Genomic DNA, 72,089 nt, shown 5'->3' with positions numbered 1-72,089 from the left:
CAAAACACCAAATAGATTCTTCAACCAACAATTTCCAGTCCAAAACCATACATTGAGGTTTCCAGCATATTTTTTCCAAATTGCATAATGAAATGATTTTAGAAAAAATTTCACATTTAAATCATTTTCTCCCCCAAAAATATCTTTTAGGTCACAATTTTTTACTTTTAAAATAAAAAATTGAAATATATATTTTCTTTTCAAAAGAATGTATTTTATTTAAATTTTCAAATTAAAATCATTGCCCTTTTTCCTCAAACATGAAAATCAATTAACCATTAAATATACATAAAAGTAAAACAACTTTATTCCCCCCCCCCCCCCCCCCGCTTTTTTTTAATTAACTAAAAATACAATATAACATTTCACTATTCAAATAAAGAAATTGAATAATCTATTAAAATATTAAAATACACTTAATCATTTATTTCATAATTAATTTTAAAAATACATAACATGCAACAACAAAGCAAAACAGAAACATGACCCACATACCAACATAAGGGAAGGTTGATGGATGACTGACACTACTTAGTGACAAGCAAGGCTAATGGTAAAAATCAGGGCCTTAAGACTATCTCCTTCACTTCCATCAGATTATTTAGGTACGCTCAGACCTGTGGGACTAGGTGAAGTCAGTACCTTATACCTCTAAATCCTGCATCACCAACTCACGCATACATATACATATTCAAACACGGTAGACACATCGGTGAAGGAGAATCATGACGTTCCCTATCTCACCGAAGTGAGTGAAGGAAAATCATCTCCTCACACCCCATACACTTACACACAAACATTATAACATATACATAACACATCTCACGCATAAAATAAATGTCTTAGTCCATGGTCAGTAATCCAATAAAATAAAATCTAACCATCAATGAGGAAATAATGCATAAACAATATACACTGAAACTCAAATCAAAGTATAACACATCATAGCATAATATCTTAGTGAAATATCACCATATAATGAATCCACTAATATCCACTGAAAAAGTCAACTATAGTCAAAACAAGTATCTAAAAATTCTGATCGAGGGAGGGATACTACACATTGTGTAAAGATACTTTTGAGTATCTTCGGCAAAAGTTAGTTGTATTACACCTTCCTAATTTGACCTAATGTGAATTTGATGTACATTGGTCTAGTGAACAACTTGCATATTATTGTTTGGATTGATGCTTAGGTGCTTCCTCATAGGGGAAGTCATGCTTTGGTCTAATTAACAAAGCTTGTTGATTACTCATGATATCTCTACAATGAGATTTCTTTTCTTATTTGATTGTCTTCCTATTATTTATTATTCTATGCCTCTTGGATGATGCTTTTCTAACTCTTAAATATCCCTTAAGCTTGTTGGAGGGTTGTGACCCTTAGGCGACTCCCTTTCTCTTCAAGGAATTATATCTCTTTAGTGTGCCTCTTCATTTATTTAACTGATGCACTCTTTAAAAATCGTTGGCTTAAACTAGTTGTTAACTCTTTATTAATTCTTATCATCATTGCCATCTTAGGATCACTATTTTATCTTGATGTTATCCCTGAGCATTACATTGACAAGTCACTAGTCTTCCAAATTTAACCACTACTTTATTCCAAGTTGTCATACTTATTCTATAATGACAAAGGGTGACGTGGCATCAAGACTAGGCTATGACAGTCCCCATGCATACCACCAAGAACAAGGGTGTTAATACCTGTAACTTAATAATAAATCTGGTCTCATTTGATTGATGGTGATCTCCCTAGATGCTTTTGATTCCTTTCCATTATATCTCTCAATGTGAGGAAGGGGTCACACCTCTTCATCATGTATGCCCTTTGGCAAGAGACACACCCTTTCACCATCAGCACCCTTTGAAAGATTTCAATTCTTCATTGTTTTTTCCCTTGGAAAGGGATACAACCTTTCATAATTAGATGTACACTTCTTATTAAATCTGATCTACACTTTTTATTCCACCCTTCTCCCCTCTCAAATGAGGTAATCTTCTCCCTTTATATCTCATATTTGACAAAGTCACAACTTTTCATTCCATGTGTTTTGACTCTTCATTAACTTAATTAAATTTTTATTTTTATTTTATTTTTTATTTTTTATTTTATTATTATTATTATTTATTATTAAATTCTATTCCAGAGTAGAGACATTAAAATATATGAGGATGATATGATTGTGTTAGATATAGAAAAAGTGTGACATTGGTTTGAAGATATGTAATATTTGAAAGGAAAGATCAGACAGTTAGTGATGTGTGTGAATGTGTTGGTTTTGAGGCATCAAAAGAAGTCTAGTTTTGCAGATTGTGTTTTCAATGGTGGATTATTTATTTCTTTCTCTCTTTCTTTGGTAGTGAGTTTTTTTTTGGGCAGTGAGCATTCTGGCAGTGAGGCACCGATTGTAAAAATCACCTTAACCGATATTTTATATTAAGAACTCACATTCTCTATGGTTTTTCCCTTCTTGGGTTTTCCACATCATATTTGGTGTTCATTGTGTGATTTTTTGTATATTTATGTTTTCATGCTATATTAGTGATAACTAATTCTATTGGTTTGGATCCGAAGGTGAAAAGAATAAAATAAATTGTTTTAAGTAATCAACTAATTCACCCCCCCCCCCCTTCTCAATTTCTCGGATATTCAACACACTTAACATAGCTACACCTCTCAATATTTTTTTAGGATATCTCATGGAAAGATGCAAGATAACACAAGTACATGTGGTAAAGGTTTAGTCTATAGTTTGGCATGATAGATCATTTTAACATCTGGATGTTGAAGCATAGAAATTTTAATTGCTTGAGGACAAGCAATTTTGAGAATGGAGGACTTGTCATGTCGCCTTTTTCAAAAATGTATAATCTTACTAAAAATAGTAAGTTCACATGTCCTAAAAATAGTACTTACTTTTAATGGTAACTCTTGTTATCTAGAAATAGTAAATTAGAACCTTATGGATAAACTAGGAAATATTTTCCTCCATGATTAAATAGTTAAATTAGATTTATTTTGAAATTAATAAAATAAATTTCAAACATTTTGGGAGGGAAAAGATGGTATGGATTTTGGAGGTTTCTATTTTGGCAGTTACTTGACTTTCTTGTGCTCGAGTTACAAAACAAAAAAGTGGAAAGTTTGTTTGGAATGAGAAAGGAAGTAATTGACACTTGGAAAAGCAATTTCTAAACTTGAAAAGAAATATTTTGATTAGTGTAAAATATGTTTTATAGGGACCTGAAACCCATACAAAAAGAAACAATCTTTAAGAAAAACTAGTAGTGAAGCCACTACAGGACAGATAGTTAATCTCCTTGACAAGAAAGTTAATCTTCTTATTGGCATGAGATTTGTGGAAATTTCATATGGCTTTTCATTTAAAAAATTAATGCTTTTGTGGCAGCTTTGAGAAATAGAAAGTTGCTTTGGAAGTTGTAGAAGTGACACTTGGCAAAAGGAAAGTCTTTGGAGTGGCATTTTGCCATCCAATTTGATATTTTAAATTGGTTTCATATATGTTTAGTTTTGGCTCCAATTTTGATCATTCTTGTTGTAGATTTTATCAGAGCTAGTAATTGTTTCTTAAGTGGCTGATAAACTAGTAGAGAAGGAGACTATAGAATGGGATGTTTGAAGGTTTCCAAGTGATCTAAGAATGCTAACCAAAGGATTACCAAGTGGTATAATCTGGGAGTCAAGGATTATTATATAATAATCTCATTCATAGGTTATCATAAATGCAAATTGATATTAGTTTCATAGTTTGTTTTAGTAGTTTGCAAGGATTTGATTGAGGGTTTATGTAAGAAATGGGGGATATTTATTGGATTTCTAGGGCCAAGGATGAGGTGGTAGGAATAAACGATGAAAATTAAGTCTGAAGATATAAAGGGTGAAATTGGAGGAGGTTGGAGAAGAGGTTCGAGGGAGGGACACTTGTCATCTCTGTGGTGACAATTGTCAAGGAGCCTTCCTCATAAGAGGGCAAGTGTCCAAGGGAGGAGACATGTGCCATAAGTGCCATGTGTCTCAAGGGGAGGATATCCAACCCATAGGAGGCTAGGATAAGGAGGTTAGTTATTGCAATATAGGATAGGGTTAGTTAAACCCAGGGTTAACTAGAATGGGTTAGGTTAGAAGGTGGTTGGGTTAGGTGGTTAAAAGTTAGGAGGCATGTGGGTAATTTGAATTAATAAATTCAAATAATAGGAAAAAACTAATTAACTTTCAACAACTCATATATTGATTTGTATTAATTAATTAGGGGATTATAAGAAATGAATTAAATGGGGGGGGATTCATTAATCAAAGGGGACTATTGAATGGAACCTATTAAATAAATCCTTAGATTTATTAATATGTAAATGAATGGGAGAATTTAATCAAACTGATAATGAATTCAATTAAATTGGGAAGTGGGATCAATTAGATAATTGCTTATTTAATTAATTATGTGCAGACCATTTTTAGGAGTATACATTTTTCACCTCTTTGAAACAAGGTGTGATGATGCATTGATTCAAAGAATAATCTCATTTTGATGATGATATTGGTGCGATAGGATTCCCCAGACATTGATTGATAAATTGCACTATGATGATGCCCCCTCGGGAGATCAATTAAGATAATTGACCATTGGAATGTTTGGATCGTTGCAAAATTGATTTCCCATTTAGAAATTATTCGATTTCTGCAATGTTGATTGATGAAAGTGTGAGTTCTTTGATCATGATGATGTGATTCTCGATGAGATGATTGATAGAGCATGATTGAAATTGACAAGATTGATAAGATTAGGATTTAGTCTAGTTTCAGGAATGACGCCTCCTATATAAGACAAAGATGATCAAAGTGTATGGTTTCAGGAACAATATATCCTGTATAATACTTGATCAAAACAACAAGTTCCAAGAAAGATACATACTGTATAAGACATGAAAAAATGGATCAGATGAGATCGATTGATAGAATTGATAAGATTGATTGGATAAAGAACTGACAATTTGTTGATATCATGTTGCAGGAAGATTCAGATATGTTGATGCGAATCCATTTGAGGGGGTAGCATAAGATTTGTGCTGGGTCGACAATATCTAGAGAGAGATGAGTCATCATTCTGATTGTGTATACACATATGATGATACATTGATGATTCCTATGATAGATTTGGTCTTGGATAAGATGAGATTTTGTGATCCTATGCAAGAATGAAATGCAAACTAAATGCAAATGGAATGCAATGTTACGATCGGACCAGTCACTGGGTTATTACGTTGTGTCATCATTGAGCTTCTTAAAATGTGGGAAGTGAGTGAAAACATTGATGGTATAATTAAACCATGATGCCCTGAACACTACTTACCTGGATTTTGATATTGCAAGTTAGCACGAGCATCGAGGTATAATTTAACCAAGATGACCTGAGTGTTGCTTGTGTAAAACATGCAATATTAAACATTTATATATGCGAATCAGAAATGGCTTCAATGATACTCTAATGATCATGTCTTGAGATAGATTTGCACATATTGATGATTAATTTAAAGGAAATAGACAAGAAAAATATCATGTTCCTTCCTTGTTCCTCCAAACAAAGATATTCTGGAGTCACTTAGAAATCATGATAGCAAAAATCAAGATATAAAAGTTGATCCAAAGTGTTAAAAGCATTATCCAAAAGATATCATCCATTGAAAAGTGTGTGATGTGCTAGACTGACATGTGATAGTTTGATGGTTGACAATTTGATCTTGTGTTCAACATTGGATGTGTCTCAGTTTTCGCTTGACAAGAGCTGCCTAACTATTGTTCGACCTGTTTGATTAAGCAAAAAACAATTAATAATTTTCCCCTAGATAGGTGTAGGAATTTGGCCCAATCCTAGAAACAAACTCATTATGACATACCAAATTATCCAAACCATGATGAGAAACCAACTACGATATTATGGATATGAACAGTGATGATGACAATGAATGTAAGCGGAAGGATGCATGAACCAATAGATGGAAGAGCTAGCTAACAGGTAGTGCTTGTTCCCAAGTTTTCACCATCTTTTTTTATTGCACTTTTTCTCATATTTGATTTTTTTTTTTTTTCACCATTTTTGTATTTTCTATTTTGAGCCATTGTTTTTGGTTTTTCTTCTTTTCCATTGTTTTTTATTTTTCTACATTTTCACTGTTTTTTGGATTTTCTGCTTTTAGACATAAAACTTTTTCAGATGCATGCTATTGATGGGTTCCTCGAGCTGATCCCCATCTGGTGTTAATAGTTGATATGCTCTTGACTCAAATACTATTGTGACCACAAATGGACCCAACCAGTTTGGTTCAAACTTCCATTTCTTTTCTCGATCTGATTGGTTGCATGGATTTTTCTTTACTACTAATTCTCCAACTTGAAAGGCTCTTGGTTTGACCTTGTGATTATAACTTCAGCACATTCTTTGTTGATACACCTTAAAATGATCAAAGGCATTTTCTCGTCATTCATGGATGAATTCTATCTCTTGTAGTCTGGATATTATTTGTTCTTCATCTGAGATAAGACCTTTTAATGATAATTGTAGGGAAGATATCTCTACTTCTATTGGTAGTATTGCTTCTGATCCATACACAAGAGAGAATGGTGTGGCTCCTATTGGTGTGCGGATACTAGTACGGTAGGCCCATAGAGCAGGGTTCAATTGAATATGCCAATCTCTGCTAGCATCATTCACTATCTTTTTGAGGATTTTTAGAATAGTTTTGTTTGATGCTTCTTCTTACCCATTCCCTTGGGGATAGTAGGGTGTGGAAAATTTGTGTTGGATCTTGAATTTCTCACATAGCTCTTGTACATCATGGTTCTTGAACGATCGCCTATTATCCGTAATAATGGTCATGGGTATGCCATATCAACATTTGATGTAGTTCAAGATAAATGCAATATTTTTTTTTCCTATGATATTTATGAGAGGTACTGCCTCAATCCATTTTGCGAAATATTTTGTATCTACAAGGATGAATTTGTGACCATTGGATGAAGAAGGATTTATATTTCATACTATATCAAGACCCCATTGGTAGAAGGGCCAAGATATTGCCAAAGCATGAAGTTCTTGTGTTGGTGCATGAATTAAATTTCCATGGATTTGACATTGTTCGCATGTTTTATCTATCTAAAAAGAATCTCATTCCATAGTTGGCCAATAATAGACAAAGCATATGAGTTTTTTCGAAAGGATAAAACCACTTGTATAAGTGCCAAAAATGTCGTTATGGACTTTATTTAAGGCCTTCTAAGATTCTTCTTGCTCAAGACATCTTAAAAGAGTACCATCCAGACCTCGTTTAAAAAGGGTATCTATGACAAGAGTATAATGGGAGGATTGGCGAATAAAGTTTCTCTTTTGATTTTTTGACAAATCAGGAGGGAGGGTGCTATCTTTCAAGTATGTGTAAGTTTGGAAATCGTAGGAGGAATCATGCCCAACAAGGTGGTAGATAGTTTGGTAATTAGGACAATTGTGAGTAGGGTAAAACAACTCTTCCACAAAGATTTTGTAATGCTCTTGATTTTCTTGTGTTAGAAGGAGAGAAGCAAGTGTTGCCATGGCATTTGCTACTTTGTTGTCATTCCTCATAATCTGCTAAAAAGTTATTTTGATAAAGTATTTCTTGACGTCATCAACCATATTCTTATAAGGCATTAGCTTTTCATCCTTTGTTTGATAATCGTCATTGATTTGATTGATGATGAGCCGAGAGTCCCCAAAGACCTGAAGTTGTGTAATGTTCCATTCTATGGCCATTTTGATTCCTGTGACCAAAACTTCATATTCTATTGTATTATTGGTGCATGGAAAGCTTAATTTGTACACTTTTGGAATTGTATGACCTTGTGGTGTGGTGAATATAAAACTTGCTCTTGATCCATGTTGTGTTCCATTATTGATGCCTACTCCTGGATTGATATTCAGGTGATGTATTAAGATCTGGATCCAACCTTGGAATGTTTGCATATGACCATCTTTTGATTAGCCTCCTTTTGAAGAGTTCCAAATATTTTTACCTTTCTAGTTCTGATAGAGAAGTTGCTGGATATAGATTAGTTGTGCCAATGTTGAGCGCCTCTGTTGGTTCTATCAAGATAGATGACCTCTCGTGGAAAAAAATAGCTAAGGTGTCAAATCTCCCATCTTCTGGCGCCTCGATGAATTTTTACTATTAGATGCATCCTTTCTTTTTACTTTTTCTCAGTCTAATGTTGCCAATAAATGGTTTTCAGCATTAGACTTGATATTTTTTTGTTTATTTTCACTTTTGTAACTAGGAGATTTGGCACCCACCTAATTGAAAGATGCATTGGCAAAATTCTTGGTGAAAGTTGTTGTAGGTTTGATTGTATCAAGATATAAGGATATGGCATGGTCATTAGGAAAAGTATCAATGGTAGTATGTCTTTCATTTTCCCAATCCATAAGTTCAGGGTGGATCTGAAGTTGAGATGTTTCAAGGGTATTTAGGGTAATTATAGAGATGTCAAAGTTTTTGATCTGTACTTCAATACATCTAGAATGATACTCTCGTCAGAATGACCTCTTGTAAGTAGCTCCTGATCATCCTCGATTAAGTCCAAGTCAACCGAATGTGATCCTGATTCAAGTGGGCTAGTTTCTTGCATACGCATGAACTATATCGACATCTACATCTTCTTCCTCCCTTTCAATTGCAAGTTGCTCTTGTATGTTATCATGTTCATCTTTTTGTTGTTTAGAAGATGTTTCCTCTTGTACAGTAACTTGTCCATACCCTAAGCCTGATTTATTTTTAGCCCATTGAGTATGAGGTTTTATAGGTTCTAAGATACCTTCTTTTATTTTTTCTACAGGACCCGTTCCAGTGTATCCCATTTTTTGAAGAATGTTAAATCCTTTCCATATTTTTCTGTAGGGATTCTAACATTATTGATCTTTTGTTGTACTTCTTTATCCTTGTATAGCCCTTGTAGCATATCTTTGTCTTTTGTTTCCTCTGTTAAGGTACCAACACTAACAAATGCTCCATCAAATATTGGAAGATATTTCACAATTATTTGTTGTTGAGATCTTGATGGTTCTCCATAGGATTTAGGAGAAAGTGGTAATAGCGACAGTGAATATTCTCTATTCCCTCGATCTCTTAGCTACATTTGTTTTTCCATACTTGACAAAATTGAGGAAAATGATTTTTCTTTGGATTGTGTGCTTGAAGATCATGTCTCTCTGTTATGTGGAACAATAACCTCTCCATATAGTTTTAGATTACTACAACACTGTAATGGATTTGAGTCTGTTGAGATCATGATTTCTTCAGGCACTAATGATATGTTGATGGAATAGCCTACATGTCATGTATCCATGGCCTTCCCAAGAGTATGTTGTATGATAAATCCAAGTCTAGGACTTGACATGGTATGTCTTTTGGAAAAGGTCCCACTCTGATGGGTAATATCACAATTCCTTTAGAGGAACGCTCTTCTTCATCATATGCTTTAAATGTGATATTTTTTCGAGGATCAACATCTTTAGAGTAACCTAGAGCACAAACAAGACTCAATGAGAAAATGTTTAAGATAACTCCCCCATCTATCAGGACACGTTTAATGAGCATTCTAATAATGAGGACTTCAATTTACAAGGGAGCATTATAGGGATGTTGGAAGGAATCAATTCTTAGATATGAAGGAGATGGGCTTTGAATAGGATCCTCTAAAATAGGTATGATGGCCATTATGGATATCTCTTGAGGAACTTCATCCTTGGGTGTATTGTTTGGTGAGAATGCTATGGAAGGTTCTTGCAAGTGTTTAAGAGGTGTAGGAATAGATGCCTTTGGAGAGTTAATTTTGTTATGGGGGGATGAGCCATTGCTAGACATAGGTGTATGACTTGATTTTCCTTAGCAAAATCCTTTAGGGGCCTCTTTAAGAGCTGCATAAAAGAGCCACCTTTCTCTGGAGATGCATTTGAATCCTTGTGAGGTTTTGACATAGTTGGATTTTGATTTTGGACTTGTTTGATTTCTTTGATATGTTGACCTATTATGTCTTCTTCCTATATTTTTCTTTGGTATTCCATGTTTCTATGATCTTCAGCTATTTTGAATGTTTCTATTTATGTTTCTTCGATCTTTCATCTCTGCACTCTATTTAAAATGGGCATACATGTGTGTTTAATATTGTGCAAGGATCCAGTTGTCTAGAAGGTGTTTCGATAAGTGACCAACTATCAATTTAGGTATGATAGAGTGATATGACATGAAAAGATAATTCAAGTATTTGTAGATTTGTAAGCTTTTTTATCTTTGTTTGGAGTGCAATGATGATGATTTTGATAAAACCAAGTCCAATAGGAATGATATATCCTATGATGTGGGACAAGGTTATCCTTATCAAACGTTGCAGTTTCGTGAAAGAGGATGATAGATCCTGATGAGAAACTATGTTTTGAGTGATCAATTTATCAAAGAAGGTGCGATGTTTCACTTTGAGATGTTAGATCTTAAAGTTGTTGGAGATGAATACTTGAGAACCTTAGTGTGTCTATATTTGAATCTATTTTAACAAAAGATAACCCAACTAAGTGACCCAAGAAGATGACCTAGTCTCTATGTTTGACTGTCTGAGAAATGGGTCATTTTTGTTTTCTGGTTTTGGTGTAGTTTACTAGAAATGCTAACAAAATGACTAGAAATAGTGCTAAACTTACCGAGAACATTGCTATACTGACCAGAAATGCTGCTATATGGACCAGAAACGCTGACAAACTGACCAGAAACGCTGACAAACTAACCATAAATGCTGATAAACTGATCGAGAATGCTACTATACTGACCAGAAACACTTTTATACTGACCAGAAACGCTGACAAATTGACCAAAAACACTGCTATACTAACTAGAAACACTGACAAACTGACTAGAAACACTACTATACTAAGCAGAAATGCTAACAAACTGACCAAAAATGCTAACAAACTAACTAGAAACACTAACAAATTGACTGAGAATGTTGTTATATTGTCAAAGTTGAAATATGAGAAAGCTAACATTCATACCAAGAGAGCTGATGTTTGGACTATGAGAGCTACTATTTAGACTGTGAGAGCTACCATTTGGATTAAAAGAGCAATTGTTTGGACCATGAGAGCTACCGTTTGGACAAAAAGAGCTACTGTTTGGACTGTGAGAGCTATTGTTTGGACCATGAGAGCGACTATTTGGACCGTTAGAGCTACTGTTTGGACCATGAGAGCGACCGTTTGGATAGTGAGAGATAATGTTTGGACTGTGAGAGCTACTATTTGGACCATGAGAGTGATTGTTTGGACCATGAGAGCTTCTATTTGGATAGTGAGAGTGACTGTTTGGACAGGAGAGCGACTATTTGGATTGAAAGAGCTAATCTACTATGAAACTTGTAAATTTGACAATTTGAAGTTTGAGTTTGCAATTTTTGTTGTATTTTAATGGATGATATCTTGACCTAATTTACAAACAAGTTTTCATGGGTTTTGAACAATTGAAAAACACATCATTCAGTCTATCCTAAGGAGATTGGCTTCATTATTAGTTCTTAGCCCACACTTGGTACCCTATCAGCTCACATATCCTTGTCACCCCCTAAAGGGCGCCCATGTTTTTTTCTTTGTGAGAGCTAGTGGAGTCCGATTATGAGCCTAGCAATAAGGTCTCAAAAGGGGAGTTTGCACATACACTCAAGAGGGACATATGGTGAGTGTCTTAAGGTGATATTCTTCCCCCTACATACACTAATAATTTAATAATGTTTGGAGGTAAACTGGGTATCTTCTAATTTTAATTGGAACTAGTAAGGGATATGTTCAGTGCGTCGAGGTATAAACTCAATTAAGAGGTTTCCTAGCCTTGAAAACCAAGGTTTGATATACCCGAAGGTACGAAGGAGAGCTATTCCTGAGCACTGCCATTCACTTGATTTTCATCAAATCACATTTATTTTATAGTGGGTTGGAGTACTTGGCATTAGCCATTCCCACTTGAGTCATTCCCCTCTCATCAACCTCAATGGATTTGGCCTTATAGGCTCCTTGGAAGGGTAGGCCCGCTAAATATATGCACTATTGAAAAGAAAAGATGATTCTAGCTTTCTAATAACCTAAGAAAGGTGAGAGCATACTCGCTTATCATCAAAAACACATAAGACATGTTTGTTCATTTCCATTGATATTAGTCTGTGTGCCTAATTTATCAAAAATAAGTGCAAAATCACACGGCTGCAAACAAAGTTAGTAGTTTATATTGCATTATTTGATGGAAAAATGGTTTATGACTCCGGTATTTCATAGAAAAATAAGTACCTGCAAAATAACCAAACTACAAATTAGGTTTGGGAAAATGACAGTCGAGAAGCAGAAATGAGGAATGCAGAATACCACATTAGAAAAATCAATGAAAAACTGAAAATGCTATCAAACTGACCAAGAACACTATCAAATGGACCAAGAATGCTATCAAATGGACCAAGAATGCTATCAAATAGACCAAGAACGCTATCAAATGAACCAAAAATGCTATTCTGAACACCAAAAAGGCTATTGAATTAACTAGAAACGCTACACAATTGACCAAGAACGCTACCAAACTGATCGAGAATGCTGTCAAAATGACCAAAAATGCTACAAGATATACCAAAAACGCTAACGAACAAACTAAAAAATGCTAAAACAGAGAAAAACATAAAAACAAAGTTGACAAATCTCCCATAAACACCATTTGAGGTGTCAGGACACTACAATGAAGACCAAGAACATGAATCGAGAGCCCAAGAGAGATAATTTGTGTACCAAAAGAGCTAATCAACCTGTCAATGAGATTTCCTACAAGCAAACTAGTTAAAGATCGAAGGGGCTAGGCCCCACAATGGAAACCAACACAAACACTCAATAGATCATTAAAAGCATGATTAGAAAATTGAAATCAAACGAAACATAAACCATGACAAAGTGACCTATTACGTCATAAGAGATCTGAGTATGTATTTTCTCCTAGATCTAGATAAGCAATCCCAATGACTTGACTACACCTAGACAAAGGATTTAATATGATATGATATGTAAGTTAGTTGAGATTGATTATACTAGATCGATCCAAGAGGATAATTAAGCTTATGATATGCATGATTAAGCTATGATGATGATGCAATTAAGCTAGAATAGAGATTGATTATGCTATATGATTCAATAATTATGCTAGAATATGATAAAATTAAACTAGATCTAAGATGCAATATGCCTATAGTAATAATGCCTAAAATCATATGAGATGGGATCCTTTGTGCTCCAAAATGGGGGATATTTATAGGATTTCCAAGGCTAGGGGTGAGGTGGCAGGAGTCAATGGTGAAGATTGAGTCCAAAGATATCAAGAATGAAATTGGAGGAGGTTGGAGAAGATGTTGGAGGGAGGGACACTTGTCATCTCTATGGTGACAAGTGTCAAGGAGCCTTGCTCATAAGAGGGCAAGTATCCAAGGGAGGAGACATGTGGCATAAGTGCCATGTGTCTCAAGGGGAGAATATCCAACCCATAGGAGGTTAGGATGTGCAAGATAGGATAGGGTTAGTTAAACCCATGGTTAAGTGGAATGTGTTAGGTTAGAAGGTGGCTAGGTTAGGTGGTTAGAAGTTAGGAGGCATGTGGGTAATTTGAATTAATAAATTCAAATAATAGGAAAAGGCTAATTAACTTTCAACAACTCATAAATTGATTTGTGTTAATTAATTAGGGGATTAGAAGAAAGGAATTAAATGGGGGAGCATTAATTAATTCAGATTAATTAATCAAAGGGGGCTATTGAAATGAACCTATTAAATAAATCCTTAGATTTATTAATAAGTAAATGAATAGGAGAATTTAATCAAATTTCTAATGAATTCAATTAAATTGGGAAGGGGGATTAATTAAATAATTTCTTATTTAATTAATTATTTATAGACCATTTTTAGGTGTATATAGATTCTTCTCTTGATCAAGCATCTTTTGTTAAGGGCATTGAGGCCCCTAACATTCCAAGTTAAGATTTTTTTTTTGTTCAAGAAGGGATGGACCCTTCCTTACATTCAATAAAACTGTTATCTGAATTTGACCTTATTCTTCTCCCTCTAAAGATCCGTACTCATAGAATGATTTTCTTCCTCTCTTGGGAGAGACAATACTAAAATCAGGCTTTGACTTGCATTCAAATAGCTGCTTAATACCTAGCTTTCTATTTTATTTTACTTGTGAGTATAGGACAACAAGAGGGGTTTCCATTATATTTTCAGATTCCTGATCCTCCTTCATACACTCTTTCAAAAGCCTTTGAGTATTGGAATCCAAGCCCATGTTTGGAGAGAGAAACATATAGTGCAGGGAGCCCTCCAAGGGATTTGGATTTTCTGAAGAGAGGTTAATTTTAGTTGACTTCAAAATACCACTATTGGGAGAGGGAAAAATAGGTAATGGCGGGTTAAAATAGGGGGATTCAACATAATTTTATGGCTCCAACAATCTAGATTGGAGGGGAGAAGGCTCTAATGACTTCTGAATCCTTAGCTCATAATTTAGGACTTGTTGATTGTCTTTGTGAGGAATCTCCATATTCAATGGAGAACCTCCAACTCTAGTGGAAGCAATCAATTCTTGAATTATATCCTCTTATAGGCTCTCTATCTCAAAGAGGAGTTCTAAAAGAACCTATTCCTTATATTTTGAAGGATATTTTTGAATAATGTTAGTGCCACTCTTAACATTTCTGGGTCACTTCCTTTTCCTAGAGTCTCTCTTAATTTTATATGAGAAATCTTTGCATGTTCCCTTGATAGGAATGGACTTCTTCTTGATGGGTTTTTTCTTTTTCTATTTCCAACCAGAAGACTTGGTGCTTGAAAGGCTTCCCTAAGTGATCAAAGGAGGATTTTCTAATGCCTCACTATAATTAGGATGACAAGAATCCATTAAGGTGGGGGAAAATTATCATCTCCCAATTGAGACTAGACCACATTATTATTTGTCTTGTTAAGAGGGTCTTCTATTGTCATTTATAATAGTATCTCCTTATATTGGAAAAGTGGATCAATTTGGCCTTTCAAAGAATAGCCAAAGATGACCTGATCTCAAAGAAGGCATTTTCTAGGTTACCTATCAGTAGGGTTCTTAACTCTCTATTTCCGTTTGCTAACTTCAAAGACAATTTCTTGTTCTCCATAAAAACCAAGGTCTAAATATATTTCCACATTAATATTAGCCACATCCCCTTTCTTCTTGTTGAAAATGTCCTCTTCTATTCTCAACAGAGTGCCTAGGGCATCCCCAATCTTCAAAATATCCTCAACACACTAGGATTCCCAAGGAAGACCAACTAAGATAAGCCAGATTGGGGATTTCTTGAGTCTTTAGGTTTGAGGGTAAAAACTAGGCTTCCAATCCAAAAAATGGAGGGAGAATCTTGGTAAAAAATTGGGTTACCATGAAGAATGCAATCCTTCAGGTAGAATCAATAAATTGTATGAAGAAAAAGTCATTTTGCAAAATGTGAACAAAGACCATACTAGTGAAGGATTGAAGACCACTCTAAGATCCCTTGATTGTTACCTTCCACGCCACACCATTTAGCAAATAGAGCTTTATCTTCAAGATGACCAATGGCTGGATTGATGGTGTTTGAAGGAAGGACAAAGAGTTTTCTTCCCAGCCCTTTCTTTAATCACTTTCATTGTTAATTCAATTATAACTTCCTCTGGGAAGGTGGAAGGTTCTTCCTTTCTAAAATCCTAAATATGTTTAGAAGCATTCCTCTACAAGAATGTGCCTTTTTTCTTATTTGTATCATGAGATAGACCCCCTAGATTTGGTACTAGTTATAAACATATGACCTCACCAAACTTGTTATGGGTTAACCTCTTGCAACCACAAACCACCTCGAAGCTTTTTGAATCCTTCCATGCCATTTGTGTGAAACTTTCCTAGGAATGAAGGGTCTTTTCCTTTTTGAGAGCCCATGAGAGTCCTTTCCTTACCCAAACAAATACTATTTGAGCCCGTGGATACTTTATTAGGGAAAACCTTAGAATTTGAGAGAGGACCTAGATGCCCTACATCCTTGATCCATTGAGACCTATTGTTAAAATAGGAATTTTTCAACCAAGGCCCACTAAAACTCCTGTGAAGTGAGACCCTAGGATTTCTATTAGGTCCACTTCCCATCCGTGGGGGAAAATCATCAAAGGAGCAGTACTTGTTTAAAAATTTTGAGCCAATAATCTGCCTATTACCTCCTTGACAGACTTTTCCCAAGAAATCATCAAAGTGAGTTGGGGAATCTATGAATGAATATGAGTTAAATCTGTGAGGTTGATTAACATTAGGAGGCTTAGGATCATAGTGGAAAGTACACTAGAAATACAAAGAGCCTATTCACATAGACCTATTTTGATTAGTCAAGCTAGTCTATAGAGAGCTATTGCATCCAATCAAGCTTGTCTACAAAGGGTCATTTTGGGTAGCCAAGCTTGTTCATAGAGAACCATTCGAACCAACCAAATTTGTTCGTAGAGAGCCATTCCGACCAACCATCGCCATTTTTTGTTTTTGCCAACTATAACATAAAGCTACAAATTATTTTACATCCATGGTTGTGATGACATGTATTTTCAATTAAGAAATACATATAATAGACACCATTCAATTTATTTTGATTTGTTTAAGTGATTCATTTGAAATTGGGGGTTATGTTTCTAATAGAATCTAATTATTAACATGATTTGAAACAAATCATTTAAACAAATCAAAACTTAATTCGCCAAATAAGAAGAAAGAGCTATGAAGAAATCTGTTAGTGGCTAATTGTGCCCTTGTAAAGATGAAACCTAATCAGCATTTGTAGGATCTGCAACTTTATACCAACACAAACCACCCAAGGTTGTTCCATGAATCACCACCAACCACCCAAGGTTGTTCCATGAACCACCACAAAGTGACACCTCTTCCTTTTCACTTCATTTGTCTCCATGCTCCTTTCTGAAACCTCACACACACTATTCAATTTTTTATAAATCAGCAACAACCCACAAGCTCAAGAAATGGAAGATAAAAGCCCATATTTCAAGGTGGCATTTTACTTTATGTGAGAGTATCATTTTACTTTTCATATTGCATTACAATTGAGAAATATTTTGCATATTTTATTTAGATTAAGATGGGTGAAAGAGCAAGAGTAAGATAGTTGAAAGAGCAACAAGTTTGTACACTCTGGTTAATTATTTTATGGAAAGTTTTACCTAGAATATTTCTAATTATAACTAAAACTTACAATTAGTTTGTGGATAAGAGAAAAAGGGTATGATATGACATCAATATAATTTCTTATCAGATTCACTATTTATGTTGTTGTGGTGACATTTGTATGATATTTTGTTCATTTTTAGTTCGTGCCACGACATAGAACTATAGGCAAGGCTACGTTTTTAACTAGCAACTAACTAGTGATTAAATGATTTTATTTGAACCAATCAAAATATTTATTATTTGTTATAGAATCAATTCTAATGTTTAAAATTTATGTAAATGAACATGTTTTATGCCGAGTAAATAAAAAATCACTTTTCCTCCATTTTGATTAGTGATATTTGAAATCTCAACATTTTGGAGAGGCATAATAAGGATATTTCTCATGACACAAATGCTACCAAATTTTTGGTAATGACATCACTCCTATATTTTAAGAAAATATCCAAGAAACTAAAATAATTCAATTCAGTTTGAAACATTAAATTATTTTTGTTTTAAATTTATAAATTATCAATGACACACACACACACACACATATTAAATTTATTAAAGTCTAATTCTTAAAAGCAAACATTAAACCTAGAAAAATATTAAAACATAAAAAATCAATAAAAAATTATTTTAATGTTTAATAATCAAATTTAAATGAAATACCTGAGAATTAATAAATAGGTTTCCTTGGTTTTAATAAATAAATTTAATTTGATTAAAGTATGATTATTTGAAAATGAATAATTAATCTTAAAAAAAATTAAACATTAAAAAATAAATAATATTTGTTAAATAAATTAATTCATAATTTATTCTAATTATTCAATAAAATTTAAATAATTATTATAATAAAAATAAATAAATTATTAAAATCATAAAAAATATTTTATTTTCACCTCAACTTACTTTCAATTATATTTATTAACTATGTTTCATAAAAGTCATCAATTTAAATATGTTTATTTAAATTTAATTAAATCTAAAAAAAAAAAAAAAAAAATCAGTAATAATAATATAATTTTTCTCAATAATTAAATTTAAAAAGTAATTTAATTATTGAATAGACTTTACATAATTATTATAATTAAAAATAAATAAATTACAAATAAATTACGAAAATCCTAAAAAATAATTTGAATGACCTCCACTACACTTACCTCTAATTATATTTATTAGCCTATGTTTCATAAAAGTCATCAATTATAAATGTCCATTCAATTGTTTTGTTTTAAAAAATTTCATATAAATGAAACACAAACAAATTAATAAATTATTGTTTTTTTGTTTTCAATAGGTAAATTTTTATTTTTTTAAAATATGATTATTTAAAAATTAAATATAAAAAAATCAATAATAATAATTTTGTTTGGTAAACAAATTTAAATTTATTTTAACTATTGAATAAAATCTAAATAACAATAATAATAATATTAAGTCAAATTCAAATAGCAAAATAATTTTACCAAAATTCGACATAAAATAGGTTGCAAGCGGCCTTGTTACTTTTAGTTAGATAAACTATTTGCCTTACAATTATATATATATATATATATTTCATTCAATTGGTTTTTTTTCAAAAAAATCATATAAATGAAACACACAAAAAATAATAAATTATTATTTTTTTGTTTTCAATAAGTAAAATTAATTTTTTTAAAATATGATTATTTAGAAATTAAATATAAAAAAGTCCATAATAATAATTTTGTTCATATTCAAATATCATAACAATTTTACAAAATTTGACAGAAAACATATTGCAATGCAGCCTTGTTACTTTTAGTTAGATATATTATTTGCTTTACAATTATATATATATATATATATATATATATAAAATTGTCCATTAAATTGTTTTGTTTTAAAAAATTTCATATAAATGAAACACACAAAAAATAATAAATTATTGTTCTTTTGTTTTCAATAAGTAAATTTAATTTGTTTTTAAATATGAGTATTTAAAAATTAAATTTAAAAATTCAATAATAATAATTTTGTTCGGTAAATAAATTTAAATTTATTTTAACTATTGAATAATAATAATAATAATAATAATAATAATAATAATAATAATAATAATAATAATAATAATAATAATAATAATAATAATAATAATAGTAGTAGTAGTAATAGTAATAGTAATAGTAATAGTAATAGTAATAGTAATAATAAATCAAATTCAAATATCATAACAATTTTACAAAATTTGACAAAAAATATGTGTCAACATAGCCTTGTTAGTTTTAGTTAGATATATTATTTGCCTTACAATTATATATATATATATATATATATATATATATATATATATATATATATATATATATATATATATATATATATATATATATATATATATATATATATATATATATGTTTTATTGTCCATTCAATTGTTTTGTTTTTAAAAATTTCATATAAATGAAACACACAAAAAAATATATATATTTTTCTTTTGTTTTCAATAAGTAAAATTAATTTTTTTTTTAAATATGATTATTTAAAAATGAAATATAAAAAATCAATAATAATAATTTTGTTCGCAAATAAATTTAAATTTATTTTAACTATTGAATAAAATCTAAATAACAATAATAATAATATTAAGTCAAATTCAAATATCATAACAATTTTACAAAATTTGACAGAAAATACTTTGCAAGGCGGCCTTGTTACTTTTAGTTAGATATATTATTTGCCTTACAATTATATATATATTTAGTCCATTCAATTGTTTTGTTTTAAAAAATTTCATATAAATGAAATACACAAAAAATAATAAATTATTGTTCTTTGGTTTTCAATAAGTAAATTATTTTTTTTTAAAATATGATTATTTAAAAATTAAATATAAAAAATCAATAATAATAATTTTGTTTGTAAACAAATTTACATTTATTTTAACTATTGAATAAAATCTAAATAATAATAATATTAAGTCAAATTCAAATATCATAACAATTTTACAAAATTTAAGAAAAAACTCTTTGCAACACGGCCTTGTTACTTTTAGTTAGATATATTATTTGCAATATATTATTTGCCTTGCAATTTTATATATATATATTATATTGTAATTAGACCGAGATATCTTCCAACAAAACTAACAACCATTCAATAATTGAATTATAGAAGGATTTATCTATAAAGCTAACAAACATTCAATTATATTAACGTAAAAAGATACACTACACAACAATGGTATATCATCCATTATTACGTGCATATTTTAATACCAACTAGTCCCTGGTTGTAGTCTTACTAAATTTGTATAAGTATAAAAATGCAAACTTTATAGATTTTACTGACGCATGTTGCATTGGCAAAGAAGTGGCAAATTGTCAAGAGAGGTGGCTGTCAATCCGTGCATCACATGTTGACCTACAAACTCATAAACATTAGTAGAAATTTACTCCATCCATTTTTGAATTTATTTGATTTATGCAATTCATTTTACAATAACTCGACTATTGTGATTTGTGATGTAATCTGTTATGTAGAAGTCAAGTTACATTTTTTTTTGTGTGTGTGTTTGGTAGACATTACCTAGTTAGGTTTGATAATAACCATTTAAAAAAAAAGAAATCATGATTTTTTTGAATTTTTTTGAATTTGATTATTTGTTCTACATAATTGATTTTAGAATATCCATTATAGCTAGGAATTTGACCATGGTGATTTGTGATGTATTGTTGTTAGGTAGAAGCCATCTTACATATACTTTTTTGTGTTTGGTAGACATCATCAAGTTAGCTTTGACAATAACAATTTTGAAAAAGAAAAAAATCATGATTTTTTGAATCTTCTTTTATTTGATTATTTTCTCTCTTCACAATTTTGAGAGTACAAACATTAGAAGAAAAGAAAGTTATTAGAGTAAGCTACCTATCACCTTCATGATTAAGTTTATCCTTGTCTGCATACTTTATTTTGGTCAGTTTTTTATCAGTCTAATCTTTAATAGAACTAGGTAGATATCATCAATGAATACAATGTTTCTTTCATACTAAATCTCCAATGCATGCATCACATGCTGACTTTCAAATCATTAGACATTAACACATGAAATTCACTCTGTTCAATTAGGAATTTGTTTGATTTCTAGAATTCATTTTAGAATACTCATGACAACTAGGAACATGACAATTGTTATTTGTGACGTATTATTATTAGGTTTAAGTCGTGTTACATACACAATTTTCTATTTGGTAGACATTATCTAGTTAAGTTTGACAATAACAATTTTGAAAAAATATAAAATCATGTTTTTTGGAATCTTCTTCCATTTGATTATTTGCTCTCAAGAATTCATTTTAGAATACCTATGTCAGCAAGGAACTTGGCCATTTTGATTTGTGATGTATTTTTGTTGCTCAACCTTAAACCACACACACTAAGAAACATATTAAGCCTAGAGAATTCCAGTCAAGTTTGACTGTTTAATACTTTTAAGCCTATAAGTCAAACCTTAGTGTGTGTTATTTAATTCGTCTGATTTTTGTTAGGTAGAAGCTATTTTCCATACACATTTTTGTTTATGGTAGATATATCAAGCTAGGTTTAACAATAACAACTTAGATAAAAAAATCATAATTTTTTTAATCTTCTTTAATTTGATTATTTTCTCTCTTCAAGATTTTGGGTGTACTAACATTAGTAGAAGAGAAAGTTATTACATGCAAGCTACCCCATGGCTTCATGATTCAATTTATCCGTCTTTGTAAACTTTATTTTGTTCTATTTATGAGGATTATAATATTTCATAGATCTACGTGAATACCATCAACTAATATAATTTGTCTTTCATACTAAATCTCTCATCACAAGAAGGTGCATTTGACCAAGTTATCTTAATAGTCTCACACACTAAAATACCTAATACAATTTCTCTCCATGTTACTCTATCTATGAATATATCAAAATGTCATCTAGGGTCACCAAAATACATTGATCCAAGAATGTGCAAAACACCCCCTCATGAGATTCATAAACACTACGATGGAATTCATTAGAGAAAAGGGAACAACTATAAACTAATAACAACCATAACAAGTTTTGAAAGTTATCCTATCAATATCTGTATCTACAAGCCTCAATTAGTGGTATCCAAACTTCAAATATAACTCTAAGAAAGCCCTATCTCCCTAGATTTGATAAAAAATTCATTAATCCTAGTCAATGGATAATGACTTTTTATTGCTATATTATTTAGCTACCAAAATCTATGCAAAGATGAAGAAACCTATCCTTATTTTTAACGAACATGATTAGTGTGTCCATTAAGAAGAGGCACAAGGACAAATATGACCCTTCTCTATCAACTCCTTGAAATATAACTTGAGCTTTCTAAACTTGTGTCTAGTCACCCTATAAAGATCTCATGACACTAGCTCAACTATTAGCAGAAGGTCTATATAAAAACCCAACTCAAATATAACCTAGACATCTTAAGTGTAACTTTGATGGGTCTTGTAACTAATTTTCTACTCTTCATCTAAATTTTAAATAAGATATTTGAAGCATATTTTTCTATGATGTGAATATTTTATTTTATTTTTTCAAACTTCTTTACCTAGAAAATGGTGCATCTATTTAAAAGTCTATCATTTTAAATTTAGTAACTATAGCTACTCTAAACTTCATAAATAAAAATAAATCATTCCTTGTGTAGATATGATCATCAACATAGAGAACTAAGATAAAAATATCCTTCATTTATCTCTTAATATAAAGACTTGGATTTAATTAATATATGCATTGAAAAAGGATCTCTTTGCATCTGTTTGATAAATTGTACAACTTTACTAAGTTATCAAAGACAAAAGCAATTTGATAGTATTTATTCATTCTAGAGGTGCAAAAAAATTAATATAGTTGAAATACCTTCTTGTTGAGTGTACCCTTTGGCTACCAATCTAGCCTTATTCTTATCAGTGCTTCCATTAGATATATACTTTGCTTTGTGTATGCACCTTGTACCAATACTTTATTACTAGGAATTCTAAACTAGATTCTATTTGTCATTCCTTTCAATTATTTTTATTTTACTAATTAATGCTTCGATCTGTCACAATTTTAATCCAACAAAAGCCTTGATGGATGATTCTCTTCTGCAATCCTTATTTGATATTTTTGATGCATTCATATTCCTAAATAAGATGATTTAGTTTCATTCACTTCTTATACCTTCACTTCAACTTCATCAATCACAATCTCTTTTTTCTTTTGCTCTTTTTTATTTAGTCCATTATGGTACATCATTAGACACCACATCTTTACTTATAACAATACTTTTTATATGGAATCATATAATCAATATGCTTTATTTTCAAATCCATAACCACTAAAAATGCATTTTAGGCCTTTATAGTGTAACTTAAACATTTATTTATTTATTTTGGCATGTGTACAAAAGAAACACACCCAAATACTCTTGAATGATTATGACCTGTCTTAACCATAAACCATGCTTGTTCAACCATCATTCCTTTAACTATTTCTTAGGACTTTTATTACAAGATACACTTTTATTGATATTGCTTCACCCAATTTTTGTTCCAAATTATTCCCTTTCATAATAACCCTTTCCATTTAAATAATGATCCTATTCTTCCTTTCAACAACTCTATTTTATTATAGAGTATGGGAAGAAGTGAACTCTCTCTTTATTTCTTGATTTCTAAAGAAATATAGATTAATTTTTGAACTCAACTACATTATTTGATCTTATCAATTTGATATACTTACCACTTTGTTTTCCAACCAACCTCTTGAATTCTACAAAATTGTCAAATACTTCTGATTTTATAGTGAAATTATATCCCCATTTATTCCTTGAGATATAATAAAAGAAGGTAAAAAAACACTTATATTTATTCAAACAAAGTGTTTTGATAGGACAACACAAATCCATATGGATTTAATTGAGATGTTACTTGTATATTCTAGATTTATCAATTGGAAAGATAGCAATATGTTGTTTACTGACAATACATTCTTCACATATTATTTTTATATTTCCAATCAAAACTAAAACTTCAACCTTGAAATTTTACTTCCTTTAATTTAACTAGACCTTAATATTTTGTTTCCATGAGTGAAATGAAGAAAAAACATTCTATCACCTATCATATTTACTCTCACAACAATCATATTTGTTCTTGCAACAAGTGCATTCATTTTTAACTTGTCTCTTTTTATGCACTCATTCTCATCAAAATTCACTTGATAAATTTTTTCTAGCATTCTAATCAATAGAATATTCCTTTTGATTATTGGAACAAATAGTGTTGCATTGATATGTTTTATTTCACCATATTCTATCACAATTATAACCATTGCATTTGGTCCATGAAATTGATTATAACGTAATACCAGTACACTATGATGTTTGTCATCCACAATGATAAACAATTTCTCACTAGATGTCATATATTATGAACATCCAAAATAAATGTAGCATACAAAATTCTCACTAGCAAATGTTTTTTCTTAAAATGTATAGTGAGTATTTATGGTTTCTATTCTACCTTGTTTACTTCAATATTCTAATGCATGGTGTCCAAAATTATTGAAATGATTTCAGCACTAGACATTAATTTTATTGTTACAATCTCCCCCATTATTTCTAGCTCTTTCTCTTTAATTTTCTTTGAAGTTTCTCCTTCTTCCTTTATTATTACATCTTCCTCTAAAATTGCTAGGTTCGCATTTGTAATAAATTTTATGGCTCTAGTCACCTTCATTATGATTCATGAATAGTGCATTTTTTTCCTCCTATATTCATTTTAGACAAAATTTATTTATATAATATTTCTTCATTATTTTCTTTATAAGTGCTTAAATGGTTAACAAAATTTTACTCAGTTCATCTATTTTGCATAGTAGTGAGATCTTTATTTTCTCTCGCTTTTGAGTTGAAATTGGGATGTAAATTGTAAAGTTAGGGAAAAACAATGGATAATTGTGTAAAGTGGAAAAAGGGGAGCTTATCCAATTCTCCATGGGGAAAGGGAAGATTCACTAAGGTCAATTTTCATGTGGGGGTCTTTACATTCAAAAAAGGGGGATGAATCTACTAAATCCAATCCTAAATGATGCAAGGACCGAATACTAAGTAGATTAGTTGAAGTTGGAATGTGTTTGATCCTCTTTTGTAAGTTGAATAAGAAAAGTGTTGGGAATGAAGAGAAAGTATGAGAAAACAACGAGCTACAAATTCGAGATTTAGTCATGCACCTGGATCTGAGAAGTTTGAGATGATTCAAAGTTGCTCCACAAAATCAAACAAAAGTTGCAGGGACTATTTGTCCAGACAAGGGCACCCTCCACTTGGCCCTTCGAACTTTTGCATGTCAAAAAGGGTTTTTCCGTCTCTGTGAATAAAGATTAATTCTTGAAGTATAGTTGCACATCTATTTCCTAAACATAGAAAGAAGAATAAATGGGTTGGGAATAGAGGTTTGCCTAAGTCAAACCCTGGTTTAGAATCAAGCTTGAAAGAAATACTACAAATGCTTGAAATAAATGATGGAAAGGTATACCTTTAGATCTGCAATAGATGATAACGATGCTTTGCTTCTTGGATGTAATCACATATATTTTATGAAATGGCATGAACACATGACAAAACCCTAACACACATATGATTGCAAATGAACAATGTAATGATGCTCCAATGGATAGATGAAGAGTATGCGACCTCGAGGAATGCTAAATGATGAATAGTTGAATGCTTGATGTTTGAATGGTGTCTCCTTGCCTTCTCCACCTTGTCATGCTTTCACCTTATGATTGTTTGTTCTACCAAATGAGAGGGGAAGACCTCCTTATATACTTGCTTATTGTCAAATATTTAATTTTTTGACAAAGGCTAGCATAGGAGATGTATTTCCCACTCAAATTTGAGATAGGGTCTAGGGACCAAGATGGGTCCCAATTAGGGAGGACTTGGGCATAACGCCTTGGTCCTACCCTAGTTTTGGTCAAGATCAAAGGGCTATGCAAGTTGTAGGATGTGAATATGAGGTTTGGTTGCATAGGAGAGGCATAAACAGGTCTCGATCAAGCATGGGAATGAGACCGATAAGGCGAGGACCCAAAATACGGCCAAAATTGCAAGGAGTGAAATTTGAAGATGCTACAAATTGAAGTGAAATAATAATTACAAATTACTACAGATATTAAATAGAGCCATGGATGGGGATCTAAGAAAATTGATAAAATTATAACCTATTCTTTAAATTCAAGCCAAATTACTGAGACTAAGATTGTAGGTCACCCTAGTCCTATAACTCATAAATAGGCAAGTGGGATCTCTTTTAGATTATGGAGACACACTAGATTCGCTATCAAATTATCAAGAAATTTTTTTGGGACTGGGATGGTAGGTGGCCTCGATCCTCTTCTTTTCACTCTATTGAAATCTGAAACAATTCATCATCATCAACTTTGTCAAAATATCTAACTACAACTCTTGAGTCAAATTCCTACATAGAGAAAGAGAAGAAAATGGATTAAGGCAAGCCTTGGTTTAGGAATTAGCCTTGAAATTGAAATAATAATTATAATGGAAGTAGAATTGAATAGCTATAAAATGTTTTTATTTTAAGGGAAAGGCTAGATCTGAATTGAATGCTCATAATTGAAATGTATACCTTGATGAAGATTGTCTGAATCTTCACACAAGGTTTTTAGGGTTTAATTTTTAATATCTTTATAGAAAGTTTATCATGGATGCCATCTTGAATGTTTGAACTTGACTAAACTTATTCTTCAATGCTTGATGAATTCTTGATTTCTTTCACACTTGAATTGAATTTGAAATCTTCAATGAAGTCCCCAAAAGTTAGGTTAGGTTTCAAATGAGAGGAGTAGACCTCCTTTTATACTTGACCATCCAAAAACTATTTGAATTTTCAGCGTAGGCCAACATGGAGATCTAAATTCCCACTCACTTGATGTGACTATTGTGAGGACCAAAATTGGGCCTTGATTGAGAGGACCAGGGTAGTGTGGTGCCATGTTCCTGAGAATTAGGACTCATCTTTGGGGTAGAGACAATAAAGAAGCTAGAAATGCATATTTTTGAAGGGTCTGAGCATAATCAAAATAGGCATCAGGCATCAAAAGACAAAACACCAAATTGAGGTCTAGGTGAGGAAAAAAATGTATGTAGATATAATGTTTTATGCTACACTAGAAAATACTCCACAATATTAGTGACATTGTACTTGGTAAATGTAATACTAAAGTCCCTAAAAACACAAAACAAGGTCTTTGCATTCTCAATTTTTTTAATCACTTCTAAAAAAATAACATTCTTTTTTACCAAATCCACCTCTCTAGGACTTTTGACCTCAAACCAACTTGTTGTCCAATGCATACATCTCAAAATCTACCTCTATTGGATTACTGGCATCATATAGATGCCAACCATTGCTAATGTAGCCATTGACAATATAACCATTGAATATCATTTTACATATAGTTATCCAACCAACAAACTTTACTGTAGAAGCCACCTCCATAGGCTCAACAACAATCAAATCTTCAACATAAACCACAACACCAATAAGGGGAATAACAATATTATAGATGTCAACTACACCCAAAGGAGTAAATCCCACCTCAATAGGAGACTTAGAAGAGAAATATGGTAGAAGATAGGTCTCCACCTCAAAACAATACTTAATAAATCCACACTAAAGGACCTAGATCAAAAAACCTTTCAAGAGTTTAACCTAATGCTTTAGGAAAAAGTCCACCTCTGCAGGATGATAAACAGAGGGTAAGCCTACAACAGAGCCCACCTTAACAAAACCCTCAATTGTAGGATAGTAAGATTCAGAATAAAAGAAAACAAACATGAGCCCTTCCATGAGAAAGACTCATAAAAAATTCCCAAAAAAGGTGAGCCAGATTTGTAAATAACCCAAATAGGAACCCCAATAAAAGGAAGACCAGAAGAGATGTTACCATAGAACAACAAGGGCATGAACCACCAAATATCCCCACATCCACCTTTGAAGATCATAATAATCAAAAGAGTCCTAAAAAGACAAGAATCCATTAAACTAAACATATGAGAGCCATAGAGAGGAAGAGTTGTATGAAGGGAAATTGCTAGAGTGACACAGAGGACATCAACTACTTGCAAATCTCCACAACATGACAAACACAGGAAATCCCAACAAATAGACTCACCTTGTGACGATCTTTCACCATCAAACATAAACAGATCGATTATTGTAGAGTCATATGAAGAGAAAACATCTTCCCAAACAAGACCTTACTCCTAGCATAAATAGAGGCTCTAAAAGCCAAAACATTCACAACCCTTAGAGCCATAAGAAAGAGACAAACCCCTACCAAGCCTAACATGGAACATGGAAACCCAAACTCCATTGCAGGACCCAGACACTATAGGTAGTTGTCACCCCCAACCAACCAACTTGACAACAAAAGGGACACTCCACAACAAGTTCTCAACCTACCAAACAGGCAAAAAAAAGAAGCCCTTGAAAAAAAACCCAAACCTCTATGTATTTTAAGCATTATAACTATAAAAAATAATGTTCACTAGTTTTATATATAGGTACATTGTAAATGTCATAAAATAGATAAATAGAAATTCTTAAATTTGCATTCTTTATTAGAAGTGACAAGTGCATCTTTTGTAATTATGTATATTGTCTATTGAATATAAAGATCTCGTTCTGTGTGTCTCATGGAAGAAATAAACGATGTATTCATTTATAGAAATTTCTTTAAAATTTTGTCTTGAGCTTTTGGAAAGAAAATCAGTTCTTTCTTTTCAAGCGTGTACACAATCTCCCTTTGTTGCTACATATTTCTGCTTATACGACATTTTGTTTTTGTACTTTTTAATGTAGTCTGAAATCATTTTCATGTTAAGTTTTCTCATTTCTTATAGGTCTGTAATCTAATTTTGATATTTGGTGAAGGCAAACAAATAATAATAATAGTGATATGTTGATTACACAACAAATCATACAAAAGTTTCTGACTGAGTTAATAAATAAGAGGATATCTAATATATGGAGTTTCAAAAGGTAAATAACATTATAACATACATATTCTATAATAACCAACCTATAATATTTAATGTATACAATTAATAAATCCAATAGATATTACAAAATTGTCAGATATTAATACTGTATACTTGTTGTCAAAATAGTATAATAATTCCATCGTTTCAATTTACAATATTAAGAACTTTGACAAGTGACAGAGTCTATTCTTTGATTTCACAAACTTTACTAAAAATCCATCTACATCTGATTCCTTCATTTATACAATATGAAATACTTAGATTTTCAAATAAGTTTCCAAAGAATCATACAAATCTATATGGATTAAACCAAGATGTTGCTTGGGTCTATTAGATTTAGCAATTGAATTTTATGTTGATTGTAAACAATACATTTTTCATACATCTTTTTTATATTTTTAATTGAAAATAGACTGTCAACTATTTTTTATCTTTTAGAAAATTAATTAACCAAAATTGCAGGAACCATATTTGATATAAAATTTTACTTAGTAATTCCAAGATAATTAAAAAATACCGCTGCAGAATCAATGATCCCTATGTATATTTAAAAAATTGTCACAACGTAATTGCTGTATATTTGTTCTTGTCAAACATAGTATAATAATTTCACCGTTACAATGCTACAAAATTAATAACTGTGGCCTGCGATAAAGTTTAATAGTATATAATAATTGACATGTGACAAAGTTTATTGTAGGATTTTGAGATGTCCCAAATTTTACTAAAATCCATCTGCATCTGATTGCTTCACTTTCACACACATATCTTAGCAATTTGTATGAGCACCTCAGCCAGATGAAGAGGCTTGGAAAACACTATGGTATGATCAGATCCTTCAATTTCGTAAACCATTTGTGGAGGATTCTCTGCAATCATCTTTCTCTGGTACGCCTCCACAAGTAATTTATCTTCCTTCGCAACAACGTATATTCTCTTAACGCTTCCATAGTTTTTAACTGTATACAAAAGAGGTTCTTGCCATAGAGGAAACTTTCTCTCCAGTGAATCCCACAACATTAGATCCTGCATTCAGACCCATATAAATCAATTATTCAATTGAAATTCCAAAACTACCCGATACACTACCGAAGTGATTCTGTTCTAAGTGATTTACCCAAGAAGGACTGTTCTGTGATAAAAAATGTCTAGTAAACTGGGTGCCAAATCTGAAGGATGTGGCCGGATTTTCTTTCCCATTTCCGTAGTAATATGTGGAGTCTCCGAAGTCTCCAACTATTGATGCGACCTAGAAAAAGAGCGTTGCAAGTTTATAACTGTTGGTGGTGCAGAAAATAATAGAGAGAGGGAATTCATCAAACCTCAGTGATCACATCAGAGAAAGTTGTTCCACTGAGGGGCATGAAGGCAGTAACAAAGACAGCAGCAGCAATTCTATCTGGAAAACGCTCCATGGTAAAACTCAAATTGAATCCACCAGCGCTGTGACCAACCAATACAACCTTAACAGACACACAGCTACAAATTAGTTCACATCCATGGTTTTGATGATCTGAATTCTATTGGAAATAAAGATATAATGGACACAGATGGGCTTAAGTTTTAATTTGTGGAGGCGGTTCATCTGAAAATTTATTTTCTAGAAAAACCCATCTAGTAATGTAATTTAAAATGAATCACTTAAACAAATTAAAATGATTTTTTTCCTTTCTTTGAACAAATTCATACTTTCTCGTCTGAAGGAAGAGCTGTAAAGAAGTCTGTGAGTGGCTGATTGTACTCTTGTAAAGAAGATATGGTGTCGGCGTCTCTAGGATCTATACCTCCGCCGGCCATGTCAAGGGAAGATACATTGTGGCCGGCTTTCAGAAGTAGATCTGCAACTTTATACCAGCACCAAGCCCCATAGCCTGATCCATGCACCATCACAAAGTGACACATTACATTCACTTCAAAAGAGCAGCTCGGAAGTTCAGGATATGGAAGATGAAAGGGCAATATTTGAAGGCTGCGTTCTCTCTTCAAAATTAATAATTACCCTTATCATGAAAGAGTTTATTATAAAGACAAGCAGATATATTTTAACAAGCGTATCAATTATATATATGTGGTAATGAGCATGCAAGTTGTTCAAATAGATTTATTATAAAGATAAGCAGATATCTCTTGGAAATGTCAATACTTATTCACTAATATTATAAAGGTTTATTACAAAGACAAAGACATTTAATAATATTAGTATAAAAGGTTTACTATATAAGAGAGTAGATATTAAAAATCTTGTTAGGACATATATGTTATATGATTTTATTTATATATATATATATATATATATAATTGATTTAAATATCTTTCAACAAAGAAAATAGTCATTTGTTAATATTATATAAAGAATTACTATAAAGACATTTAGTAGTATTGTTATTAAGACAAGTAGATATTTGTAAAGAAGACTAATAACAATTCAACAATATTATTATAAAACAAGTTTTTAAAAAGATAAAGGGATATGTTTAAAAAAATATTAATTATTCATTTATACACACAGTGCCTATGTGCATGTGCACGTGTGTGTATAAAACATATATTATCATGTCAATTTTTCTAATATGTTTATTGTAAAGACAATTATTAATATTAATATAAAAAGATTTATTATAAAAGAAAGTTAGATACACTTCAATTAGATTAATAATCATTCATTTGTATTATTATTAAAATATATTTTAATTAGCATGTGAGTTGCTATAAAGACACAGATATTTCTTAATAAAGTCAACAACCATGAACTAATTTTAAAAATGGGATCATCATAAAATAAATAGATATCATTCAGTAAGACTAAAATTTATTTAACATGTGTGTAATTGAATATTAGAATGTGAATTGCTAATAGGTTTATTATAAAGACAAATAGATATATCTAAACGATTTTAATAGACACTAACTATATTTTCTATAAGAAGATTTATTACAAAGATAGTTTTTGATTAATTGAATAGGGAAAGGGTCCTAATCACAAATAGAAAGAAGCAGTTCAAAGCATCAACCAACAGAAATGGCCGATAGTCTAGAAACAGCCAGAAGCTACAGATTAACCAATAAGCACATATAAAAAACCCCTTAATCAACCAAAAATATCATCATAGTATAGCCAGTAATTACTTATCTAGTCTGGAATCATAGTATTGGCCTCTGATTCGACTCCTTTGTTCGGACTCGCATCAGATCTGGCCGTCGGGTTTGTTCTCTCCAAAATTTGCAGAGCACATTGATATTGTGATAGGTGTGCATTTACTGTAGTGCATTTCTATTTTGTGGATCCGGTCGCCTAAGTGGTGTTCATTGGCCAGGCACTTATTTATTACCCATGTGGGGCATTGGTTGTTGAAGCTCTTTGTAGGGAACAAATTCCTTCTGCGAGGGAGTGCTTATAGCGCCATTGCATTGGCGCTTTCCATCTTGTGGAGTGGGAGTCTACCAAGATAGGATCCCATGTTGGCTGCGTGTTGGGGAACTTAGCAATTTATAAAGCTTGCACCTCCGCACTTGGAATGAGAAAGCACTCATAAGTATGGTGATTTGGCACTTGCTGCAACGTACCCATGGAGATCGCTTAATTGTTGGTGTATGAAGATTGAGTGATCGTTGGTGTGTGTTGAAGCTTGTGTGTAGTTGAGTTGATCATGGATATGGCATGATTCATCCACCAAATTTATTGTTCATCGTCATTCGGCCTCAACAGGTATTTTGCTAAAATCAGGTTTTTTAGTAGGCTTTTTAGTTAGTTTTTGTCGCGTAGGCTATTTTTTTTAATCTATATTTGTGATGGCATTATCTCTCATATTGTAAAGAATTTTTATTGTCAAAATGTGTTTTTCATTTACTTTGGAGAGGAGAATTATCAACAATGACATGATTTTATTATCACTTATCTTAATGAACATGATTTCTTGCCTTTTTTGTATAATTGTATTCCTATTCCGGACACACCTAGGCAGAATCTTATTGGGAAAGGTCATAGGGATAAAGCCTTTATATATACATAGATGAAGACATTTGGAGTCACTTGTTGATTTCATGCGGTGTCATGCTCTTTGGAATAAAATTGAGGAGGTACATGGTGATCATAATGCTCCACCATCTCTCCATGCTCCTCTTTCTGATTTCAAAGTACGTCTTCATTCTTTTGAACAAATAACCCATGTTTGTGAACCTTTGGAGTTTTTTGAAATTTTAGATGAGGTTATAGATGCTTTTGAGGTTCTTGATCCTTCGTCAGAGAAAGTTGATCATGCTTCATTATCACCTCTCACCTATGCTAGTATCCTATTTAGTAGTCCCCTACATGTTGTACTCCTCTCTATTTTCTTGGCCACGGTCTTCAATATCAATAACAATTGTTTTGGGTTTGGAGGATTTAAGGTCTAATGTCCTAGCCTTAGGTTACCAATTTTCGTAGAAAAGAATTTTCCTTTTTTGGGGTGTGGCTTTGAGGAGGTTTGTTTCTTTAGTAGACACAATGGGGTTATTGCTAGGCTTGTCTTTTTTCTTCCAAGAGACAAAAAATTTTCATAGGGAATGGGGTTTACTCTTAATTAAATCAATTTTTACCGAGCTATAGGATTTGAGAGGGTTAACATTTTGGCTTAACAATCTATTACCTTATGGAGTCATAGCAAACACATGCTCATATAGGGCTAGGACAAGACCTTGGTACAGAGGAGGGGAGCCCCCATTTTTAGTGTTTTTTACATAGAGAGGAGAAAAGATACAAAGGCATATTTATAAAATTATAAACTCTTTATGCCTAACATGATTCAAAATGGGGAACATGTAAGCTAACCACAATGTAGGGATGAGGAACACTGGATTTATCATACCAATTTTGTAATCTTAATTTTTCATGCTCTTCAAACAATTTTTTGATGAACTATGTGTGTTCTCCTAAGCTCTTCTTTACAATGCTTAAGCCTCTGTAGTGAAGACCCATCACCTCAAAAATTAACTTCAAGGTCACCTTAAGTTTAATGCTCCCTATTGAAACCTCCCCATTCGACCATGAATTGTAGAATTTTAGGGTTAGAATACAATTGTATCCCTACATGGCTTTGAAGAAGGGAACCAAAATGACATCATTAAAGAGCTTCCAAAGGTCTCCCTTCCATTGGCTCCAACCTCTTCATAGCTCTTGCCATGTTTTCTTCCTTGACTCTATCCTTAAGACTAAGAATTAATAAATTTATCTAATAATTTTGAAAACCAAAATTGGGATGAGTCATTAGAAATACACAAATCTGACTTTTAGGTATTTTAGCCTGAACTTTCCTTTTTTGAGAAATTATTAACATAGTACTCATTTCATAAAATTCACATGAGTATTTGACTTAATTATATGTACATCACCTTTCCCAACATGTCCTTTCCTCATACGGCCATCATCACAAATCTAAGTGAGAGAATTTGCATTAAATAAGTTATTGTTCTACGGATTTAAAATTTATTAGCAACCATATACCTTTCATTGTCACTCATGTCAATATGAAACACCATCAAATCCATTAATCTCATGATCATTTTCAGGTAACAAACATAATGTTCAACCCATTTCATAAATAAAATATTTATTTTTAAATCGTAGATTGACATAGTTGTGGTCTTTGTTTGCTTAGTATTTCCTTCAATCTTATAGAACATTGACTATAATGCATATAGTTCAATTCATTGTAATATAGGGACACATTGGACATCTCAACCACAGCATTATTGTTTTCCCTAAAAAAAAATTGCACTTTGGAATGAAGGAAACTCCTAAGTAAGGTCTTACTTTCTTCCATCATTATTCTAGTATCCTAACAAGTAGCAACTTCTCTATCTAAACTAGAGAAAATATATTTAGAATCGCCTTCCAAGATAATTTTTTGAAAGTTCAATGCTTTTAGCCTTTTTATCCACCACCAAGTAGCAACAATTTCAACCCTATTATTGGAGCCTCTTCCTATACTATTGCCAAATATTTCCATTATTCTCTCTTTTCTCTTAGTAATAACTCCACTCACATGAGAGATACTGGAGGTTTCCACTTAGAGTATCCATAGAAGTTACATTTTACCCAACCTTCATCAAGGGGATGCCATCTACTTATTTTCCTATTTAGGATATTTGACTAATTTATTTTAGTCAAATCATGTTTTATTCCTCATTGCTATTTGATCCTAAGTTCCTTATAGGTTGGTATTCTTTTAGAATACCCATACAAAGCAACATTGATGTTCTCTTGAATCTTTTTTTTGGTGGACATAAAAGGCTCCATTGTATTCCTAGCTTGGTCCTTGAAGATACAATTGCTTCTCTCTTTCAATAGGCCCCATGACACAAATGGGGGAATTTGTCTCCAGAAGTCCATAACAATGGGATGACAAAATAGGCAGTGTTGCCAGTTTTCCAAGAACTCTCTTAAATTTCCAAGAAAGACCCAACACATAGTAAGGGATGAAAAAATAATAGACAAAACTTCCCATGCATAAGTGTAATGAAATAGTAAATGTTCAATTCTTATAGAATCAACACAACACAAGGAACACTATTAACAAAAAAATCTATTCTATTCAAATTATCTATAGTGAGAATATTATGTTTGGCCTCAATCCCCCAGAGACAATTAACTTTAGGAGTGAGTTTGGAAATCCAAACTTGACCACATTTGAAAGAAACTTGGGGAGCATTTTCAAGAGATGAATTAGTAGATTAAGTAGAGAAATTTTCCAAAGGGAGGTACTTCTAAATCCACTCATCTCCTTTGTCTTTCATAAAGAAGCAACAATTCCCAACTACTATTAAATAATATTCAAATCAGTCTCCCATCTATATTCCTCGCTTTCTCTTAGTCTTTTGTAACTCAACAACTGCACTACCTAGAATATTTCCAAGTAGGTTGATTCCCTTTCCATTTAACATATTTAAAAATAAATTTCCCATTTAAGCTAACCAAAAGTCATATTAAAAGGTTTAAGGAACTAACTGAAGAAAGATCAATATTGTTTTTTCACACATCTTCCAAAAACATAGTTTTCTTACCATTCACTATAAGCTTCCTTATTCCTTGCCTAACAACATTTTTTACTTCTAATAGTTTATTCTAGATAGAAAAACCATTGGGAAGATTGGTTTCACGAAGGAATTGACTAGGATGTCCATTACCTAAATATTTGGCTTATATAATATTTACCTAGTCCTGGGCCCCTTCAACAATTTTCCAATCAATTTTTGCCAAAAGGGATTTGTTAAATAATTTAATATTTCTTATCTTAAGACCACAATACTTCTTAGGCTGCCATACCTTATCCCAGCTCATGAGGGCAATTGTTTACCTTTCCTTCATCTCAATCTCAATAAATTTAATTTGAATTTGTTCAATTTTATCAGCAAGGAAAATAGTAATATTAAAAAGAGACAAACAATATACTCGAATATTATGCAAAGAAGCCTTAAGAAGTTATAGTTTCTCCACCTCGCTAAGAAGTTGTCTTGCCACCTATCAGGTCTTTTTAAAATTCTTTCAATAATATGACTCCAATAATTATTGCTTGGTTTCTTTGAGATGAGAGGTAAGTTTAGTTGTGAGGTTGGGAGATCAACATATTGGCATTAAAGAATATTTATTATTTTTATTTTGATAAAGGGATCCACTTTGGAAAGATAAAGTTTACTTTTATTGTAATTCATATATTGTCTTGACGCCTCCACATGGTCATTCAATATGTCCTTCCATCACTTTTCTTCAATGATAGAGGCTTACTAAAAATAATGGTACAATACACAAAATATTGATGAGAGGACAAAGCCAAAGATGAAGCAACTTTAACCTCTTTTAAAAAATTGAGATCAAGGTATTTCAGAATATTTCTTCCCAAAAACTCATCAATAATTATGAAAAAGGTAAGGGGACAGGGGTCACCCTATCTCAAGCCTCTATCACAAAAGAAGTATCCATGGGGAGATCCATTGACCAACTTAGAATAAGAGGGAGTAGATATACTTTCAATTAACATTTTCAAAAATCTTCCTTTGAATCCATATTTTTTAAGCACCTCTATTATGAAAGGCCAAGAGACTCTATCATAAGCTTTTGAAATATCAAGTTTTAACATTATCCTATGTTTCATATTTAATTCCATTTAATTGATTAATTTATGCATAGTGAGAGCAACATCCAAAATATGTCTTCCTTTTACAAATCCTTTTTTATTAGGAAAAGTCAATCTATCTACTAGAAGCTTAGAAATAATCTTATATAAAGTATTGCATAAGCTTATAGGTCTGTAATCTCTCATGGAAGAAAACTGATTAGGTCATGGTTAAGGCAATAAAAGTAGAATTCACTTTAGCAACTGACCTGGTCGGAAAAATCTCTAACCGCATTATAAAGATCAAATTATAACATGTCCCAAAACTCTTGAAAGATGGTATACATGCATGAAAGCATATAGCACAGGAGTTGTATATGCTCCAAAGGAAAATACCACACCTTTAACTTCATGAATAGAGACTGGTTTCACCAAGATTTTTAGATCCACAACATTTATAACCTTAGGGATCTCTTCAAGAAGATAAAAAATATCTAGCAGGGTGTTAGGATTGTCAATTTTTCTCTAGTCTTTCTGACACTGCAATATCTTCCCTTTGAGAGCTATTAGGGAAAGTAAACATTTTGTAAGTCTGGTTATATGGGTCTTTAGCCCTTTGTGTCTTGCTTTTCTTCTAATTTGTCATTGCCTGACAATATCTAGTGACAACTATTTTAGGTATCAAGCCTTGTCGTTTCATAAAGTAACTGGCCCATTTTGTTCGATTTTACCTTTTGACGAGTTTCATTTTCTCAAATTTTACCCTTTATCCTTAGTTCATATGTTTCTCAAATGACTTAAGCTGTTCTTGTAGCCCCATGGGTGGTAGCAGTTTGCAATCTTAAGAGATTGTAGGATGGCAAGAGGAAATGTATGTGAAGGCTAGTGGTTTCCCACAACCCCACATGACAAATGGAAGAGTCAAAGTTTGCACAGAGGGAGAGTGGTATGAAGGATTGCTGATAGGCTTGAAAGGCCTCACGATCCTATGCAGCCCTAAATAGTGATCACCAGTTAACTTGCGATATGACGATGAGAATAAGGAAAGGTGGTACATATCCGACAATACCGGGAAGGTTAAAATTTAACCAAAGGTTAAATTGTGGGATGGTGGGGTGAGGTTAAAATCTTTATTTTTTTCGTCTCATGGTCTCATTCTGGGTGTACTTAGTGGTCAAGATAACTTGCAAGGTAGGGAAGCATTAAAGCTGATTGACAAGAAAGAAATAAATCCTATTGTGTTTTTGCTTTCCAACTTAACCTTAGGTTCATCTAGACTATCTGTTTCTGTATGATTGAAAGACACGACTATCAAGTTCACTAGTTTCACATGAACTAGCTTAATGGTGACATGATGGATGTTCAGTTACAATTTGGGAGTAATAAATTCAAAAGTTTGTAACTCATTATGATCACCTAGAATTCGAAACAATTAGTTGGCAAAAGGCGAGTCAGTGATAGCTAGGATTTCAAACATTAAGCAAACCTATAAGTGCTCTATCTCCTAGAAGTGGTGTTTGAAGTAGTGAGTTTTCTTGCATTTTTCACCTTTTCATTTAAAGTGACTTTGTTGTTATAAGAAATAAACCCTAGTTAGGGAGTGGAGTATTATGTCAATATGCCTTGAAATATTGAGTCAACTATCTAAAAGGGAGAATATTTAATGTCTAAGGATAAAAGGGGGTTATTAGAATAAACAATTTTGGATATTTTTCTCAGTTCAACTGATAAAGGTCATAAGAAGTTGTTAGGGATGTGGCCCAAGGATGTAGGTGTGCAATCATTCCTATTTCAAGATGTGGTTTGTTTGAGTATTTCAACACCATGAGGGAGGAGAAAGTCCTAGTGTCTAACCCCTAGAAATTAGATTTAGAACAGTTATTTATGTCAAAAAATTTATAGAGGTTGACTTGATCGGGATCTTGGCCCAAAATTACAATGCAATATCAAAAATAGTTATGAAAACCTTATGGTTCACTTTTGATAATGTTGGACAAGCCTAAAATTGTTGAATGGTTCATGTTGAATAAACAAGACTTAGAAATAATAAAATAAAAAAAATCGATTGAGTATTATAAGAGGTCATGGAAAACTTGTAGGAGAGATGAGCTTCCCATGTACTAGAACAAAGATGTTGATAATAGTAGAATGCCAATCCCATTGATAGAATAGGAACCATTCTTGGTTGAATATTTTGAGAGCTATTTTTCTAGAATTTACTTTGCCTTGTGTCAACTGATGGGAAGGAATGCAGAGGATAGAATGTCGATAGACTTGATGATGATGGCAATGAGAATACAACACTCAGAGGTGAATATAGAATTTGATTTTCCCACAAAAATATTGTGTGTGATCCATGAAGGATTGATTAAAGTAAAGAGGAATATAACCCTACTTGATTTCAGACATTATTCTCTTCTCTGCCACTTAATCTTATGTCAAAACATAACTCATGGAGCCAGAAATTGCAATTTGAAAATGGCGGACAAATAAGGTTCAATGCTACTAGCTCAATGCTAGAGTTATGTCTGGGATAATAGGTGCAAAAATAGTAATTATGACACATTTCATGAATATTTTGTAATGAAGATCGTGGTTGATTTTAATTTGGTTCCAGAAAAGTTTCCCCCAAGAATAATGAAATTATTGAGGCCAATAATTTTGAAGCCCAATGAAGGTCATACTCACAAGTTTGGGGATTGGTTTTATTTTTTCATTATATGGTTATGAGGATGCATGGATTCCTTAAAGCACCTCATCATTTCCCTAGAATTGTTTCTCCATCATTGGCATTTTTGGAGTTTATGTGGCAGATGATGTGGATGGAAAAATAGATAATGGATAAATAGAAGAAAGGCACTTTCTTGCCCCATATAATAGATTTTTTAGATTTCTCTATTGTGTTTGTTACACTTGAGGAAGTGCAAAGCTACAAGAAGTTTATATATTCCTTAAATCTTAGAGTAGAGAGGGTTTTTGACCCTAAAGACCACATCAATTAGGTAAAGAAGAACATTCTCATAAAGGTAGAAATTACTCATGAGGCTTTCTTTAAAGAAGATGTTCTCTAAAAAAAGTCATTTTGGACATTAAAATGTTAATTTTTTTTATTATAGACTACCTTCAAAACTTAGTTAGAACAAGATCTTAGGAGAAGTTGTTTTTCTTAAACAGTAAGTCTCCTATCAATAGTAGTAGCAATGATACTAACCAAGTCACGAGTAAATGAAGGGTGATATTACTTGAATGTCCCTTAAATAATTGAAAGTTATGCTATCTTGATATGAGATGTATTTTTATTAAAAAACTTATTTTATCATTTTGACATGCAAACTAGTGGCAGTTGTTATGATTTAGTAAATCTGAGAAAACATGACATGAGAAGTTTCATTTCAACTCTTAAGTATATTTTGAGTTTATGAAGTTGTAAGTATATTATGAGTATAGTAATCCATGTTGAGTAGAGGTGCATGAATATTTGTCTACACTTCTTTATAATTGTTATCAATATGAATCTTTGGCCAAAGTGATGCAATAATCTACTTGCATCGGAGTCGATTCATCGAATCTAGCTGTATAGTCCAATTAAAATGGTTATACATAGATATTAGGATATCTATAGTTGTATGGTTAATTGGAATTATGTAGGAGACCACACCAAAACTTGGATGGGAGTCCTTAATAGTTCCCTCATCTATACCCTTATGAATAGTAAGGCCACTTCCAATTGGAAGGTGTATGGGAGACCACCAATTTGAGCTTAGAATAAAATTACTTGGGTGATGCCTTCCCTCCTACAGATAACGCATCAAGGCTTGAGATGTAGATCAGGTTATCCACACACCAATAATTTCTTAACTCTATTTTTTTATTGTAAACTCAATTGTTTAATTGAAACTATATAAATTCTTAGAAGGAAAAGAGTAAGTATATTTCTTTGATGAAAAATTGTAAGTTATTTCAATGTTTCTTATAGAATGCAATGATTTGTATTTGTTATGTGTTAAAGAATTTAATTTAAAAGTTGAAATTTTTTCCTTGGATATATATTTACATTCATGTTTTAACTTTACCTTCTCATGAAATTAAATTACTCTCTTAAGTGCAGTATAGAATGTTGTTACAATAGTAGTATTAAAAATAGTGGATTAAATAATTCATTAATCATGTTTGAAATATAGTTGTTTGATATAGATACCATGTATATCTTTATATATATGTTATCCATAATTTTCAAATTATTTCCTTTATATTCTTTTAGAAATAATGATAGTTAATTAAATATACACATCTTGTTAGAGTAGTAAATATTGAGGGTATTACAATGCCTTTAAGGTAGCAAGTGAACTTTTAGTCCTCATTACTAACATTATTTCCAACAAAGAAACTATAACACATTAACAAAATGAATTAATTAGGTCTTATAAAAGTTTTGATAATATTATTGTAATATCTCAGTTAGTACTAGCATGTTGTTTCATTTACTAACATTACTAATATACCTTATTGCCATAACTAAATATGATTTTACTAATGTTTCATAACTAAATTAATATTTCTCCTTACCAATATTATTAGTATATTAATCTTTTTATTTTGTCAAAATGAAAATATTCAATATAGCACAATTCTAACACTAGAAAATTGAACAAGTGAATACTAACAACTCACCATTATTGAGCTAGCATGGTCAAATAAACTAATAATACTTTCATTTGAACCAATATTATTTTTTATATTAAATCTAATATGCATGCAAATAACATCAACTAACTTGTAACATTTTTTAACCATATTTAATTTAATCAACAACCTCTAATAATTGGCTTGAATGATAAAAACAACTGCCAAAATAAACCCAATAGATATTAAAAAATCGTCACACATTAGTGTTGTATATTTGTTGTTGTCAAACATAGTATAATAATTGTTGGGAAATCCGAGTACCTTTAAAGATCCATCTCTCGAGATCAATATGCATATCAAGCATCCAACACAAATTTACACACTAGGATACCATAAAGAGGAATCAGGCATTAATAATTTCCCACATTATCCCTTAGAGAAAAGTGATTGCAATTTAAGATCTTCTGAGATCGAACAACAGTTTGAGAAGCATGCATACATTTAGATTAAATCACACATAATAAAAAATAGAAGAAAAGATAGAAGAATAGAACACAAATTTACCATGGGAAAAACCCTTTTGGGTAAAACACCCCATGCTCCAAAACTAGAGAGTCATCAAGCATAAATCAACAAAAAAAATAGTTACAATACAATCTCAAAATTGTTATAGCCCCTAGATTTCCAAAGGAGGGAAAGATACTCTAATATAAAAAAATTTGAGAAATTTAATGCTATAATTAAGCTCTCAAATTTGCCACCTCTAACCCTTCTAATGCCACTACTTTAGTCATATTATTGACTAAGCCTATATGTGGTTCTCAATCATCTACAAGGTTGACACATATAGAGTCCAACTTGATTCTACTATGAATGACTTAATAATTTACTAAGTCAATGCACCCAAGTTGCAGAGTCCTAGTTGAAGACAACTTACTAAATATAGTAAGTATGACTCACAAAACTACATGTATGACACATACGAGAACATAGTCCTAATTGGAAAGAACTTGAATGACACATAGGGAAGCAGAGTCCTAATTGACTTCACATTCCAATGTTCTCCCACTTGAAGTCAAATTTCAAACTCATGAATAATTCCTCTGGTTAAAGAACATTGTCAATGTTGCCTATCATCACTGTCGTCCATGAAACCACATAGATCTAGAACATTCTCTCATGCTGCATCAAGACATATGCAACCACATCCAATTTGTCCACCATCTCAGACAACAATCCCTACCATCCTTAGGAATAACTTTAAGAAACCCCCCCTCGGTAAAGGTCTGTGTTGAGGTTCGTGTGTTATGTACAAGTGTCAAGCCTGTTGGAATGAAAGCTTTCTTGTGGAATGATAGAAAAGTACATCTCACACAAATTAATACAAAATGTGGAATAGTCCAAAGTATAGACCCGATTGTCAGTTGTTGCCACTTTGCAAATCAAGAAATAGGGTCATTATTCAAATGTTACATTTCTGAATGTAGAAGATAGAAGTTATATAATCTGTGTGCTACTTATCAAATTGTAGAAGATAGACATATTTCTAGGATAAGTTTTTATGAAGTTTTGTTGCCTTTCTTGAAGAGGTTTCAAAATGAAGTGTATAGAAGGTGCAGCTGAATTCTAGCATAAAGAGATATGGATGAAGGTTTTTTGATGCCATGAAGTAAAGAAGATTGATGACTTACCTTGTATCGAAAGGGTTATTAAAATTTTTCAAAGATAAACAAAGGGTTATTAAAAGGTTTGAGTGCCACTATAGGGTTTAGTTGCAGTTGCAAATAATTCTGATCTCTTTGGCAACTGCCATTTCCACCTTATAATGGGTGGAATGCAGAGAGAAAGATGGGTGAAGACACAGGAGATGCGGTTTTGGAATCAAGCATCCTTGATTGATCAAAACTATCAAAGTTCTCCCCTACCATGAAATGCAATGACAATTTTGTATCCTGGTATCGTCTGCATCAATAACCACGCTTGTGCGATAGTGGCATTTCTCATAAGGTTGTTGCCATTCATGGAAGCTTTCTATGTCTCGACACCAAAGCTTTCATGTATACTGGCTTGGCAGTTTTTTGACATCCTATACATGCAATACATGTTACACATTCTTGTAAATGGCTGCTATCTTGTTGGAATCCTTATTATTATAAAAGGAATACCAAGGCTGTTAAGAAGGATTCTAAAAAAAATTAATCTTTGAGGAGAGTAGAAACAAGGATTTGTCTTGTCTATTTGTGTAGGGTGGTTTCATGGTGAAATAAATTAGAATGTAGACTTTCTCTCAGTATTTTTTCAATTACTTAATGAATAGAGTACTATATTGTTGCTAAGATTGTCTCCATTTGTACTTTTAGATGTTACATGAATGATGAATCATAATATTAAGGATATTTTGTTTTGTCTTGGCAATTTCCTTATCATTGTGTGATCCTTGTCAATGTGTTAACATTAAGCATTAATTCTTGAGTCGTTCACTCATTTGAAATGATCTTCTGCTTGGGTTTACATTCTTGATCTCAAATTTGACTATGTGCCATTTTTTTGAAAAATAATCCATATAGAAAATACGCTATGGTTGTTATAACTTATATCAAAAAATAGAAAAATAATAAAAGAAGATAATATTTAATATATACCACAGAAGGCAACTTATGGTAAATGTTCCTTTAATGATACATTTATGATCATTGATGAAGTCAAGCTAATGCCTTTAAATTGGCTATTGGGGTATTACCATATTTCCACATTACATGTTCGAGTTGGAAACGTAGAGGTGGGATTGATGGACACGCTGATTATTTTTAGGGAAATGAAACAACAAACAATGTTTGTAGATGAAGTCACTGATAAATGGTTAGGAGGGGTCTTGGTGAATGACCATCGGTCCATAATGCATGTAATCAAGACAATGTTGGCGTTGGATTTTCTAATGGCATATCATAGGCATAGGGTCAGTTCAGACATTCTGACCTTTTTTCTTGCCCTAGTGTTATATGTGATGGTTTCCAAGGAGTGGGTGAAAAAACTCACCCATATGCTATTTGAGCATCCATATTTGCATGACATTGATGTGGTGATCAATAATATGGATAATAAACTCCCCATTCCCCTCCCACAGAAATATTACATTGGGGGGGTTTCTAAATTTTGATTGTACAAACACACAATGCCCAGCTGCTATAGGGGTAGAGGAGTGATATACTATGTAGTATCAATTTCCTCCTTTTTGTAGCCAAAATCAAGGAACCCAAGGAAGATGATTGGCATTAGGACTTCTTGACCATTGAAGGGTTTCTAGATGAAGCTGAAAATGATGAGGCAGATGTGGCTGAGATTGTAGGGGCACTGCAACTAGGGAGCAAAGAGGAATGGATTGAGGACAATAGATGCGGTGTGGAGGAAATTGCAGCAGGCAAAGCTCATGTTAAATGTGGATAGGACTACTAACTCATCTTACAAGCCAAGAAAGTTCGGCAGGACAGAATGAAGGAGGAACGTGAAGCGGCAAGGTGGACTTGAAATGTCTCCTAGTCCTAAAGTATGGTTTAGCTGCTTCATTCTATTTTGAATTTTCTATTGTGGGTTATGGGTTGTTAATTTTTTTTGATAAGTACTTGTGCCATATTTTATGTCACTATTGGACATTCAATTGAAATATATTTTTGGCTACAAACCAAATATTGTTGTATCTTTATTTTTAATGTTATCTTCATATAATGGGTGTTGGCCCTACCCAGCTATTAACCTATCATGTGCAAGTTCTTTCATGATAATATCATTTCTAGAATTTTTTTATGTCTGGTTTGCTTCATTTTGGAAGTTGTTGAATATGTATTTGTAATTTTGTATGAGATGGGTTTCAATTTTGGTTTTGTTATTGGCTTTTTCCCTACTGCACTATTAAACCGATGTAGGTTATAGATAGGGTTTCAAAATAAAACTTAAAATGATTTACTCTACAACTCTATTATTGTATATGATCAATTAGGCTGATAGGCTCATGAAATTGAAAGACACAAAGAATTTAAGAGAGCAATGATTAATGTAACAAATGCAACTATAGCCTGCGTAGAAAACCCTAGAGCATAAATGCTTACAATGGTAAATTCAAATTATAAGCATGTGTACTAGTTTAATGTCTTTAATTTTATTATTTTTTATTTTCCATAGTTTACAAAAACCTTCAGCACTATGGAGTTATCTTCATCAATCACTTTCGGCTAACTCTGCAATAGTGCGAAGATCTTGGCCATTGATCTTACAAAAGACAGCCACACATTATCATACTTAGGAGATGAACATGCTAGAGCCACGTCCTAGCCATGTGACGTGGCTTTCCACATGTCATTCATTTAGTGTTCAAGTGTATATTGTCACTATTGGTAGGGCCTATGTAGGCGGAGCTAGTTTTTGCGAGCATCTATGATTAATTATGCAACTACACAATGATTTGGGTTTTTGGATAAACAAGAGGTGACTGCTCAATATTATGGCTCACAACGAGGATAGATTGGGCCAAGCCTTTCTAATGTGTCCTTTGACCTCTAGCATGTAGAATCTTATTGGTCCACTTAATAAGAAATTGACAGGAGATTTTTCTTTCAAAAATAATTTGGAGGATAAAATAAAGCATGATTTGGACCTGTTTCCTAAGGACATAAATGAGGATAACTTTTTGTCCATGACCAAACCATTGATAACCTTGAATATAGCTTTGGATGAAAAATTGATGTCAACTTCCACTTCCAATTAAGAATTATTGACAAATTTGCAAGTCACTTACTATATGTTAGAACAATTTGGAGTACCATTAGATGGAGAGTGGAGCATGTTACATAATGATAACTCAATGATGAACTGATAGTACTAACCTGGTACTAAGGGGGGATGTGAATCAATACAGACAAAAATACAGTCCTAATCCGGTCTAACAGCAGACACTTCAAATGACTAGTAAATAGTGACATCGGTTTGAAACAAAGTGCAACTGGTAAAGCTAAGACTGACTGAGACAAGCATTAACCCATTACTCACTTAGCTTTTCACTCAACTCAAGACTACCCTACCATTTCACCCTTATGCATAAATAGGTAATGTATCATCAGATCATAATAACAGCTAGTTCAACATGTTTTATTGACAGGCATAAAACACAGAACCATCATATGCTTGACAGACAATAGCAAAGAATCACAAGATAAAAGCATCACACATGACACACATTTTTACGTGGAAACCCAATTGGGAAAAACCACGGTGGGGATGAATACCCACAAGCTATTTTTGAACTCTTTAGAAGTCCGCTCTGTTAGAAGCCTTGTCCAGTTAGAGACATTACAATAGGTTCTGCTAGGAACCGATCCTGTTAGAGATCACTCAGTTAAGGGATGGCTACAATACCCGGTTAAGGGTTAAACTCTGTTAAAGGTTACCTTGTTAGAGGATTTAAAGAACTCAATAGCTAAAGGATTTCGAACTCAATAGATTTGAATTACCCTATTAAAGGATTTACAGTAAGCCGGTTAAGGCTACCCTGTTAAGGGATTTTCCAACTGTTGAGGTGGTTAGAGATCAACAGGCATTACAATGATCTGGTAATAGCACTCAATGCCAATGCAGATTTGCTTAAGCTCCTCTTCACCTTCTATACTTACACTCTGTAGGTATCACTTCTCTCCTTTTGGTCTGGCAAGAATCACGTATCCCTTCTCATGGATACACACACAAAACTTTTGCCAACAACTTCAGAAAGAGACACAACATCGACCTTATAGGAAAATAGATAGGTCGGTAGCATAAACCATAAACCCTAAACCTATTAGGTTAAGGAATTCAAACGGTTCAATCCTGACCATTGAGCACACTACATTAAATGCAGCAGTTCTTGATCCAATCTCAAGACATTCTCCATCGTCCATTTCCACCAATTTTATGGCGGCTGATAACCCATCACACATTATCACCGTTTTACAGACTTCTCACATTTCCAAGGTAGATAGGAACAATCTCCTTCATGCAAGATCCTTCACGCGCACAAGGCTTACGTGGCAACATGATCTGTTCTTTGTTATCATGCTAACTCATCACACAAAGTCACTGGTTGAGCCACACAGGCTTGAAGCACTTTAACCAGAAACCCTAAAGTTGAGACTACCAACTGATAGTCATACAACGCTTCCATGTGCCGGTTCCCATAACCATATGCCGGTTCACCTTTGAACAAGCACACCACTTCACTTTGGCACACATGTCGGTTTATAGTTTTGTACCAGTTCTCACCTCTTCAGCATATTGACATCAATGATGACATACAATGTCATTATGTCCTCATACCGGTTCACATAATGCCAGCAATCTCCCCCTTTGGCATTGATGGCAATATACAAAGTTACCTATCTGCTTCACATCTTCTCCCCCAATTTTTGCAAATATCTTCTTTGCTTCACATCTTCTCCCCCTTTGACAACAATGCCAAAGTGGAGGTACAAGCTTCCCTGTTCCATTATGCTGCTCCCCCTGAGGAGTAGCATCCTTCAACAAATCAATCCAAAATAAATTTGACTATGCAATACCTAACTGATGTGGAGCATATGCTTTTAGTTTACCTCCTGAAGGGGAAACACCCCTAATTCACCTCTAAAGTACATAAATGTAGTCTTTGGGAGAGGTTTGGTGAATATGTCTGCTAACTGCTCCTTATGGGAAACATGTTCCAGTGCAATCTCTTTGTTCTAAACCTTTTCCCTTAAGAAATGATACTTAAGCTCAAAGTGCTTGGTTCTACAATGTAAAACCGGATTCTTGGAGATATTAATTGCACTAGTATTTTCACAAAATATACTTACCGATTCAAATACATGAACTTTGAAGCCATTTAATACATACTTCATCCAAATTGTCTGAGTGCAGTTCATGAAAGTTGCAACATATTCTGCTTCTGCTGTAGACTAAGAGATACAACTCTACTTCTTACTCATCCATAAGACCAGTCTACCACCAAGAAAGAATGCACCACCGGTTGTGATTTTTCGGTCATCTATACTGCCTGCCCAATCAGCATCTGTGTATACTTTCAAGTTGAAATCCTTGCTATAAGGATACCACAATCCATAGTCAACAGTTCCCTTCAAATACCTGAGAGTCTGCTTGACTGCAACCAAGTGAGATTCTCATGGGATTTTCTAGAATCTTGCAGTAATGCCAACTGCATGTGCAATATCCGGTCTGCTATGCACTACATAATGCAACTTACCAATCATTGATCGGTATTCCTTCTCATCAACCAATTCTGAGTCATCTTCTTTAGATAGTTTACAACCGGTCACCATCAGAGTACCAACCGGTTTGCTATCTTCCATTCCAAAGGTCTTCAACACCTTTTTGACATACTTGGACTGAGTGATAAAGATTCCATCCTTCATCTGCTGGATCTGCAGTCCAATGAAGAGTTTAATCTCCCCTATGAGTGACATTTCAAACTCTTTCTTCATCTCATCTACAAACTCATGACTCATCTTGTCATCTCCACCAAAGATAATGTCATCAACAAATACCTCACAGATCAGGATCTGATCTCCTTCAGACTTCAAGTAGATATTACTATCTTCACTTGTTCTCTCAAATCCAATCTTCACAAGATGGGAATGTAGACGTTCATACCATGCTCTAGGTGCCTGCTTTAGGCCATATAATGCTTTATGTAGCCTACATACCATGTCACTATCTTCAGATAGGGCAAACCCATCTGGTTGCTTTATATACACCTCCTCTTCAAGTACACCATTTAGGAATGCAGATTTTACATCCATTTGATATACCTTGAAGCCTTTAAAAGCTGCATATGCAAGAAGCATACTAACTCCTTCCAATATAGCTATAGGAGGAAAGGTTTCTCCATAGTCTTCTCCTTCTTCTTGAGCATATCCTTTGCATACCAAATTGGTTTTGTTTCTAATCACTGTGCCATCCTCATTTAGCTTATTTCTGAAGACCCATTTCGTACCAATGACATTTTTATGCTCTGTTCTAGGTACCAAAGACCATGTACCATTTTTCTCTATCTGGTCAAGTTCCTCTTCCATTGCCTTGATCAAGTCTTCATCTTTATGTGCCTCTTTTAATGTTTTAGGCTCAAATTCAGAGATCATACATGAGTTTTCTCTGACCTTTCTTCTTGTAAGGATTCCTGATCCTTATCTCCTATGATCTGCTTAGGATCTTGATTCAGCTTGACATACTGAGGAATGGTCTTGATAGATTCCTCTTTCTTTTCTTCTTCATCCTCATCTCCATCAGTATCAGCATCTACATTTTCCGGTGTAGGAACATTGTTACTGGTACTCGGTTGGCTGTCAATCGGTTCTCAGAAGGTTGCAACCGGTTCATTTACTGCTTGCTCACTGCCAGTTTCCTTAGTTTTCTCAGAGGTTTCATTAATTCTTACATTGATGCTTTCCATAATTCTCTAAGTCCTATTGTTGAAACATTTGAGAGCTTTGCTCTTGGTGGAATAGCCTAGGATTATTCCCTCATCACATTTCGCATCAAATTTTCTCTGGTTTTCACTCCTCTTGATGTAACATTTGCTACCAAACACTCTAAAGTAGCTAACTACAGGTGTCTTATCGGTCCAATACTCATAAGGAGTTTTATCCTTACCTTTCTTGATGAGTACCCGGTTCATTGTGTAGACTGCAGTGCTCACCGCTTCTCTCCAAAAGGTGTGAGCTACCTTTCCTTGAATCAACATGGTTATAGCTGCTTCAACCACAGTCCAGTTATTCCTCTCTGCTAGGCCATTCTGCTATGGAGTCTAGGGGGTAGAAAATTGCCTCTTTATGCCATGTTCTTCACAGTACTTGTTGAATTCACCGGAAGTGAATTCCCCTCCTTGATTAGTTCTTAGGCACTTGATCCTTTTACTGCTTTCCTTCTCCACTAATGCTCTGAAAGCTTTGAACTTTATAAAGGCTTCAGACCTGTCTTTCAAGAATGTGACCCATATCATTCTTGAGCAGTCATCAGTGAGAATGATGAAGAACCTATCACCCTACACACTTCTAGTTTTCATAGGACCACACAAATCAATATGCACAAGATCAAGCAAGTTGTCAGCAGCGAAAGATTTACCTTTAAAGGTTGACAAAGATATTTTCCCTAATTGACACTCTCTGCACAAGGTATTATCCAGTTTTCTTAGCACCGACAACCCTCTAATTGCCTTGATCTTACTAGCCTTCACAATGTTATCAAAGTTTATATGGCAGAGTCTCCTATGCCATATCCAGCTATCATCAAATTTACCCATAAGACATGTGCTTATATTTGCATTAAGATGAAATAGGTTACCTTTGGTTTGCATGCCGGTGGCCACCAATTCACCATTCTTTCCTTTGATTCTGCAAACTCCATTCTTGAATTCCAGAGTGACGCCACTATCATTCAGCTGGGCAACACTCAGAAGGTTGTGTCTAAGACCATCAACCCAGTACACATTGTCAACACTACTCTTGCCATTCAGAGAGATGGACCCCTCTACCCTTGACCATGCATGGTACATCATTGCCAGAGTGAACCACACCACCATCATACTCCTCCAAGGATAGAAACTTTCTCCGCTCACCAGTCATATGGTGTGAACAACCACTGTCAATGATCCACTCATTGGAATTATCAAACCAGGAGACAAGAGCCTTCTTGTCTGACACATCTTCTTTGACAGAAACAAACACAATATCTTCATTTTCTTCATCCTCTAATTTCTCATTTGTGACACCTTCATCAACTGCCACAAAACAGTTTCTCCAGTTTCCTCCTTTGAACTTCTTGAACCATTCCGGTTTTTCCTTGTTGTTGCCATTAGGACAATTTACAGCAATATGTCCTATCTGGTTACAAGAAAAGCATTTCAAAGGTAGCTTACGTCTGTATTTGTCAGTTTCTTTAGGAAGTTTTCTAGAAAGAAGAGCTTCAAATGCCATCAGAATCTCCTCATCATCCATTTCTCTGCCCTGTCTTGGTTCGCCACTAGTGCTAGCTTCTTTTCCTTTTCTGGATGGTACTGTAGAAGCTTTAAAAGTTGATTCAGTCTTTTGAACATTGCCATCGAAACTATTTAGCTCATAGGCTGTCAACTTTGCAATGATGGAGTCTAGGGATACCTTAGTCTTGTCTATTGATCTTAGCTCCTGAATAGCAGCAACCCTTATTGCATAGACCGGCAATAGGGATCTTAGGACTTTGCTTACCACAGTGGAATCTTGTATTTTACCACCTGCACTCTTGATATCTCCAATAACAGTTTTGATTCTTATTCGATACTGTCGAATGGTCTCACCTTCAACCATCGGCATATCTTCAAACTTCCCTCTAAGGCTTTCTTCCTTATCTTGTTTTACATGCTCATCACCACCATAGATATTTTCAAGAGTATCCCATACCTCTTTGGGATTTACCTTATCTTGGACATCAATAAACTCAATGTCAGATAAACTACTAATTAGGGCTTCCATGACTTGCCCATTCTCCTGCATATCTCTCTTCTGGTCATTGGTGAGAGTACCGATAGGGGCAACATAGGTATTCTCAACATAGCTCTAGTGTTGAGCACCCATGCTTTTGAAGAATATCTTCATTCTGTCTTTCCATATACTGAAATTTTCTTTGTTAAACTTTGGACCTTCCCTCTTCATCATTAGACTGGGGTCTTTACCTCAAGCGGTTAAGCTTATAACATAGAGGACCTGCAGGACGCTCTGATACCAATTGATAACTCAATGATGAACTGATAGTACTAACCCAGTACTGAGAGGGAGGGGGTGAATCAGTACAGACAAAAATATAGTCCTAAACTGGTCTAACAGCAAACACTTCAAATGACTAGCAAACAATGACACCGGTTTGAAACAGAGTGCAACCGGTAAAGCTAAGACTAATTGAGACAAGCATTAACTGGTTACCCACTTATCTTTTCACTCAACTCAAGACTACCCTACCATTTCACCCTTATGCATAAACAGGTAATCTATCAACGGATCATAATAACAGCTAGTTTAATATGTTTTATTGACAGGCATAAAACACAGAACCATCATATGCTTGATAGACAATAGCAAAGCATCACAAGATAAAAGCATCACACATGACACACATATTTTTCATGTGCAAACCCAACTGGGAAAAACCACGGTGGGGATGAATATGCACAAGCTGTTTTTGAACTCTTTGAAGTCCGCTCTGTTAGAAGCCTTGTCTGGTTAGAGACATTACAATAGGTTGTTCTAGGAACCGATCCTATTAGAGATCACCCAGTTAAGGGATGACTACAATACCCAGTTAAGGGTTAAACCTTGTTAAAGGTTACCTTGTTAGAGGATTTCAAGAACTCAATAGCTAAAGGATTTCAAACTCAATAGCTTTGAATTACCTTGTTAAAGGATTTACAGCAATCCGGTTAAGGCTACCCTATTAAGGGATTTTCCAACTGTTGAGCTGGTTAGAGATCAATAGGCATTACAATGATCTGGTAACATCACTCAATGCCAATGCAGATCCACTTAAGCTCCTTTTCACCTTCTGCACTTACACTCTGCAAGTATCACTTCTCTCCTTTTGGTCTAGCAAGAATCACGTATCCCTTCTCTTGGATACACACACACAAATTTTGCCAACAACTTCAGAAAGAGACACAATATCGACCTTATAGGAAAACAGATAGGTCAGTAGAATAATCCCTAAACCCTAAACTTGTTAGGTTAAGGAATTCAAATGGTTCAATCCTGACCATTGAGCACACTACATTAAATGTAGTAGTTCTTGATCCAATCTCAAGACAATCTCCATTGTCCATTTCCACCGATTTTATGGCGGCTGATAACCCATCACACGTTATCACCGTTTTACAGACTTCTCACATTCCCGATCTAGATAGGAACAATCTCCTTCATGCAAGATCCTTCACGTGCACAAGGCTTACGTGGCAACATGATCTATTCTTTGTTATCATGCTAACTCATCACACAAAGTCACCAGTTGATCCACACAGGCTTGAAGCACTTCAACCGAAAACCCGAAAGTTGAGACCACCAATTGGTAGTCATACAATGCTTCCATGTGTCGGTTGCCATAACCACATGCCAGTTCACCTTTGAAGAAGCACACCACTTCACTTTGGCACACATGTTAGTTCACAGTGTTATACCAATTCTCTGATATGCTGTTTCTCACCTCTTCAACATATTGACATCAATGACAACATACAATGTCATTATGTCCTCATACCAGTTCACATAATGCCAACACATAAGCTCATACAATTATTTCATAATATGTATTGCGTAATTTCTCTTCTCAAATACATTTAGGCTTTCTAATTTACTTTGTTTGTAATTCCAAGAATATTGTAATATTGTAATTGTAATTGAAAATAATAAATATGTATTGTAATTCTAGAAGCTCATACAATGATTTCATAATATGTATTGTGTAATTTGTATTCCCAAATACATTCAAGTTTTCTGATTTACATTGTTTGTAATTCCAAGACTATTGTAATTTGTTGTGGCTTGAATTAACTCTGTTTCATCTTTGTTTTATGATTCTATGAATGTTTTTTCGTGGCTTGAATTAACTCTATTTTATCTCTTTTTTATGATTCCATGAATGTTTGGTCATGGCTTCAATTAAATCTATTTGATCTCTGTTTTAATTATAAAAAAGCTCCTTAGATCTAAATCAGAGTGGAGGGAAGACCTTAGCATTGGGATTTTTTTGAACAAAATTGCCATATGGTTTAGGGTTTATCTTCTATGTTTTAAAATGTTTAATCCTGAAACCATAAACCCCAAGTCCTAGCCACATTGCATTCTCTTTTTGATCTATTTCAACGGTGACCCTTGGCAGTTGGTTTCCAGTGTCTTAAGGTATCCATTGAGGTCCATTATATCATCGTATGACCGAACCTTTGTGTTATCCATCTAGTTCGCCCCTATTTCCTTTTTTTTAAACTGTCCTTCATCTTTGATCAAATCCATGACTAGTGTTTGCGTGCAGTTGTGAAATTAGATTAATGGCCTAGGAAATGTTAACTCTACAACCTTGTTGCTTACGTGGTAGATGGGACCCGCTCAAGATCGCTATGCATATATGTGGTTGTTGACATGGTGGAAAGGTGGTCCTGACACTGTCATGTCCTTTGTAGTTTACTAAGAGAATAGTTTGGTGAAGATCAATAGCCAAAAGTAATTGTGCGACTGCGCAACTAATCAAAGATGCATCCAAAGTCTAATTCCACAATGTCACTGCAGATTGGCATGCGGGACCCGTGAAGGCTGACAGTAAATGTCATAACCAATAAGACAAGATCATATGGAAAACTAAGCCACACAATAAGAGTGTGGGCCCTATGACCCTATTTTCTGAGTGTGATAGAGAAAGACACTTTCACAGGAGATCTATGGCTGAGATTGTCACGTGGTTGCATGATTGGGAAAAGGTGCACAACCAAGATAACTTCGCAATACCGAAGAGGCTTAAGAGGTAATGGTGAAATAAAAAATATTAAATCTACTACGTTCTCCCTTCCGATGTCAACTAACCATCACACCTACATACATGCCCACATTTAATGAATCCATTTTGCTCATTATGATATAAATTTGTCTGCTATATTAACACCGATCTCTCGCTAATTCGTATTTTTTTATTGAACAATGCTTTTTGAGATTTGAACTTAAGACCTCCCATGTAGGAGGCTTGTAGCTAATTTGTATCTACAATGCTCTACATATTCTAAAAATTATTTTGTGCTTTCTTCTATCATAATTAGGGTTTCTAAGACATGATTGTTGTGTGCACTTTCATTACACTCCTCCTAGCTTTTTACCTTCTTGAGCATATTTCTAGATTGTCAATGATCATTATTGTCTAAATTCCATATGATTTAATTTGAGTTGAATTATATAAGCTTCTCATTTTTGTTAGTCTATAGAACCCTAACCGTAGGAATGGCAGAGTCTTCTAATTTGGGGAAGAGAAAGTTCTCTGAATAAATAATTGTACAACTCCCTGGATCATCAGAGACACAAAAGATATCCAAGCGTAGGTCTAGACTAGATGAATTCATCATCGATCACTCTACTAAAATCAAGGATGCGTTGATTCCACCATTAGGTTTCAGTCTCTATAGGAGAGGCTACAAGAAGAAGGAGAGAATTCCAGTGTCCAGCATATGGAATTGCAATCTAGCAAAACTTGTGGTGCCAAATGTCTATGTGAATACTGAATTGATTTCTGCAATTACTACAAATTACAATCTTGTGACTAGAGAGATCTTGTCCAATGAAGGTGGGAGGTTAATAAATATCACCAGAGATGTTATCAATGAAGTGTTCATGCTCAACCCTAACACAGATCAAGTTATTGATCCCCAAGAGCTAGATATGGAGTATAAGAAAAATGAGCTCTTGTATATAACAATATCAGCATCATTTAGGCCTGTACACATAAAGGGAGATGATAGAAATTTGACATCAAAGTAGACTGCCCCTTATAGAAGAGACCTATTTATCAATTACTTTTTGGATGCATACTATGCTTTATGTCATGTTTGTGTTGCAAATGCAAGGGACAGGTGATTCCAAATTGGATGTTGATGGTTTGTATGGATATCCAAAGCAAGGATATTAGTAGGCCTTTTGACTATGCTTTTGTGGTAGCTCAAGGTTTGCATAATGCCTTGTAAGATTTCAAAATGGGCAAATCAAAAAAATTTCAGGCATTACTCTCTCCTGATGCATATACTTTTGTTCAAAGTTCTTAAGGTATGACATCCTAATTTGTAGATTGTAACCATGACTAAAAGAGAGCCACTTGGTGTTCAAGAGTGGACCTATATCTGGGACTCACATATGAATGGGTCAGACTATTTGGTTTTTGAAAATTTGTTTGTGAGAAAGCTTTTGAGTATTTTGCAGAAGGAAGTTAGATGGGGTCTAAGCCCAAAGGCTAAGGAATTTCTCAGACCCAAAGCCCTTAAGCCTGAGTTAGGTATCACCCACAATTGGGGATCTTGGTTTTACTTTAAGGACCACACAATCATAAAGGTTTTTGGTAGTCCTATTACTCCTAGGATTTTTCCGATTACTATGTAGGATAGGGTGGACCTTTTAGAAATCATGCATCAATTAAATGAGCCTAATAAGTCTTTGATGGGAGGGTCACACAAAAAAGGATCAATGATCCCATCACAAGTTGTGATTTGGATGTATCACTTTTTAAATAGGAAAGCATATGATATCTTGGATTTTATGTTGAACAAGTATAGACTTCCCCAAGCTATATACAGGTCTTATGACTCTAAATGGTTTGTCAAAAAGCTTGGGAAGGCTAAAACACCAGAGTATCAATGGGATGAGGAATATAATGAACACCTCATAAGGAATGCAAAAAACTATGAGGAAGTATTGAAAATAAAGGAAAGGTGGTATAAAATCCAATATGAGGAAAATAGAAGAGAGAAGGAGGAAAACTCTTACTCTCTAGCATGGGAGATTCAAATAATCTGAGAAGAAAGGATGAGAGAAAAAATTTCTACTTATATAGATGTCGATAGAATGCCCCTACATCATGAGAGACCCCACTTGGATGTTAGAACCCTAGTCCAGGTGGTAGAGGAGGAAAGGCCAGGATCTCCTTAGTCAATTGGCTCTCCCATTGGCCCTACCTCTCCTCCCTTGAGCCCTTAAGAACCTCCATCCACATCTAATATTGATCCAGAATAATCAAACCCTTCAAAACCCTCACAAATATTGCTTGTAGAAGCTACCATGGAGATGCCCATGAGTGAACCATCTTCGAGTGGTTCTATTTTTCAAGTCCTAGAGAGCCCTAGGGCTATCACTCCCTTGCATATATTTCTAGGAAGAGAAATTCGTTTCCATTTATATCAAGATTTTGAATTCAAAAGGGATGAGTCCTTACCTCCTCACAAATTTGATACAAGGAAAGGGGTTACCATTCAAAATCCTCCTAAGGAGTGGGCCCTTGATGCTTTTAAACTTGGGGGAGATCTTAGTGAAGATGTGAGATTGAATGCTTGTGAACAATTCATCAGCAATGATGGTTTCATAAATACCAAGAAATTAAAACATTTTCTTATAAGAAATTTGACACATGAAATGGAAAAGAGAAGAGGTATTAACTTTGATAATTTGGGGAATGAAGAAAGATTGAGAATGAAAGATGAGGTCCTAAGAGCTCTACAAAGCAATAATTTTCTGCTATGACCGTAGATATAGGAAGGTAGATTGTAAAGGGGAGCAGGGTACTCCTTTTGGAAGGATGAGACATCTCTTCTGATATTATTTTTGATGAATTAAGAAGAGACATGACATAGATCTTGAATCAATGGATATAGTGCAGAGAGAGGAAGTACTTTCAGGAGTAGCATTTGGTGATCATCTTGATCAACTAGTTATTTGGTGTCTTCATAGTGTCACAAATAAGCCTAGTATGAGCTATGAAGTTGATCAATTATTTGGGGTATGTTAGTCAAAATAATGGCTAACACTTCCATTACAGAGGCAACACACATCAATCTAAATGTGGCAAAATTTACTCATAAGGTGGATTTGAAGGAAAATGAAGAGGTCACAATTTTGAGAGAGAAGGTGGGTGCTCTAGAAGAAGAATTGAGAATAGGACCAACATACACACCTCTAGGAAGGATTTAACATATATCTAATGAAGATATGGGATTAAGGAATGATCTGGCTCAAGCTAGATTAGAGATAGTCAAATTGAGAAATGAAAGGGATGCACTAAAGATGGATTCTTTACAGATGGAGAGAATAATATAGATAGACATTGCAAAATCACAATTGAAATCAAAGATCAATGAAATTTGGGATCATGTTGATGCAACATGGGATGAACACATGGTGTTGGTAAGATTTTCTCAAGAACATTTGAGATGACAATGTTTCATGGCCTACTCATTATCTCATATGAGCAAGACAATTGCAGTGTTTGAGATTTCATTGATTATGCCTCTCCCAAGTTTCCAGCATGACATGATCAGAATTTTTAAAACTAGGTTTGAGATGTTAAAGAAACTCTTTATTTTTCACAAGATGTATAAACACAAAATTATTGGTGAACTCAAAGGCTTCCATTGTTTAGTCTCCAACCTCATACCTACTATGTTTGACAAAGAAAGAAGAAGAATAGAAGGAGAAAAGTTCATGAGATCCAAAGCATATTGGAAAGTTGATATCAAAACAATTCAGGGTCAGATGTTGCCAGATATAGCGTCAGATGATACACAATTAATTAAGAAGTTACAATCCTACATGGATGCACTCTCAAGGTTCAACAGTGGTATGACCAGAATAGAGGTGATCAGGCTAGAAATTGAAGATGACAACTATCAGCAACATCTCAAGGATCTTCATGATGTCAAACGATATGTATTTGAAAACTTCTCATCCTTTATTCTCTCTTTTCTATGTTTCTTCTAGTTTTTATTTGATCAATCTAGATCCTTTTTCCTCTCTTTTCCTTAGTTTTCAAATTTTGATATTGTAAAACACCCAAAGCTTGTTGCATCCTCAATTTTCTATAAGAGGATAATCAAGGCCTTGTTTTTCCCTCTCCTTCTTGAACTTCTACATATACTAAAAAATTCCAATAGAAGCCGATATACTAATTCACTAAGGGTGAATAATATATAAAAAGATCACAATTGTTATGCAAGATCTTATATGAATCAATGAAATTGAGGATTTTTTGGTTGAGATTCATATGTCTACATTGTGTTGTTGAGTTTGAATGGGTTTCAACTTCTTATAAAGTAGAATATTAAAATTGCTTACTCTATTCAAAGGGATTCTATATAGAGCAGAAATAATAAGTTGCAACTGGGAAAATTCATCTCTTGCTATGGTCGATATCAAATATTAATCATATTTTTTGATACTAATGCAATTAATTGTCTCCATGATCATGATGTAATTACTAATGCAACACTACACCTTTTTGATACTTTAATGTTGAATAAAAATTATCAAATAAATAATTACTAATGCAACCTTATTCTTGATCATTGAAAATATAGTAGTACGTTAATTTATTAACTTGTAAATAGAAATTTGAAAAATGCAATTGCATATCAAAATTAAATGACATTGATAGAAACATAAAATATCATCAAGCACAATTAGGATTTTTTTATGTGACAGATGAAATACATTATGCAATATGCAACCAAAAGTTTAATAAATACCTAGTAACAGCTAGCACTAAATCTCTTAAATTTGCCAAATCATCTCATCATCTTGATCATCAAATCAAGAGCTTTGTTTATTATTGTCTATGTTTTCTTCAATCTACATACCTTTGCTTGAGTGCATCTCAAAAATAGTAGTACATGTGTCACTGGAATTCATTCTGTCATGTCCCACCTTGGTTTGAGGTGATGCCCAACCCTCTTCTTTTAGTTTTGGACTTCCAGATTCCTAGTGCCCTTTTATAAGGAAAACATCAGACATTATAACTCGATGTGTACAGTAGCGAGCAATTTTTAGAATTCTTGTCTAGTTTGTTCCTTTACTTTGATTTTAAGAACCCCAAAGCACTAAAAACTTTCTCATCCTCCACCGAACCCAATATCATGTTTTGACATAAATCAACAAGTTTGAGATACTATGATATTGAATGAGCCAATTGTACACTTTGACTTATCTTTGTCCAAACCTTTGTTACTAATCTCTCTTCCAAAGGGTTCTCCACTTTTTTCAATTCATCAAAATGATGCCTCATAGTTAATGCAAAATAGGTTGATTACTCTCTAAGAATTGTTTCATTTAAAATTCATTATATAGTTTGTCCATTGATTTCTATAGATTTGCAAAACTGGTTTCTCAAAGTCATTATCCTATGATGAAAATCAGTTGGATTGTTGAGTTCCCAATATTGAGGAAACACAATAGACATGTCTTCAAGTAAATCATCATGAGGGAATCATTTTCTAATTTCTAAGGAAATAGAAGAGGCAATTTTCATCAGACTAGTAGTCACAAAATCAACAATCTTGCTAAAATCTTCCCTTGTGACACTTACTTCTTGCTTCTTAGAGCGCTTTCCTAGTTCCATGATCGTGGCAAGGTGGTGTATTGGTATCTCAAATCCATGTACATTGACACATAACTCCCCATTTGCATTAAACTGAAAAAAATTGTTAGGGTTTTTCAAATCTGTCAATGTCTGCTAGGTAGCAAATTTTAAATCAGCAAATGTTCGTTTTGATTGATAGAGATTATCGAGGTTCGTGCATGTCATTTTGTGTAGCATAGCATATTCAGCAATATGCATAGCTCTTTTTGGGGGATTTTCTCAAAAGATGGTTCATTTCCTCTAGCATGGGGAGAAGACCTTCTAAAGTTAGGATTTTCTCTATATCACATAACCTACTAAGCTAGTCAGGAGCTTTGTTTACTGTGTGGCGATGTTTGTACATTACTCCAATCAAGGATCGATATTTTGATTAAACTCGATATGCTGGACCATGCAAGGAGATCCATCTGGTATCGACATCCTTCAAAAGCTTGTTCCCATCAATTATTCCATCGGCAAAATTTTGAAATTCCAAAAACTAATTGGGACTTTGACAAAAGTATGAGTAGACCTCTTTGATTAAATAATCAAATTTGTTACTACAAGATGGTTGCTCAGAATTTTAAAATCTAGATTCATTATGTTGGTCATACAGTGAATGACAGTCATGTAGGGCGAACAAGAATTTTGTAGCTTAATGGAAAGACCATTCTTATGACCTTGCATTACTAAAGCTCCATCTGTTCGACTACACATACCAACCTTTTTGTAATTGTCAAGTCATCCATACATCTATATTCAATTAATGAATTCCTGACTAGTTGAAATAGAATTTTCATTGTCACACTCTCGTTTAATTTAGAAACACATATTAGATGAGGTTGGCGGACATGATTCTTTATGGTATAAACATTTATACATACCCAAGATATATTATCTATTGTTGTAACTTCATCCAAAAATAATGCAATAAAGTTTGACTTCTAATTCTTTTCTTTATATCTTTTTTTTCAACCTCAACAAGACAACTTGCTCATTCCCAACCACTATTTACTAACCTGTGACTATTAGGAAAGTTTGGAATTCCCAAAAAGGATAATAAAGTACTAATTTATGGGTAGTATATCATAGGATGCCCTTTGGTCAAAATATGAAAAACAACACTTAACTGAACAATATTTACCAGATGTGTGACTACCTTTGCCTTTCCAAGAATAGCTTCAAGAGAACCCCCAGATTCAACAAGCTTTTCCTATATTTTCAAATGCACATCATATTCTAAGGCACACTTAACATGTTGACATTGATCCTTTGTTTTCCATCTTATCACTTATTTTTTAGTTCCATCTATGATTTTCTTTTCGTAAACATTGTCGATATGCTTTTCAATGGTGTCAAGCTTCAGCTGCAACCTCTTATCCTTTTTATATTTCCAAATATAAATATTACACCTACATTCTATTGGAGGGTCACCTTTTTTTGGATTCTCTACTAGTTCAATGAATGGATACTTTGATACCCAATTAATTTGAAAATGCCTTGCCATATCCCACTCCCAACCTATTTTTTATTTGGATTTTCTTTTCTCCTTTCCTGCATCATCATCATCTATGAAATTGTCAACCAGGTCGATTATCACATTGCTGCTACCCTGGGTATCTACCAGATCTTCTTCTTCTTTGTCATCTGAGATATCTCATTCACCACCTTCTTTAATATTCAGTGTAAGTTGTGAATGCAGTTTTTGTGACAATGTACCTTCATGATCATAATTTTAACCACAAACATTGCTAAAGTATGAATTTAAGGTTCTGCATTTTGCTGACCTCTCTTGACCTTCACCATATTCAAGAGTCTTACCCTTCTTCCTATTTGACATCTCCGATGAAATAAAGGTTGCAAGTGCAAAAAACCATTTACTTTCTTAAGAAATAACAATAGACTATAAGATTCATTGCCCCTATGGCCTAGAATCTAGATGTCTGAGGTATCCCTACTCAATAAGAATGATCTAAAAGTTTCTAATAGATCAAGATGAATAGTGTTATAGCACTTCAAAGAAATGATCACTTAACTTTAGATTCTTAGAGAGTGGCATAGAGAAATAGTAGATAGAAATGGTGTCAAGCTTCAGCTACAACCTCTTATCCTTTTTATATTTCCAACTATAAATCTTACACCTACATTCTATTGGAGGGTCACCTTTGTTTGGATTCTCTACCAGTTCAATGAATGGATACTTTGACACCCAATCAATTTGAAAATACCTTGCCATATCCCACTCCCAACCTTTTTTTAATTTGGATTTTCTTTTCCCCTTTCCTACATCATCATCATCTATGACATTGTAAACTAGGTCGATTATCACATTCCCTCTACCCTAGGTATCTACCAGATCTTCTTCTTCTTTGTCATTTGAGATATCTCATTCGCCACCTTCTTTAAGATTCGGTGTAAGTTGTGAATGCGATAATTGTGACAATGTACCTTCATGATCATATTTTTAACCACAAACATTGCTAAATTACGAATTTAAGGTTTTGCATTTTGAATCGATCAAATTGTGTAAATAAAAATTTAATCTTTCATATATCTTATAGAAATCCATATTTGGTGAATATTGCACGAAATTTAAATGGTATACCAAAAATTTGGCAAATCCCACTTAATTCTAACACATCTTATGGAATCATTGGGTGAATGAAACATCGACAAAACATATACGTTGTAATTTACTAGTCCATTATGGACTATCCATTGGGATGGGCTTATAATAAAATTGGTGAAATCAATCCTCTTGGAACATTGAATGATTAATGATATTGGCGAACATTGGGGAGAATTAAGATGCTCTTCCAGAAAATGCCGAGTGAATTGGGTCCTCATGCAAATTGAACTATTGATGGCTATTGGCAAATTATGTTGGTGCATTGAGGCACACTTCCGAAAACTCAGGTGAAAATATTAATTAGACCGTTGTGATAGTATAGACACTATTTGTGAAATATTTAAATCATTACAAAAAATTAATAAAAATGAGGGTGAATTGAAATGCATTTGACCATAAATTTATAAAGTCGAGGAGATTCGGCCACCTGGATTGGCCCAACTTATTTGCCATTTTTGAAATATGGAAGAAAAAGGGAACAAGCTAAGATGAAAATGCACCAGTCTAAAGAACACAAGAATAAGATCCTAGTGATATCAAAGGCTACAAGATACTATCACCAATCCATTGTGCTCATGAGCTATACAAAAGAATCAATAACATCAACTTCATAGCTCATATTCATAACACAACTATGAAGTAATCCTATAGAAAACAAGATAAAACACAAGCTAGATCAACAATCAAACTGACTACTCCCATCCAACTGATAAACCCATGCAATTGAAAATAGCACCTGTGAAAAGTGCTAATCCATCTAGTCACCCATACCTCAAATGTATATACCATTAATAAACTCAAGTCACCAACATAACCAACCCAATAAATTGCAACCTCAAGCTCCATGTGCAAACTAGTCAATGATGACCAAAAAACATTCAAGAACTCCTACTACATGGGTAATGTCAAATCTAAAAGGATCAAAGGCATACCGACTCTACCAATCACAACACATAGAAAATGTAATCATTTAGTACCAAGGGCCATCCACAAAGATATGAAAATCTCCAAACTAATTTGTTCCAAGAAACATTTCTCTCAACAAGTATCCATAGCTCTCCTATCTTCTCTATGCATTTGATAGGAGAAATAGATACAGGAATCTCCATGTCATCACCCAAGTGATAGCATATGACCACAAAATAGTGACCACTACAGCTCCATACAAAACCTCACATCCAATACCAAGTGGATCTGAACCTCCTGGAAGATCATTAAGACCAAAGAGAGAAACTACAAACCATAAACATGTAGCATGTCCTTTTACAAACACCTCTAACTGTCAGCTATTCCAAATAAGATCTCCTTCACATCCCCAAGAGAAAAACCATAACATCCAAACTTGTTCAATCTGAAAAATATTAAACATAACATATATATTTTGTATCTACATGGATGTAAGCCTCTCCAAAAAGATCAAACTATTCCATTTCCCTTTCAAGAAATCAGCCCACAACCATCCCTTATGATCATCATAAAAGAAAATATACCCAAGGAGATAACCATGCTATCCATCTCTCAGAATGAATCCTCCCGAACCATTTGACCATAGCTCTAGATCCATGAATATGAAAGAAAAGTATAAAGAACCTAAGGGAAACAATGGAAAATACCTCTCAAGTAATAAACTGATGAGTAGACCAAGAGTGGGGAATGAGAATGCTCCTCCAATATTTCCAAGTCATCATGACTCATCCAAGAACAATCTCCTCATATATCTCTATTGAAATCATGTTCAACCACAATGTAGGCTCCTCAGACTTCCAACTCAAATCTCATCAAAAGTAACCATCTTAGCACCTAAGTCTCCTTGTATCCATGAGTACCAACAAAACATCAATCCATGATAAACTCGAAATGGAAATTTGCACTCCCATGAAGTTCTCAGACATATGCCAAATGTATGCAATACAAAGAGATCTCTCTAGACCACTATGAAAGCTCCAATCTGCAAATTAAGGAACCCATCATGACATCGTGATCTTACCATCCCCTCCTAGGAGATCACATGGTCCAAGTGAACATACCATGGTCTCAAGAGCAATGTATCATGCACAACTCTAATGAGCAATCAAAAGTATACCATGACATAACACCAACATACTCTAAACCAACATCACCTATCAAGTACCACCAACACCTCAACCAGAGACTCTAAGAGCCATCTATGGCTCAAAGATGTTAAAAATCCTTAAATAGTGTACATGCAAATGTGAAAGATCCTTTTTATAACAATAGTATCTAAGAGCCTCCAATACATCTGCATCACTAAAGAAGATCATCCATCACCAAGTGATGAATACACAATCACTACTAAATCTCCCACTAAATCATGATACTAAGCTCTCCAAGCACATGATGCACCATCTCCAAACCTAAAAATCATCCAGGTCCACACACATACAAGTGTATTGCTAATCATACCAAATGAAACCCAAATCTCCAAATGAAGAAAATACACCATGCTATAGATTCCCATAACTAACTATCCAAGCACTCACTTATCATCCATCCTCTCATCTCGGAAAAATCACGCCAATGCTCAAGTAACCACAAACAAGACCAACTAACAAGTCTGCATAAACATTGAATCAAACCTTATGGAGATAGATAGTCCACATCCGAGTTTTCCCACAACAAACATGTAGGTAAAGACAACCCACAACATTGCACAACTCGTAGATCAAAATATTGGAACATGCAAACTCACTATCACATTAGCAACATGCAAACTAAGATCTTAAAGAGAATAATTATGTAGACAACATGACTCAAGCACCAAATCAAGCACATTTCCAATTTTCCAATCATGTACACATTGAGCACCATAGTCTAGAAATCTACCAAGCATCACCACCAAAATGTCAAGTGAATAATCATGTACCAACACTTTCATGAATCAGGAATTATTATACTATAAAACAAGAGCTCCAGATAAACAAAATTTCAATGTGACCAACTCCAATTTCTTTGTCTTAAGCATCCTTCAAAATGTATGTTGTCTCCTGCGACTCAAATAACTGCAAGACTTTCACTCACCAAAGGATCAATCTTCAGTCAATTCCTTCAAATTCCCTCAAGCTTTATAGGCTAAGAAACCTCTATAGAAGGAATACCCAAAACCCAAAATACCGAGGACCTTCATATGCAAGCGCATGCAAGCAACTGCAAGTCCATGCAAGTACATGCAACATAAATTATGGACATGCAAGCAACCTGCAAATTTTTGAACCAATGCTCTGATACCAATTGTTGGGAAATCAGGGCATCCTTGAAGAGCCATCTCTCAGGATCAATATGTGTATCCAACATCCAACACAAACACACACTACTATGCCATAAAGCGGAATTAGACACAGTTAATCTCCCACATTAAGACTTAGAGAAAAGTGATTGCAATTTAAGATCTTGTGAAATCGAACCACAGTATTAGCAACATGCATACATTTAGATTCAACAACACATAATCATAAAATAGAAGAATATAACAAAAATTTACCATGGGGAAAACCTTTTCAAGTGAAAAAACCCACACTCCAAAACTAGAAAGTCATCATATTATTCAGCAACAAAAATAGTTACAATACAATCTCAAAACTATTTTGGCCCCTTTTTTGCCAAAGGAGGGAAAGCTACTATATATATATATATACAAATTTGAGAAACTTGATGCTATAATTAAGTTATCAAATTTGCCACCTCTAACCCTTCTAATGCCACCGCTCTAGTCATATTATTAACTAAGCCTATATGTGGCTCTCTATCATCTACAAGGTTGACACATATAGAGTCCAACTTGACTCTACTATGAATCACTTATAATTTACTAAGTCAACACAATTGAGTTGTAGAGTCCTAGTTGAAGACAACTTACTAAATATAGTAAGTACGACTCACACAACTACATGTATGACACATAAGAGAGAAGAGTCCTAATTGAAGACAACTTGTATGACACATACAAAAATAGAGTTCTAATTGATTCTCATTCCAAGAATAATTTCATCATTACAGTTTAGAATATTGAGAACCGTGACGTGTGTGACACAGTTTATCCCTGGATTTCACGATATCCCAAAATTTACAAAAACCCAACTGCATCTGATTGCTTCACTTTCACAGACATATATTAGCAATTCCAATGAGCACCTCAGCTAGACGAAGAGGCTTCGAGAACACTACGGTGTGATCAGATCCTTCAATTTCGTATACCATTTGTTGAGGATTCTCTGCACTCATCTTTCTCTGGAATGCCTCCACAAATAATTTATCTTCCTTCGCCACAACGTATATTCTCCTAATGCTTCCATAGTTTTTAGCTGTATACAAAATAGGTTCTTCGCATAGAGGAAACTTTTTCTCCAGCGAATCCAACAACATTAGGTCCTGCATTCAGACCCATATTAATCAATCAATGAATCAATCAATTGAAATTCCATAAATACCCAATATATGACTCAACTGTTTCTGTTATCAAGTGATTTACCCAAGAAGGACTGTTCTGTGATAAAGAGTGTCGCGTAAACTGGCTGCCAAATCTGAAGGATGTGGCCGTATTTTCTTTCCCATTTTCATAGTAAAATGTGGAGTCTCCGAAATTTCCAACTATGGATGAGACCTATAAAATTGTATGCTCTTAGAAAAATGGCATTGCAGGTTTATGACTGTTGATGGTGTAGGAATGAATAGGTGGAAGTTATCAAACCTCACTAATCATATCAGAGAGAGTTGTTCCGCTGAGGGGCATGAAGGCGGTAACAAATACAGTTGCAGCAATTTTATCTGGAAAACGCTCCATGGTAAAACTCAAATTGAAGCCACCAGCGCTGTGACCAACCATTATAACCTTAACAGACATACAACTACAAATTAGTTGAAATCCATGGTTTTGATGACTGAATTCTAAACAAAGGAGGCCATATAATGGACACGATCTAATTTATAGAAGACATTTTAAGTTCCATTTGTTTAGGTGATCCATTTTTAAATCAGTTTTTCTTTTCAATTAGAACCAATCTATTAGCATGATTCAAAGTGAACCACTTAGAAATCAAAACCAAGATTAAATTATTCCTCAAATTCATACTTTCACAAATCACTTAAACAAATCAAAACATAGAAAAACATACCTTATCCTGCGAAGGACGAGCTATGAAGAAATCTGTTAGTGGTTGATTGTACTGTTGTAAAGATGAAACCTGGTCGGCATTTGTAGGATCTATACCTCCGCTGGCCATGTCAATGGAAGATACAGTGTGGCCCGCTTTCAAAAGAAGATCTGCAACTTTGTACCAACACCAACCGCCCAAGGTTGCTCCATGAACCATCACAAAGTGACAAGTTCTTCCTTTCACTTCATTTGCCTCCATACTCATCTCTAAAACATCACCCTTACTATTCACTATTCTACAAAGGGGCAGCCCATAAGTTCAAGAAATGGAAGATAAAAGATCAATATTTGAAGGCTGCATTTTACACACACGTCCCTTCATTACTTTTAAATATCACTTTGAAATTTCTATGTACGATTATTATAAACTGGCTGAAATATGTATATGGTATTCAGCAGGGATTGTAATAAGTTTATTATAAACACAATCAGATATCTCTTAGTAAAGTCAATGGTCATCATAATACTATAGAAAATTAATCATAAAGATAGATAACTATTTAGTAATAGTATTAAGAAATTTTATTATAAAAGTAAGTAGATATCTTTTAACAAAATATTAATTATTCAATTATATCTATATAATAATGATTAAAGTTTATTATATTTTAAACAAATATTAATTTAAGATAGTTACACCCTTTTATAATGTTAGTATATAGTTGTTGACTTTCTTGAAAGATATATAATGATCTTGGTAATAAAACTATTAGAACAGCCTACATGATTAATAATTATATATATTTAAAATAAACCTCACCCTCACTATTCTGTTTTCTGTAAATCAACAGCAGCCCACAAGCTCAAGAAATGGAAGATAAAGCCCATATTTGATGTTGGCATTTTGCATATTTTATTTAGATTAAGATAGCTAAAAGAGCAACAAGTTTGTACACTGTGGTTAAAGATTTTATGGAAAGTTTTATCTGCCGTATTTCTAAGTTAGAATTAAAGTTTAGAATTTGTTTCTGGGCAAGAGAAAAAAAGTATGGTATAACACCAATATAATTTCCTAACAGATTCACTGTTTCTGTTGTAGTGACATCTGTAAGATATATTTTGCTCATTTTTACTTTTTAAATATATTATTTGCCTTACAACTATATATATATATATATATATATATATATATATATATATATATATATATATATATATATATATATATATATATATATATATATATATATATATATATATATATATATATATATATATATATATATATATATATATATTTAATATTTTGGTCTATATATCCTTCAACAAAACCAGCAACCATTCACTAATATCAATCAGGTTAACATAGGAGAATTTATTGTAAAGACAATTAGATAAATATCTATAAAACTAACATAAAAATGCAAACTAATCCCTGGTTGTAGTCTAACTAGATTTGATATCAGTATAAAATGCAAACTGTATATATTTTATTGACGTATGTTGCACGAGCTAAGTAGTGGCAAATTGTCAAGAGATGTGGCTGTCAATACGTGCATCACATGTTGACAGACAAATCCGTAAATATTAAGGGTAGAAATTTACTCCGTCCATTTAGGAATTTATTTGATTTATAGAATTCATTTTAAAATACTCATAACAGCTAAGAATTTGACCATTGTGATTGTGATGTATTTGTTAGGTAGAAGTTTTCTTATATACATTTTTTTTTTCGTGTTTGGTTTTAAGAAAAAAAAGTAAAATCATGATTTTTTATTTTTTATTTTCTTTCATTTGATTATTTGTTTTCTAGAGTTGATTTTAGAACACCCATGATAGCGAGGATCTTGACCATTGTGATCTTTGATGTATTTTTTGTTAGGTAGAAGTCATCTTACATATACTTTTTTGTGTTTGGTAGACATTATCAAGTTAGGCTTGACAATAATAATTTTTAAAAAGAAAAAAAATATGTTTTTTTTCTGAATCTTCTTTCATATGATTGTTCTCTCTCTTCACGATTTTGGAAGTACAAACATTAGGAGAAGAGAAATTTATTATGGGAAAGCTATCCATCGCCTTCATGATTAAGTTTATCCTTGTATATTTTATTTTTGTCATTTTTTAATCATTATAATCTTAATAGATCTAGGTAGATACCATCAACTAATATAATGTGTCTTTCATACTAAATCTCCATTCACAAGAAGGTACATTTGACCAAGTTGAGCTAGAACTTTAATAGTCTCACACTCGAAAAGAAATAACATGTGCTATCCATTTTACTCTATCTTTGAATAGATCAAGATGTCATCTAGGATCACCAAAATAAATTGATCCAAGAATGTGCACCAAAAACCGCTCATAAGACTCATAAAAACTATGGGAGCACTCATTAGAGGAAAGGCTACAACTCGATTAGTTGCATCCAAACTTCAAATATATCTTTTGGAAAGCCCTATCTCCCTAGATTTGAGAAAACAAATCATGAATCCTAGTTAATGGATACTGATGCTTAATTGTTACATTATGTAGCTACCAAACTTTATGCAATATTGAAGAGATTCATCCTTCTTTTTAACAAAGATGATTAGTGTGTCCATTAAGGAAAGGCATGATGACAAATATGACCCTTCTCTTTGACTCCTTGAAATGCAACTTGAGCTTGCTAAAATTGTGTGCAGTGATCCTAGAAAGAGCTCATGGCACTATCTCAACTCTTAGCATTATGTATATATAAAACCCACCTCGCATCTGAGCTAAACAGCTTAAGTCTAACTTTAATGGGTGTTGTGACTAGTTTGCAACTCATCATCTAATATTTTTATAAAATATTTGAAGCATATTTTTCTATGATATGAATATTTCATCTTAATTTTTCAAACTTCTTTACCTAGAAGATAGTGCATCTATAAAAAATCTATCATTTTAAATCTAGTAACCATAGCTACTGTAAACTCCATAAATAAAGATAAATTGTTGCTTGTGTAGATGTGATCATCAATATAGAGAACTATGATAAATGTATCCTTCATTGAGCTCTTAATATAAAGATTTTGATTGAACTAACTTACT

The 72,089-nt window shown here is 33.4% G+C and overlaps 1 protein-coding gene and 1 long non-coding RNA gene across 2 annotated transcripts; both read right to left on the bottom strand.

Moving 5' to 3' along the window:
- Window positions 1–30,538: 30,538 nt before the first annotated feature.
- On the bottom strand, window positions 30,539–31,183 carry LOC131856049 (uncharacterized). Its single transcript, XR_009358160.1, has 3 exons — window positions 31,097–31,183; window positions 30,730–30,870; window positions 30,539–30,656 (listed from the first exon to the last, which is right to left on the bottom strand). It is a non-coding gene; the product is annotated as an uncharacterized LOC131856049 (long non-coding RNA).
- Window positions 31,184–68,020: 36,837 nt separating this feature from the next.
- On the bottom strand, window positions 68,021–69,279 carry LOC131857270 (methylesterase 2-like). The gene is made up of 4 exons (XM_059209528.1): window positions 69,034–69,279; window positions 68,610–68,750; window positions 68,391–68,522; window positions 68,021–68,290 (listed from the first exon to the last, which is right to left on the bottom strand). The coding sequence occupies exons 1-4, from the start codon at window positions 69,277–69,279 to the stop codon at window positions 68,021–68,023; spliced, it is 789 nt and encodes a 262-aa protein (XP_059065511.1).
- Window positions 69,280–72,089: the final 2,810 nt, after the last annotated feature.

This window comes from Cryptomeria japonica, chromosome 1, assembly GCF_030272615.1.
Source record: "Cryptomeria japonica chromosome 1, Sugi_1.0, whole genome shotgun sequence".
Lineage (NCBI taxonomy): Eukaryota > Viridiplantae > Streptophyta > Pinopsida > Cupressales > Cupressaceae > Cryptomeria > Cryptomeria japonica.
Note: the sequence above shows the minus strand (reverse complement) of the source record. Positions and strands in the feature narration are given on the sequence as shown.

Bases quoted from the DNA above. Each gene is read 5' to 3' on its own strand.
- LOC131857270 (XM_059209528.1), bottom strand. From the start codon at position 69,279: ATGAGTATGGAGGCAAATGAAGTGAAAGGAAGAACTTGTCACTTTGTG. The intron at 68,523-68,609 runs GTTTGATAACTT...ACAATTTTATAG, and splicing joins TCTCTGATATGATTAGTGAG to GTCTCATCCATAGTTGGAAA. The intron at 68,291-68,390 runs GTAAATCACTTG...GTCTGAATGCAG, and splicing joins CACAGAACAGTCCTTCTTGG to GACCTAATGTTGTTGGATTC.